The sequence below is a fragment of the Trichogramma pretiosum genome, unplaced genomic scaffold, assembly GCF_000599845.2.
Source record: "Trichogramma pretiosum strain Unisexual culture from Peru unplaced genomic scaffold, Tpre_2.0 scaffold28, whole genome shotgun sequence".
Lineage (NCBI taxonomy): Eukaryota > Metazoa > Arthropoda > Insecta > Hymenoptera > Trichogrammatidae > Trichogramma > Trichogramma pretiosum.
In genome coordinates, this window is record NW_019641710.1 from 1,723,640 (window position 1) to 1,792,192 (window position 68,553).

Below are 68,553 nucleotides of genomic sequence, written 5' to 3' on the forward strand. Positions count from 1 at the left end.
AGAAAAACGAGAAGCCAGTGAAAAATTATTTTATTAAACTTTCGGGTAATATAAGGACTCGAGGATCCGTGGATATGGCATTTAACGGTTACGTGAATACAAGCACATCCTTGCGGTACGCAGGTATGTTCCGCGATCATGTGCAGCGGGTCTATCGGTAGGCTCGATCGGTTGCTCCAAAGATGCACCTGTGCTCGAGCTCGCGAGGATCGGTTCTATACGTTGGCCGAGCCAAGACGACACTGATTAGCATAGAGATCATCTCATATTCGTTACGAAGTAGTCGCGCGGGCAACAAGCGCACGATCCGCAGCTGTGTGCCTATCGTCGTGGGTCGAGATAGAAATCAAAGCTTTGTCGCGCGCGACAAGGCCCGCAGGCATCCGGCCTTTGGCCATGAAAAGTGCAGCTAGACACGACCGACACAACGAAACGCGAATCCGAAGAAAATGTAGCGTAACGACTAGTCGCTTTATACCGAAGCTACTGCGAGTTGCACCGGCGAGAAAAGTCGATACTCGATTCCGAGTGCGACGATCCAGGTGCATGTGCAGCAGAGTACCTACGATATGTAGCATGCGGACTAGCTCGCGCGCAGCAGCGGGGAAAGTCCCGATTATTTCGCGTTAGAGCCGGCCGCTGGATACACGCGCTGCTACACGAAGTGAACGTTGCCGAGCGACATGCACGTAGCTGCGCTCTCGGCCAAAATTCAACAAAATTGACTTGTTTTTTTTCCCGTCCTTCCTCTACTCGGCTGCAGCGCGCCGGACAATGCACGTATAATGTCATAACTCGTAATGCACTGGGCATTTTTCCTGCATATCCGTTCTCGCGCGATGCCAATCGGTGCAACTCTCTATGTCGATGCATAATGTGTGTATTATGCATGCATATCGAACGCGAATCGTTCGTCGCCGTAATCGCGCGTGTTTCGGCCGTTTTTTGCTTTACTTTAAACGCGCGCCTGTTTATTTTGTAATGAAGCAACGGCCTAAGAGTAGTACATTATACGGGCATTCGGTCGACACAGCGAATATACACAAACGTGACAGGTACGCGTTCAATTAGCTGCCTGTAAAAGTCGAGCTCGCCAATATACCTCTCGTATAATACGTATTACGAGAAATTATTTCTCTGTCTCTGTGTTATTGTATACGAAGTGAGCGCGGCGAGGATCACAGCCAATTTCATACACGCTTATTTTCGTATGGACGTATAATGTGCTTTGGTCGTTGCAAAACTCGAACGAGCATTACGTACCCGCGGTCTACCGGCCGAATGCTTCTTCGGAGTCATCGCTGAATGGACCAAGAGAGATGTCACTGATACCATATACCCACTTTAAAGCGAATCAATTTGATAAATAAACACGGGCTCGCGTGGGACATGACCGATCCAGCTTTATTTGACCTCGCTTGCTCTCGGCTCCCCGAGAGACGAGCAGCTCATTTTTTTTGCTTCTTTCACTTTTTCGCTCATTTATTTATTTTATTTTTTTGTTTCTTCTATAGGCGAGCTTCGCTGCCGTAGGCAACGCGCAACTAGCCTCGTATTATGGGCGATCGCGGTACATGCGAAACCTCGAAATATGAATTTACATAATGGAATACATAATGTAGCCGTTTAATCAACGTAATATCGTCGAGTAAATTAAAGAAAAAACCTGAGGTCGGAAGAGACTGCGGATGTGTGAGTGTGTATGTACAACTTTTATATACAACGTACTATAACGCACACCGCACACATTTTCCCGCAGCGTTGTTCAACGCGTTCGGGACTCGCGAGTGTGTGTCTGGTCTCGTTTAATTATAAGAAAATAGTTACGTATTATTCTAATGCGCCCAGAAATTTTCACTCGGCGCTCTTTTACTCGAGCCTCTCAAAGTACTGCAGACACATACAATTCGTGCGCGATCGTTAAATAATTTCTTTTTACGACGATCTTGCGCCCGAAAATTCATCGGCTTGAATATTTTCAAGTATAACTCATCAGGTATATCTATTTATGCCATAAAATATATTATAATCTGTTTGGTAAAGCGAGTCGGATCGCAGGATCGAGGTTAATACGCATTATATATTATAAGCGTTTTAAAATGTTATTACAATAAGAAACTTTCGCCTAGGCGGTGCACAGGATACCTCGAGCCCGAGCGCATTATAATATCTATAGTCATAATATGCGTACATACATACATTACACGTTAGCGATACGTCGGCGAACAAATTCACATGGCGCGTATACACGAGTAAGAGCGAGCTTCCCTTCGACGTTGCGAATTTTCGCCGCTCCTATATATATAATGTATAATGTGCAACCTCACGTGCATATGCCGTATACAGCAAGAATAATAACGCGCGATATTTATGCGCAGGTACATACATTTATGTACGCACTCGAAATCAAGCCCTTAACATCTCAATTCTCGGCGGAGATTTTCAAGTATCTTCCGTGCGAGTAACAATGCACATGGATTCTCGGCTGCGCGCGGCTAGCTGCACACCCACGTACAGACCTGCGCCGAATATAACAGTTATTTCTCTCTGTCTGTCTTTCTTGGAGATATCTCGCTACAGCCGCAATGCTATATCCGCATCTCGTAGTTCTCGTACGAAATCACCGTTCACTCCTATACATTTATGAATGCATCCAACTCTCATCTCCACGATATTCCATGCTCATCGCGAATGCACGTGTGGGATCGAATATCGTGGCCGTTTCTCGCATCCATACGAATTTATATTCTGTCAAAAGTAATTTTCCCCTCTTGACTTATTTAATGGACCACGCCGTGCGCTTAATTGACGGGCTCGTTAATTTCCTCGATATTATTATGAATTTATGTCGACAATGTTTAGAAGGCGACAAGTGCGCGCATATGTGACGTACAAGTGGATTTATTGTGTAAGTACGTGTAGCCGCTCGCGTGCCTCCCATGCAGCTTACTCACGTACATATACATGCTTCCGAATAATTGACTTTTACTCGGTGAAGAGAACTCGTACACAAAGCCAAGAAAACATGGCTCGCTCGAAGACTGCAAAATTGTCGAGGATACTCGAATCAAGGATGAGAAAGCATATTACATGTAGCATTATACATTATTTCGCGACACTGACTAATGTAGCGGTGGGCAGGTTTATTCGTCGCGTGGTGCGCGCGTGCAAATAATATTATAATTCGTGCGGGTCAACGCGCGATCCATTCCTGCGAAATCTGTCCGTCGGGATCCTTATCGATTTCGAAGGCGTCAATTGATGTACACACGATATCGATTTATGGCCGATCGCCGTGTTGCGCAATTGCGACGTGTCCGATGCATTACACCGTCGTCTGCCTCTTAAACTCGAGCCGAATATTGGCTCACATCGGCGCGCGGTATACATTATATTATAATAATACGGCTTGTAAAGCAGGTGAGCATCTCGGAGCTTCTTGAATTCGAAGCGATATTCGCCGAGATTTACATATAAACACAAAGTTGTGTATATTGGCACACGTGCCTCGCGTATCAAGCAGCGATGATCCAGAATCGAACTGCGAAATCAACGCCCCGATCGACTAGCACAACACGATATTCTCGTTTTTTTACTCATCGATGCACGCTCTCGTATTATATTATATCTATACAGCGGTAATCCCAGTGAGCCGAGCATCGAGCATCTTCTCAAAAAAAAAAAAAAAATACGGGCGACCTTCGCTCGAGCTCGATCGAGTCGATATCGGAAAAAAGCTCCTTTCGCGTACGAACGCGTAAGGCCCAATCGTCGTTGGACGGATCGAAGCTCGTATCGGTGAATTAGCGACCCCACCACGCTACACGAGAGCCGACGATCCATCCAGCGACTTTGGAGCGGAGAGCGCAAACACACCCGTACACGACACGCAGATCCATACTTGGCGAGCTCGGTGCTGGCAAAAAGGATACACATATACCTACTCCTCCTTCCGAAAGTCTCTCTCCGCGAACTGGCCGCCGCCGCGCGAGTAGCAGGAGCAGGAGCCGCCGCCGCCACCGTCGCTGCTGCTGCTGCTGCTTTACTATATTCACATAGAGGCCCGCGTGTGTGCAGTTTCTGTCGAGAGCGAGAGTAAAAGCCCGATGCCTTAGCAGCACGGCTCACAGACAGCATCATGCGCTCGGTGAGTACGATACACAGCATTTATAATTGCCTATATACGCTTATCTCCTCTCGTGCGATTTTTTTCTTTGCTTCACCCGCGTTTACGATTCGAGCAGCACCCGATCTTTGCGATCTGCACCAACCCTGTACTGGCGATCCGTCGAGCCGATCGCAGCTTTGTATGACTTGGGTGTATCGTCGAGCCACGCGTTACAAAGCTCTAGTCTATTAAAAGCTTTTCTTTGGTTATGGGATGCCTCGACGTACTCTTTCCTCTTTCTCAAGCTAAACTTGGGACTATTCCGCGTCCTCGAACAGCACTAAATTTTTTTCTCGACTAACAATAATGCGATAAGTAAACGCACACTCATAGGTCAAGTGTGGTTGAGCTGTGCAGCCGCGAATACCTATAGAAATTTCCTCAAAAGTGCAAATGTGTCAAAGGCATCATCGTCGCCGATCAATCAATCGTCTTGGTCGTCGTCGTCTTCATCATTCAGTGAAAATCGTGAAAGATCTGTATGGGATGCTCATACAAAATACATAAGTGCGAGTACACATAAACATGGCATAGCTGCGAGGGGGAAGCTCCCGCGAGAGAGGCCCCCGTGAGTAATCGCAGCAGACACAAGTGTGTGTTGTTGTTGTTCGCCGAATACGGAATACAGATGCGCGAGCTGAAAATGTATACGCGTATCTGTATACATGCATACGTATAATGCAGGACAAGAGACAGTTATCCTCGCGCGGTGTCTCGAGTCGTTAAAAAGTGACAGTGAGTGATTTTGAAGCATCAGCGGCAGCAACAACGACTGCCAGCAGCAGCAGCAGCAGCAGAGACAAAAGAGATGCGCCTTGAGTTAGAAAGCCCGCGTGCAATTCAACGTGTGCCTATGTGAGTGTGATTGTGTGTGTGTGTGTGCGCGCACAACAGATGACGAAAGGGAGAGAAAATTTTGCCGACACCGACGCCGCCGCGGCAGAGATGCACCATAAGCATCAGCCGCGTACACACGTATTATATACTTTAGCTCGCATATAAGACATAAGTTGGACTGTAGGTATAAGGAGCTGCAGCCTCGTGTGTGTGTGTGTGAAAGTTCGCGCTTCGAGAGACAGACGTATGGAGCCCGAACACTCGCTACGTGCTATTATATATATACCTATACGTAGACGCACACTCGACTCCGTACTTGGCTGCAAAAAGATTTCCTCGACGGATAATACGTTTGCGCGTAAAGACTGTATCTGTGACTCGACGGCCTCCGCGCACATCCTCGGCTACGCGCTTTATACAGCTCTCCTGTATCACATCGAACGTCGAATTAAGGACTAATTTTCCGCCCGGAGGCTGGGATTAATTGAAAAAAAGATTAAAAAATCGGATCGTGAATCGTTACCATTGCCACCCAAGAAGAAAATCGCGCCAAGCGACACGCCAAAACATCAAACTCGTAATTTTCTCTCTCTGGCGCTCGCTGGGCATTTATTTTATTGTCGTATCTCGAGTATTCATCTCGCGCCCGACGATAATAATTCATTTAGCTCACGACCGGCCGGGCTCGCGATGCGTTTTGTTATTATACAATTGTCGATGCACAAAGACGTGCCATACCTCGAGACATTAGATCCGTAATTACAACTGGACGCCTTATCTGTGCTGTATTTAATGTGGCCGCGCACGACTAGTATTTTTCAAACGGTCCCGCGCGCCCAGAGCCAAAAGCAAGAAAACTATCCAGCCTGCGTAAACAATAATCATTTTTGCCTCGAGAACTAATGTCCATTACCGGTGTTTTACATTGTACTTGGCTCGCCGGCTTGGCTGAAATGCTGCTAAAACAGCGAGAGAGAGAGAGAGAAAGCTGCGCCACAGCGGGATGCAGAATTTTTCACACTTTTACGAGAGTTCCGCGGAGCGAGAACAAGACACGCAGTAATAGGTGAGAATCTCAAAGCTCTCGGTGCGATATGGGTGTGCTGCGAGTTTAGTTTTTTTTCCTTTCTTTTATTATAAATTCGTTGGCGCGCAGCCCTCTTCGGATTCGTCTCGATACATAACGCGAAAATAACGCAAACGGAGCTTATAATTTTACATACATACGTAACGACTTTCTCTGTTTCTGTATGTGTGTGTATAAATCTATTAGCTGCTGCAGCTCTCTGGCAGCTCGCGGCCGTCTCGAGTCTACGAACAAGGGATTAAAAATTAAAGAAGCGGGAAAAATTAACGTCTCTCTTTTTCTCTATGCGCTAACGTATGGGCTCTTTAGCAAAAGTCAAGATTTACTTTTTCCCCCCTCGCGAGCCATTAATTACTTTTAATTGTGCTTTTGCGCGCGACCAACGATGCAGCGCGTGTCCGAGCTCGATGCTGCGCTTGCATAGCGCATCAAAAATACTTTGAGAGAAATTGTTGCCCCTCGACAGATAAACGCATCGGCCTGTAATGAACGAAATCGATCGATCTGCCAAATACCGACGGATTTAATGCCGGCAAATAATAGTTCAACGTTGCGCGATTTATATTTTATACGCGAGGCTGAGATCGGTAATAGATCGAATTCGGATCGGTAGTTTACCGCCAAATGGAAAAATAAATCGTGAGAATGAGCGTCTAATGCACGAGCGGCCATTAGCAGTTCATTAGGATATTACATGAAAGTCCGGTAGCCGCGTAATTTAGACGTTCAACGCTTCGGCTCAATAGCGCAGCTCGATAGATACATGGAAAGGCAGAGAGTATTCGAGCTTCGTTATTATTAATCGCTCGATGTATTAAAGTTTCCGAGTTATTACCGTCAATTATTAGCCCATGGCGCCGATTAACGAGCTATACGGTGAATTTATGAGTCTAAGCGGCGATTTCCCACGTACAAATGCACGCGATTAAATGTCAAAACGACGAGAGATGCCACCACATAATGTGTACAATATAAATAGAAAATCGAGAGCCGAGCGCGCACTCTTCGTTACGACGAGCGCGGAGCATCGGATTGCGAAAAGCCCCGTTGCCCGCGACTGACGTAACGTAGACGCTCGCGCAAAAAAGATGAAAACAAGAGGATGAAAAAAAAAAATAGACGCGATGCTGCTGCGACTGCAGAGTCGCGGCTCTCGATGCCGCGTGATCGAGTGGCGCAATGTAGCCGAGATTTCTGCAGCCTCCCGAACAATTAGCGTCCTCTTTTTTTCTGCTTGCATTTTTTTTTGCCAACGACTCGTCGTCGACTTTTACGACTTCATTGTGACGATCGTGTATCCATTGAGCGGCGATCGCGATCAATGCCAGGTTACGGTTTACCCGTGCGACTCTTCGATGCAGCGTACACGATAAAAGAAAAAAAATAAACGTGAATTTTTGTTTGGCCGCGTGTGTGCAACATTCGCTCAGCTACATGGAAAGGTAGCTCGTATTTGAACTACGAGCGATCGCGAGTCACTTTCTCTCGACGCGAGCGTACACCTATACGTATCGGCCGCAACTTTGATTTGCATTTCGATTCTCTCTCTCTCTCTCTGTCTTTCTCTGCGCGTGTGTGCATTTACGCGAGATTTGCCACGGTAGCTTACGTATGCATGTAATGTATGTAGACGCGTGCACAGTGCGCTAAAAGCCGCTCATTGAAAAGTTGCGGAGCGCGATGGCATCGTCGCGAGCTGCTCGCGCCGGGCTTAATTTGTTAACACCTGCGGGATCGTCGTCGTCGTCGTCGTCGTCGTCGGGCCCGCACGGATGTATCTGCGAGAGTCAACTCGTATAGCTCGAAGCTGCTGCGACTGCTGCGCGATAAAAGTCCGACGTCGAATGCACGAAGGTGTGCGCGCCTTTCCAAAGACTCGAGATCTTCCGACCAGATCCCCGCAAAGGTCGTTGAATCGTTATTAATTGGATGCGCGATGGCGCTTCTTACGAGCGAGTACCGATCTGGAGCGAGACCGAGGGCAGGTACATTACAGGTACACGAATATTTTGCAGCCACGCGCGTAAGCCTCCTTTTCACTGTCTTCCAGCTTTTCACTCGGCAATAATGTACGACGAAGGAAAAAGAGAGAGAGAAAAAAAATGAACTGTCGTCTTCGATTCGTGCAAAGGAGAGGTGAAATCGGAAGCGCGACGCGTACGGCACTGCCAAGCTTTTTTTCCTTCTTCGCAAACTCCTCTCAAAAGTCAAGTGTGCGAGAGAACGAATATGATGAGCAGTATCTTCTCTTTCTTTAGCCCCGGGGCCCATCTCTGTACCGTATAATACAAGTGAACGACTACACACGCATGCGTGCGACTGTATGTGCGCGTATATACTGTGTATCGGTGTGTTGTGCACATATGCCGCGGGACAACTTTCATTCGCGAGTCTTTGGACCTATATCGTACCTATGTGTTTGTAAGTGTGTATGTGTGCGCGCACAGCAGGTGATGATGATTATGACGACGACGACGACGACGACGATGATCAGCCGTACAATACGAGGTGAGTGTCCCCGACCTTGCCGATCCTAAGCACAGCACGTGCCGTTTACAATAGTCAAATTGGACTCGACGCGACAGGTTGCGAGATTTCAGCCTTGCCTCGTGCTCCGAAGATTCGCAGCCCAACGGGGATCGGTAAAATTTTCGTAATAAGCTCTCTCTGTCTTTTCGTTTATTTTATTCGTCCAGTTGCGAGCGAGCTATCGGGTATCGAGCTGAGCGAGTCACAAATAAACGTGTGAAATGTTCGAACCAATGGCTGGAATCGTGTCCTGATACTGTGCGCCACGACCGATCGAATCGTTCGCGTATATAAGGTTTCGTTCTCCAGTGGTAGCAGATTAAATCGATCCTTTTAATGCCACTGCAGATAGCCCAATCTCGATGTATCTCGCGAAATGTCCGTTCGATTAGCGAGTCTTGAGACGAAAAATTCTCTTTACATCCTTCTCTTTATATAACGCACGCTCGATTAAAAAATAACAATAAAAATAAAATCAAAAACTATTAAACGGTAAAATTCTCAAGCTGTTTCATATTCAAGTCCAACGAGTACTCCTCTTCGCTTAACCTTTTCCTGTTTATATGTTTCCTTAAAATTCCACTTTGTTTTCGAGGAGTTTCTGCGTGGTATATAATTGGCTATAAAATTCGGAAGCCGCTTTTATTGGGCAAAAATCAGACTTACGAAACTCTGTGCGAGCGTGCTGCAGTGTATGGACGAATCGACTCGATCCTCGTTGCGCAAAAGAGGCGGAAAAAAATAATTAATTTCTCCGTAATTAAAATGACTTATTGAATCTCGAACCAATAAATATATTTCTATGTTCGGAGAGCAATTAATTAAAATCTTTAGCAGTTACATTGGTTAAATTACCTAATTAAGCTCGCTTTATACATTGGCGTGTACGATCTGGCGCGTTTCGGCCAACTTTTCCCGCGAACCGAGTTACATTTTTCTCCTATACTGCATAAAGTCATTGGAACGCCTAGGCAAGTTCCGAACGAGGATTTGCGCATTGCGCTACGCGCTCGAGTTAAAATGTTCAACAATAATACGTTGCGTTCAAAGTTCAGGGGAAGCGTCCCATTTTTCGGCATTTCGATGCGCCAGAACCACGCGAGTTGAGCAATCTTTATCGACGTTACGAATGTCATCACTCGAGTCTCGTCGAGACTTTAAAGCTGCCATTATTCCTTGCGTATATCGAGGCGTATAAGCCAGACGACGACAAGAGTGGCCTACATCGATTCCCGCAAACGAAGGAAAAAAGAAACGGAGTGGAGCATCGAATTTCGCGTCGTAAAGTATTGCTCAAACGCCGCCACGAAATGGACCAAGGGTTATTGTATATTATATCCGTGCCGAATTAGTCGATGATACACATAGGTATATAGACACGAGCGTGTACGCAGTCTTTGCTCAAGTGCGGAATTCATGCATAGAGAAATGTACGCGCGAGCTTCCGAATCATTCCCACGAAAGAAAGAGCACGAATATCGCAGCGATCGCAATCTCGGCCGTATGTGCGAGGCACGAGTGCGCACATATATCCGCTTCGGCCGATTTGGCTTGGTTGTGCGTGCACTCGCGTATACACACACGCGCGCGCGCATTATGCACAGAAGCTCGAGCTGCAGTGCGTGTTCGCGTTTTTTTTGCTCGCGCGCACCTCGTGCTACATCGAGCGCCGGCGTGACCGATTATACCTCACCACGAAGATGATGGAAAATTCGAATCGTGCGAGAGCACCTACTTATTTTTCCATACTTTTTTTTTCGGGCCCGATCGGAGTTTCACTTTGTAACGGACGACGAGCTGGCGCATTTTTTTCCTCACCTTTTCGATCCGTGCCGCGGCATTCAATTTCCAATCGACCTGCGCGAAGGAATAGCAGTTCAATGATCTTGCAAAAAGCACATCGAACGAGGCTAAATCTCATTCGGCGGGGGGCCCTTAGCGCTCACGTAATCGGGGGGGATTGGATAAGAGAAACAAAAAACGTAAGCCGTTGTAAACCCCGTTCCCAGGGGCATAAAAAAACGGCAGCTTGTATATATGTTGTATATTGGGCGACGAGACCTGCGATATATGTGCTATAATACTCACACGTGCGGCGACGCTGTAAACGTTAACGTTAACGCTGTATACGCTCGTGGCGTATCTGATGGAATCCACTGCACTTGGGAATCAATAAAACGCCCCCCGCGCACGATCGGCTTTATATTTATATACGCCAATGTCGCGTCACATCTCCAGGCGGCCGCCACACTCATACATATACCTGTGTAATGTAATCGAGCCGAACATCTCGTCGCGACTGCATTATAAATCCGATGGTAATCTTTCGACCTGACTCGGAGTATTTTCTCCCGCGAGTGCCGCCTGGATATAATGTAACGGGACGCGTTACCGCAGCCACACGTACACACAGTACGTACATCGACGACCTCCTGGGGACGTCGCTAGGCTCGATGCAAAAAAGCCCCTACACATGCACACATATATGTGAACATTATATAGCATCGAGGCGTCAGAGTCGCGACGAGCATACATACACGTCCGCGCGCGTGACGTAAGGATCCCTCAGAGGTGTAAAGGCTCATTAGCAAACAATGAGAGCGAGCAGCCAACGTGTTTATGTATTACGGGATACGTTTCGGTTGCGCCATTAGGACAAAATATAATACCGTATACGTATAGACGCAGCTTAACGAGCATATTCCTAATTATAAATGGAAACGAACGAAAATAAACAGTCTTCGTGGTGATATAAATCAAAAGGAGTCACCCCGACCATGCGTACATACGGCGATGCGCGTAATGTTTTTGGAAAATGGCCCCGCTGCGTGATCGATGGAACGCGCTTGGAAAATTGCAAGCGCGAAAGTTGTCCTATCGAATTTCCCATTAAAATATCGCGGCTGCGAAAAAAAAGAAAGGAAAAAGCGTCCGCGCCTTTCTTCTTTTCGCTACGGTCGAGCCTCCGTGCGTATATCATGCGTGTATCGAGCGATCGATCAAAATCACGCGCGCGCGAGAGACGCAGTTATAAATGTGTCTGCGTACATAATGAAGGTGCAGCTGCGTTAACGCCCGTGACTCGAGGTGTGCTTGCGCGGTGAAATTGAAAATATAATCAAACGAGCGCTGACAGCCACTTGATCGCGGCCACAATTTTGCAACGATACAATGTGCGCGAATTGAATGATATGCGACGTAAAACGAACGCCAAAGTCCTCGCGCGTACAAAGGCAAACGATCAATAACGAGGCAATAAATTTATCGGCGATTCTCTCGCACGACGATTACGCATAAAATATTCTGTAGGTATGTGACAGAAGAGCTGCCTGAGAAAGATCTATCCTGAGCTTCGCATTCGCTAATTATGATTTTGGCTTCGATCTCGATTGTTTCCAACATCGGAGCTGTGTCGAGGCAAATGAAAAACCACCGGGCGTATTATACGTATCGATGTAACAACATGGCTCTCGCGATAAGCTCGAATTTAATCCACTTTAAACAATCGCGACACATAATAATAGCAACGGCGGCAAGTTCACGAACGCAAGTGAAAGTTACAAAACATCGATCGGCCATCGACGAACTCAGCCCAGCCCTCGCGTTCGTTTTCCACCTACACGTCTCGTCGCACGTCGTCCGTGTGTGTGAATTCGATTGCTCGGACTGATTTGTTTTTCTTTTTTGGTTTTTTTTTTTCAATCTTTTTTCGCCGAGGAAGAGTCGTGATACGGCACGAGAAAACTCATACGCGGTGGAAGAAGAAACGCGCTGATTTACGCGCGCGGCCCTCGTCTGTTTTTTTTTCGTTTGGCGATTTTAGTCGGTGCAGCAGCGCAGCGCTCGACTCGCGGTAATAAGCAAGAAAGTCGAGATTGAGCTATAAAGTACTCGGATGATTTTCCAATAGGTAGATAAATAAATGAACTTTAATTACTTGGCCGCGAGCTGCACGGGCCGCGCATGGAAAATCTGTACTGCAGACTGGAATCGGCCGGGCACATCTGCGGAGCGCGCCGACCTGCTGCTAGCCTGCAATATAATTCTATCGCGGCCGCAGGTATAATTATAAGTGCATATACACAGACAGCTCGAGAAATTGTGTTTTTCCTTGAGCGTGCGGCCGGTGCCCAACATAAGATATATATTCTCAGCGATCGAGCCGAGGGAAAAACAATGAGGCGCGAAAAGTAGCGATCTCGAGCGCATAAATCGATCGGTCGAGCGACTGGGATCCCGCAGCCGATGACACGTACATTTATACGTGCGAGGTACGGCATTGTTTTCGCTGTCGAGGCATATGCGAAGGCGCACATGAGCGAGATTCCACCCGCTCGTGCGCCTCGATAAACGTCAACAGCCGCTAGGACTGACTCGACGATGAAGAAAAGCCTCGGCTGTGCTGCAGCGCATATAATACAGGTACGCGCGCCCGAGTCGGACTTTCGCGATCGGCCAATTACCTGCGTGTAGCTGCAAGCCGGAGAAGTGAGAGTTTCTAGCTTTGCCATTCATTGTTCGTGGCGAATCTGCAACTGTACGGGCCCGCGAACGTGTGTGTGTGTGTGTGTACGTTCGCTGATCGATTTTCGGGCCAAATGTATTTCTCGCGTGCTCGGGGCATTAGCGAGTACAAGTCGGCGATTTGGGCGCGCGCGACGTGAAAAATGGCCCCCCGATGCTCCTCCAGACTCCGGAGAGACTTTGCGTATTCCGTGCGCGTCGATTCGTCGTTGCGCTGGGGGAGAGCGAACGATTAGTCGACGATCGAGTCGACGCAGTAAATCCGACGATTAGGCGGCCGCAAACTCGATAATAATCTATACGAGGCCGTTCGTCGAGAGAGAAAGACGCGATATATACGTACGTACATGTAGGCGCGCGGCGCACGAGCATAGGTCAAAATGCACGAAAGTACCGACCTACCGAACGCGCTGCATATGCTGCCTCTACCTTACGAATCGATCTTTGCACTTAAAGACTCGCGATAGAAAGTATAGCAAGAATTTAAATTGAAAATATTTCACGGCTCTAGGTGGATCGAGAAAAGTGGCAGCTGCAGATTGCACTATTACGACTTTTACGCGCGAAATTTGTCACCGCTCGACAACGCGACACAACCCAATGTGTCTGTCTATGTGTGTGTGTTTGTGTACACGCCTGCAACTGCCGCGCGGGTATTAATGCAAATAGCTGGTTTTCCGCTGTATATTCCGCCTGCAACCCGGAACCCGTGCGGTATATACACGTGTAATCGCTATACTGCCGCTACTGCACTGTACACTCGGCGACCAACGCCGCCTGCAGCTCGCTGATTTTCATCTGCATCTCTCTCTCTCTCTCTCTCTCTTTCTCGAGAGCTATACTCGAGGCGAGAAATGTACACAGCGTCGAATACACCGCTACTCGCAGCTATACGTATTTACTCTCGTCTCTATATCTGCAAACACACACACACACACACACATGCGCGCGCCTGCGAGATTACGTGAAAATCTTTGCCCTCTCTATCTTTCTTGGCGAGTGATCCGCTGCGCAGTTCCGCGCGATACGTGGTAGGTGTTAGCCCTGCTGTGGTACTGCTGCTGCTGCCAATGCCGATTTTCATTAGAATTCGACGTTCTGAGTGAAAGTTTATGTGCTCCATCGCTCAACGAGCCGTGCGTTGCTGTATATATACATGTATATAGGTCGGCACAGCTCGCTCGATCGATCGATCGATCGATATGTGTGCCGATTTTTCAGGAGCAAAGCCGAGCAAAAGAGCCCAAGCCCCGCTCGCGATAGCTACGCCGTCGGCTGAGCACGTGCATGGGAAATTCGCTATTCGCCGAAAGTCAGAGTCGGATCGCGCAGCGACAGCGACAAGCACGGCTGACTACAGAGCTAAACGTATATCCAATGCTGCAATATTACGTATAGGATAGACGTGAGCTGATTTACTGCCCGTAGGATCGAGTTATCCAATATTCGGCGCCATTATATCGAAATGTACGTCGATCGAGCGACGATCGTGGCAGTCAACGCGGAAGACAGCCCTCCTAGACGTACGCGTTTTAATGCGATCGATCGATCGATCCATCGACACTGATCCTCCGATGCCGATCATCCAATTGGAAAGATCTGCCAATCATGCTGTCAACCGATTTATGTATATTTTTCATGCGATTCGGAACGATTAAATTGACGAGAGATTCACGCGAGCTCACGGAAACGTTCGCGGCTGATGATCTTAGCTGCTGGGTCGAATCGTCGAGCTCGCACACACACCGCGATTTGATATATTCAATGATTCGGTCGCCGATCGGCGCACCCCTCATTTCAATATAAAGACGTATTATGCGCGTATTTTTGCTCGTACACAGAGATACACTTACGCGCGGCCCGGAGCACATGAATGCACGAGAAAATCCGCAGTCATTGGGCAGGGTGAAAGTACGAGATACCCAGATGCTAACTATTGTTTTGCGTCTGCTGCTCGGGCACACACACACACACACACACACATGGTGCGATATGTAGGTATCTATGCACGAGCAAGCCGATCGCCACATGCCTATACATACATAATGCATGCAAAATAATTGATTTGCTCTGCAGCTCTTTGAGAGCTGGCATATTATTATCCCGTGGCTTCTACACAGCCTTCATACAGCACGTGTGTAGACGTCAAATGTATGTCCGCAATTAATAAACACGTTATGTATTATTTCACATCGACAATACGTATAGATATAAAGTGAGCCGGAGCGTAGGCGGGTCTTCGACACTCATGCTCGCTACGTTGGCTGCGGGTAATTATACACATGTGTCCACATGAACGAGGCTCATATCTATCACACGCAAACCGTCTTTAATTACCCACAGATTATTGTTTTTCTCTCGCAATTGTTTCTCACCTTCCGAGCATAATCAATCGTAGTCTGATTTGCTTCGCATTTTCTACAATGTTACGATCGATGATTTACCTTTTGCCCACCACTGTCGAGCTCTATTCAGCTTGTACTGTACTCGGCCAATACGTACACATTGGATTTCCGCTTAAGTTCTCAAGCTGCAGCTGCCCCCGTAGTACTATTTAGTTCAGAGGTGTGCGAGTACTCAAAAAAACGCGAGTCAATCGAGTATTTCTCAACCGCTGCGCTGCGCAACGGAAAAGTCTTATTTTGTTTGTCCTATGAAAGACTTCGATATTGACTTAACGGAGATATTCTTCAGAATTGTCGAAGACATCCAGAAAACAGTTGACATCAATGCTCGAGACAAGTTAGGTCGAACAGCCCTACACTATGCTGTGGCTAACGAGTTTAAACTACAGATTCTCCGATTGCTGACTTCCGGTGCCGACCCGAATATGGCCGACGAGGAGGGATTGACACCTTTACATTTTATTTGCCAGAGAAAAGACAATTGTGACTTTGCGGAGTTGTTCTTCAAAATGAACAAAAAACTCGATCAGCAGGTGCAGGTCGACGCCCGGGACAAGTTAGGCCGGACGCCGCTGCAATTAGCCGTGGCGAATCTCAATTCGGAGCTGGTCGGTATACTCTTGGATAATGGCGGTGATCTGTCCAGCTTCGTTTTTCCCAACGAGAGTCATTTCACTGTGAAATTAGTACGACATCAACATGACACGTTGCTCCATCATAAATTGAGAATGGCGTCCGCTGTTATGATCGTCGTCGATTGTCTAGAGGAGAGAGGATACCAACTAGACCGAAGTGACGCCCTGACGCTCATGAAAGTTTTCGCCGACTATGAATTGTTCGACAAGTCGGCGGATCTCCAAGCATGTTTGTATAATAACAAAAGATTCGTGAGAAAAGCGAAAAAGTTGAAGGTAAATTCGAGTCTGTCGTTCTACGACCTCATCCAGTTACCACCCGAAGAGGTGGTGAAGCAATCCTCTTATTTGGAAATCAACCTGATAGCACCCTGGATGCATTGGTGGAAATTCCCGAAAACACTTGTTGAGGCTTGTGTTTTGCATCTGTGTGAGAAAATGTCGAGAGGATTTTTCCGCTCCTGGGCACTGGATCCTTTCTGGTAGTTGTTCCACCAAAGGCTGCCAATTGAGGTCTGTGAACCCATCGTCGAGAAGTTTATGAACCAAGATTTATATCACATTTGCTTGGCGGCCAGAGATCAAAGCTCGTGATGTCAATAAGCATATTTGCAGTCTTTGGTGTTATTTAATGTTGTATACTACCCATTATGAATCATTCAAATAAATAAATTTAACAATTAGTTTTTTAAGATAACAAAGACACTGCAAAGTTCAAATACTCGAAAAAAGATGAATCCCCGAAAATATTCGGGTACTCGAATTTTCTCGATTCGATTCGTGTTCCACATGATCCTGATTAGTCGAGTTCGAGTTGAGTAGAACTCTAAAAACCGGATACTCGCAGACTAGTAGTGCTATCTGGGTTCTGTAATCGTATTACTTTCGAATTAACTTGAAGAAACATATTACGTATTGCACAAATACCGTAGATTAGATGCGAGTACGGTGCGATCCTTGCGTCTTTGAAATAATAATAAAAAAATCGAACAAGTTGACTCTGGATCTCGTCTTCTCTCGCGAATTTGTAAAAGAAGTTTTACACGGCGCAAATAAAATTAAATCAAATCCGAGCGTGATTTTTGATAGAGAGGAAAAAGCGAGCGTGCGATGAAATTAATTAAATTCTCGGCACTTTTGCTCGGCGCAGACTCTCAACATACAACAAGGCAGCTGCGTTGGAAAGTGCGTGCACTACATCACTTATTCCCGCGGAGAGAGCATAACATTGGTCGGCTAATATTCGCCGAGACATTAATAATATTCATTACAGAAAGCGAGAAGAAAGAGGGAAGGGAGAAAAAGAATGGTCGTTTAGAGGCTTTTGCTTGGCCGCAAGCCGTCAATTATCGCAGATCAAACGGTCAGTGGCTCGCGCACGCAGGCCTAGAGCGCAATAAAAGTGGACATTACGCGCGCGCACGATGATATCTGCGCACTTGTGACAAATTCGCGATGTTTATTAGCCGATATCGCGGGACTTTCACACGCATCCTATACACAGGACGATACTAATGTGTAATAGGAAAATCGGCGAGCATGACATCTGCCTCGCGCACCAGTCGACTCTGTTTTCTACATAATTACAAAGTGCGCACGGATGGACGCACTTTGCAGAGTAACGCACGGAGAGCAGAGATCGTTACTGGTGCGCGAATCGGTGCAGTATGCATATACTTTGTTTCGTCGCGCTTCTGTGTATCGAGAATGTAAATATAGCCGCGCGCGCGACAATCGTCCGCCACTTTTTTTCTCCCTCTCTAGTCTCTCTGCGCCGCTTCTCGGAATAAAAGTGCGAACGTGCTCCGCTTTTCTCATCGAAAGGCACAATTATTTGGGTGCAAGTGCCTCTCTCTATTATCCGGGCGCTCGGCGACGGCGGCGGCGGCGTCACGGCTCAACGCTCCAAGTGTTTATTCTTATATACATGGTTTTTTCAAAGCGCCGATTGTGTTGTGCAGCTCTCGTCGTGACAGCATCTTTGTATAGGTATAGGTTGCATTGGGGGCCAATATTGCGCAACGGAAAGCGTGACATTCGCGTACTCCACTCTGCAGACGATCGGTACAATATACCCTGGAGGAGGCGTGGGACGTGCACTACGTGCGGCCTTTCAGATTGTGTTATACAGTAATAACGAATGCCGGATTCGAGCGACTGCCGCATACACACACACACACTTAGACACAATAAAGCACGTGCTTATGCCTGCACCAGCTTATACATACGTATCTGTATTATAGAGGCATTTATCTCTCGGCTCGCGCAAAACTGCCAAGGAGCGTGTGAATCTAACAATGATTTATGGAGTGGCTTAAAAGTTTGCCGCTAGTTTTGAAAAAAATGTATTCGAGTACGAGTTTGAATCGCGACAGTTTATGTACATCATGCGACGCGTAACATCGGCATTTGTTCTCGAATTTGCACGCGGCGATATTCATCGCGGAGCGTAATTGTCGTCGAATCGACTCTGCGGCCTAATCGTCGTCGCGTCGAACACATAACATATAAATGCTGCGCACGCGGTAATCGTTTGCTGCTGTCGTCGTCGTCGTCCCATAAGGTGATCCAATCGGTAATTGATATAGATGCGTACGAGCGATCTTTCCAGCAGCGAGACTCGAGCTCCCGAGACGCTGATCCGATCCACGTGCTCTCGACTACTTTCGTTTTTCCTTTCGCTTCCGCTTCTGTAGACATATATGTATAGCATATCTAGGTAGCTTTGGCTTTACACGTTTCAATGATCCGAGCACATTCGAGGCTGGCAGGCGCATTATGCGCGCCGGCTTAATTTTTCATCTCTCGCAACTTTAACAATAATCCTCGACATGCATATAAGTGTATCCCGTGGACTCGCGCAACGGCCGGCCTGTAATATTCGAGCGTAAAAATGCATCAACAATCGCTCATTGAATTCTCTTGGCGCGCGGTAATAAGCACCTTTAATTGAATCTCTTTCGGTTTTTCTTTCGCTGCTGCTGCTGCTGCAGTTCGTTTCGAGCATGTGCGAACTCGAGTGTCAGAAACTCTGCTCGCACGCGATGCCTTCCTACCTATATTACACACACTTCCAGCTCTCATACGGTATACGCGGCCTTATAATTACAAGAGGAGCGAAACGTCAAAAAGCCGCCGTTTGAGTTTACGCGCATTCGAGATCGTTATGGTGTACCCCACACGTACCAGTTGTGTATTAAATATAGGATTCCAAAAAGAGGAGCTCAAAAACCTCGGAGCTCCGTTTATAAAAGCGACGACGATCGCTGCAGGAGGAGGGGGCAAGCCGTTTCGAAAAATATGGAAAATCGATTAAAATTTCACGCGAGATTTCAATGCTCCATGCGGTGGTGCTTGGGAAAATTGTTTCGAACGTGTATCTTGTGATATTAAGAGAGTGAGAAAAGAGAGAGAGAGAGAGAGAGAGAGAGAAAGGGGAAGGAGAGAGAAGGAGAAAGAAAAGGATTCCGGAACGGGAAAGCCACACACACGTACTTACACACACACGCTTATGGCTTTCTCAGCGAGTATATAGAATCGATTCTCGAGAAGGTCGATTATACGAGCATAGCCGAGCGCTGAGAAATGCCGATACATTATGCGGGTGGGATTATACGAGCTGTGAAAATTGTACCCGATAGTCGCGTGCGCGCAGTTACACCGACCACATAACGATCCATATCTGTCTGCATACGAGAGCTGTGGATAGCTCGCGTCGCTATACGTACCGATTCGAGCGAAATTTCGAGTACAGTCGAAGGTAAACAAAAATTTCGCCGATCCGCGTTAATGCGCATCCGCTTATAATCGTTGTAGCGCTCCACTTACGCCAAACTTTGCATGTAAAGCATATAAAAATGTGTTAATGTAACGCAGCCTCTTCATTATTAGTTCGCTCGAGACGATGCGTGTCGATTTCCCGACTCTCTTTTTTTCATCGGCCTTGCTCACGAATCGATCCCAAAATACGCCATCAGCTCGGTCCACTCGCGATCGTCCCGTTAGCGAATCGACACTCGAGACTCGTGCTGGACTCGATCGAGATGCGACACTACGTACCGTGTGCTCAAGCACATAATTGGCGAGTACTTAAGCAGCGATAAATACATGTGTGGGTGTAAAGCGGATTAACGTGCACGAGCATATTTATATAATGTACTACAAACGACGTTCGATATGCACACCGACGGTCATGAGACACGGCGCTTGGCAGAATCGGTATATACTAATACCGATCGTGGCCCATTAAGCAGCGCATAATACAAGCGCATTCTCAGTCAGCAGTCGATAAACTGAAATCGCGGACAGGTTTTACGAGCGTTTATGAGACTGCGTGTACACGTATTAAATTAATATTCGATCGAAACTGTTTGCATACATGTTCGAGGCACTCGTGGAGGCGCGAGCTGCATAAGACCTTAGTATATAGTATATAGTGTACGCAGATTTTTCCGTCCCATCTGTCCGAGCGAGAGTCGATACCAACTGCGTGAAACGATCATCCAGCTCGAGAGCCCTGAACGTACATACAAACTCATGCGGCGCTACGTATACGAGGCATACATAGTACGTTGCATACGCGGATCGTGATCCAGGCGCAATTGCTTACGATCGGGCATTATAATATATACGTCATCGTTACCGAGTATAACATGGTAATAACGACGTCGACAGTCGACACTCGATCCGCGCCGTACGAGGCAAGCCATCTCCCTGCTGTATATACCGAGTGGCTATGGCAACGCGAGAAGAGAACAAAAAGTATATATATACGAGATCTCCTTAACGAAGTTGAGACTTACATGCATCTCTTGTAATATACGTGGGCTACATCCTATCAAACGTAGCACGTACTGCAGCGAGCCCAGCGATATCAGCTCGCGGCTTATATAAGCTTCTAAATGCTCTTGCGCTCACACACACACACACGTCGTTGTTATATTGCACTTTCTTGCATACATAAATGCATATACAACTAGTACTTTCAGCGATTTTTCATACGTGCATGTGTGTATGTGTATGTGTGTGTGTGTGTGTGTAGAGGCTCGCAGCGGAGCATCTCTATATGTATAATAAGCTTACGAAGCATACAGTTCCGAAGCACGTCAAACGTTTCACGTATGAGGCACGTCTACTCGTTGAATTGCGATCTCCCTTATTCTTTGCGATGAGCCAGAAAAAGTATCCGCCCGTGTCCGTGTGAGTTGCGTGCGCAAAAGTGCGTACATCCGCTCGAATGCATATAGGATGTTAGCCGGTTTGAGCTTTCATCGCATCGTACATTAAAGCGAGCCACGAGCCATTTCGCAATGATCGCACTGTTCGCGCCGTAACGCGATCTCGTACGGTGCGCGTCACGCCCATGCCTATATGTATTAACGTAATAATAATATTTGCGATCGTATACACACTTGCGTCCGAGCCAAGCTTCCTATGCAGTGGATATCGCGCTCCAGGGCTGCTGCTTCTGCGTGACGGAAGCGCCGCACGGAAAGTTTCTATATGTTTGGCGCGGGACAAGCCGATGGCGCGCGATATCGCGTCTCTCGCCAATGTGCTTACTCGCGGTATCGTCCTCGTTTATCATCTCGTGTACACGTATACGTGTATGCGTGATTGATTCACCTGCTGCTGCTGCTCGGCCACAACTCGCTTGGCACCAAGAGACGGCCAAGATTTGTCGCGATCGACCGCATCATCGCTTCTCGCGGACACGCAGCAAATTCTTATATATAAACATTGAGCTTTTATCTCTACACACAAGATGTACAAAAGTCGAGAGGAAAATTTGTTCTTTGTCGATGCGGCGATGATTTATCGCTCCCCGAGATCCGTACAATTTCTCTGTATGCGCGAGTGCCGAGAGACGCGCGAACGATCGGCTCGATCGGTGCAGCGGATAAAGCGAGCCGTGTACTCGCTTATTCCACTCGTTACATGCGCGCATGTGCACGTATACAAATGATCGATCCAGCGAGCGAAAAAGAAAATGTCACCGCGTTCGAGAGAGGTGTTGCTGCTCTTATGTTGATTGATACGTCGATTCTGCTGCCGCGAATAAATTCGTCCTCGGCGTCGTCTTTCCGAGCTTACATCTTTGTTTCGATCGGTTCGTAAACACGATTGACTCGAGTCTTATCTCGAGCTCGAGATCTCGTATTGCGGAGCCGATCGCGATCCGCTATTAAATGCACTCGGCGGTGCGCCGTAAGGAAAGCAAAATACAGTTGCAGATACATACGATTAGGATGTAGGAGTTCGTGACCTCGCGTCAGCTCCTATCGGCGCAGACGTCTGCAGAAACTAGTTCGCCAATCGGTGATACGGCTCGGCGTAGCTCGAGCGAGTAGTAGCCGTTTTCGAGGGAAACCAATTGGATACGTCGAGCGCCGCAACGTCGTGATCTCTGCAACGGTGCACGGGACTACTATGTACGCGAAGCCGATCGCCGCGTGCGGCGTCGCGTTCATTTTCATCCGCAAAACGAGACTCTCGGAGCTTTATCGGCAGCTCTCGAGCTACTTGTCAAACTTCTAAAAAGCGAAAGTTTGCCGCTCAGCTGCAGCTTCGAGGATGAGACGTCTCGCGTCGTACTCGTGCAACGACGCTGCCACGTCGAGTACACACACGCCCTGCACGGACACACGTATATACACACGTAAACGACAAAGTGCACGTAAACTTTTTTTATACATATTTTAACAACTCGGGCCTCTCTCGTGGCCTGCGTTTCAGAATGTCAAAACGATGTACCTTTTTCAAGGAGAAAGAAGACGAGGCGAGAGCGAGCTGAGACTCTGTGTGTATATGTAGAAAGAAAGTTGTATAAGCCATGAATCATCGTAAAACGTTTTTTGTTTAACGATCTTCTGCCGGGCTCGGGGAGCGTTATTATACGATCGCGAGCGAGCCTCTCGCTCAGCTGACGGTTATAAAATTTTGCGCCAAAACAAAGTCGTCAAATTTAAATATCGACTTTTGCGAGGAAAAAAGCCTCATTACGACGGCGCGTCGTAAAAGCCCCGCGTGTACGTTATAATCTTCTGGCCGGGCTCACATGTCAATTGATACGGCGTACACAGCAGGTATACTCCCTTGTCGATGTGCTCGCGACGTATAATTGCGCTCGAGACTCTCGCCGAGGACGATGTTATTATATATTTACGCGCTTTTCTCCTCGTGCAAAAGCACAAACGTTTTTCTCTTTCTTTTCTTCTTTCTTCTTTTTTGCCGTTGTTGTTGTTGTTGTTGTAACAAGCCATCGACGACGAGGACAAATTGAAAAGGTACTGGCGCGAAACAATGCGGCGTAAAAGCTGCAACGATAGCTATCAATCACTGGCTTCGTACGCGCACTTGTACCCTCTCATTCTCAATACGTATACACGCTTAGAAGTTTGATTCGTCGAGGATCTGTGAGGCAATTGCCAGCATCTCGAGCCTAGCTGTCGTGCGCGGGTGAGTGTACATATAATATTCTGTACGGGCAAAACAATCGTAGACGCACGCAGACTCTACGCGATTATACGTAGCCAGAGGCTATCGTGCACAGCTCTTACATATATGAGCGATTCATACGCGAGCGAATTAAAAAAGGAAAGACAAAAAGGAAAAAAAAGGGAGCCCGCGAGAGTAAAAGGCAGAGCTCGGGACTCGCGCGCCAGATGGCATCCTCGGATACGTGAAAGATGCCGCGGCAGCAGCAGTGCAGTTACATGCTTATTGCATACATAATAGTAGTCGGCTCCGTGTGAAAAGACACGTGTCGCGAGATGCATTTCAAAAAGCGACTGCCACGCGCGTCCCCAGTCCCGAGCATATAATATAGCGATTGAATTTCGTGCCATTGTGTGCAGAGCGCCGAGTTGCAAAGTGCGATTGTGCTTGTAATACGTGTGCCACGTCGAGCTCGAAGAAGCGCAAACTTATTATTCAGCTATTATCGTCGCTGATGAATGGCCGTGGATGCCTAGCGCACCGCTGACATGTTCTATGTACACCCTAATGCAAGTGACAAGCTCCAAAAGTCTGTTCTGCGTATAGTTAACGGGCTAATTTTTTCATTCGCGTTGTTGGAGAAAAATTCATCGCTGGGGACACGATCGAGTGCATTTTTGAGTCCGTCGAGTGGAGTCGAATGGGTCGTTGCTCGGATCAAGCGCGCTGACCTCAAAAACCGGAAAAAAAGACAGGTGAAACTGCGCTCGATGCAAATGATCGATAAGAAGCTCTCTGCAATCGTTGACTCTTTTTCTGCTCGCGCGTATAGACGTGCATATGGTTCTTTGGTAGCTTACTGCGCACACATAGGCACACTGACACAGACACACGTGTATTTCTACTCGCAGCTGCATTACAGGCCCGGGCAAAAGGTACTGCACTCGAGGTATAAGTCAGCATCAACGAGTGCATAGAGCGCCGAGAGAAAGTTTTTCTCCGCATGCAGGCCGTACATGCACGTATCTGCCCCGCGGGCGTGTCTCGATTTCGCGCCTGTATGTATATGTGCGCGAGCTCGGCGCGGCACGACTTACCTATAGTAGTCGCAGAAAGCTCGCAGCTATGTGCGCAAGCCAAATACATATACACGAGTAAGAGCTCGGCTGCTGCTGCTGCTGCTTCGTAGAGCCGATCGATTTGCCTTTCCATTTCCAAGATCGAGACGCTCGTCCGCAAGTGCGGATCGGCGAGTACCTGTGACCGAGCCAAACGCGGAGAAAGAGAGTGAGAGACATTGGCATATTATAGGAACGCATCCCGGGGACGCGGACTTGGCTTTCCGTAGATTTCAAGGTCGCTTTGGGAAACGCGTCCTTCTCTTCTGCGGCCGATCGTCGTGTATTCCAGATTCGCGCAGCCGATCGATGCCGATGCGACGAGCAAATCCCGGGGAGGGGATCGCGCATTTGCGATCCTCTAGCCCAGTCGTAAATCAAATTTACGACGCACGGGACTAATTATTATTTTGAACTTTTCCAACGATCATCGAGACAAGTTTCGTAGTAAACGGAGCCAACGTTTCGAGCTTTACGACGCATGCGAAATCTCACTCGAGCTTCGAGAGAAATCCGCGCGGAGGCAAAAAAGTTCGAATGGTCCGTAAAGATGCTAATGGCAGTTTATATATACGTCGACGTCACTTTGTTTACAATCTCATTCAGGTACTCGGCGTATAAATAGCCACAAATTCGAAATATTCCCTTATCGGCCGTACGTTACTCGTCGAGATATCATCTCGGCTGCTCGCCATACAAATGTCACTCGCGACTGTTTCTGTATTTTTCTTTCTTTCTTTTCTCTCTCTCTCTCTTTCTCTTTTTGCGCTGCGCGGCGATAGCGTCGAGTGGCGCGCATGGCACCGAATTTAAGACGGCACGTGCATTTTAAATAAGAGAATCGCGAGCGATAAGCGAAGCTCCGAGTTCCGCGCGGCCCTATCGTAAATTTTGCAAACTTAGCCGATATGGTCACCGCGGCGGCGTCTCTTGGTCGCGCCAGCGAAAGTTGGCCGACTTTCCCTCTCTATATAAACGAGTAGCCGTGCACACACGTGCGATTTCCAATTCATAATGTACAATGAATAATATAGCGTATATTTATAAAATACAAGCTGCTCTCGAGTCGTATGTGCGTGTGAATATGTGGCGAGCAGCTAGAAGAGCTTCGATGTGTTGGGGGCCAGCTGCGGGAGCCAATGACCCGTCGCGATCATACGTACGCGGCACAGCTCGTGCTTTCTCGCGCGCAGAAAAACTGTGTGAAGGTCGCTGATCCGTGAAGTGCATATACATACGCGCGCGATCTCGACCACGAGCGCCACGACAGCAGCAGAAGCAGCAGCAGCAGCAGCTACCGCGAGATCGCCACGACGGAAGCGATTTATCTCCGTCACGCTTTTGATTGAGAATTCGATCGATCGCTCATGAAAATGCGCCGAGCTGACACTTTTCGGATCGGCGGAATTTCGTGACTAATTTTTTTTTGTCCCATCCGTGCTGCGGTAACCTGTTCGCGGCGCGGTATGCACGCGCTGGGCAACTTTCTTGACGGATGTGCCTCGCGGTGAATTATCATTGTACATGTCGCGCGCATATCTGCGAGAATCTATATAAAGGAAAAAAAAGGCAACGACTCGCTGAAAGAGCGATTCTTCTTTATTAAATGGTCATCAGGGTCATTAGCCAAACCAGCAATGCAATCAATCCCGTCTTTCTCTATCTCTCGACTCGTTTTGAGCTCTCTCACTCTCTCGACCGCACGGCACAATAATGCGGCATTATTCTCGACGCAGCGCGCGAGTCATCTTCCGATATTTTTGACATAATTCAGAAAATGTAAAAGGCAGCGCCAGCAGCAACAGCCCCTTTAAGCGCATCACGCGCTTTCTAACTTTCATCTCTCGCGCGGACCGTGTCGTCGCTTCTTTTTCTCTCTCTCTCTACGTATAGTATAGATGTGCAAAAGCGCGTATTTATTTTATGCATTCCTCGCGCTCCAGCGCATTATAAAATAAGCCGATTATTGCAGAAATTCCCGACACTTTTTCCAACACCCGCTTGTCAATCTTCTTTTCCACGGCTGCATTATGTAAAAAGAACAAAAAAACTTGGCTCCAAGCCAACAGCGTCGTCGTCGTAAGTCGAGAGTCCCGAGCGATCGCGAGGCGTTACGTGAACCTATGCACTGAGCAATGCAATTATTAAACGAGTGTCGACGCGAGGTTAACGAGGAAGAGGAGCCGCTTCACCATTACCACTTGCAATGTCTCTATAATAATATATACGCGCGTGTAAGCGAATAACGCTTTTGTTTTCCAACCAACCGATCGTAACCCTGTAGCGCACACATAGATTTAAACGGCCAGACGATCCATAAATACCGCCGCTTGGCTTATCGTACACGAATTTATTCGCGAGTCACGTATTTGCTTGAAACTGCCGAAAATGTGCGTGCGCCTGGAGATCGATTAGCGTCGATCGGCGCGCGACTCGTCCATCATGCGGTCATTACATCTGTGTAAGCGAGGTAACTCGATTTCGCGCATAATACGCGCTGTACGCACTCGAGCCAATATAATAGTTAAATGATCGAGTGATCGATCGATCGATTAGTACCTAATGAAGCGAACGAAAGTCGATGCATTGTAAGCTCGATGCGATCCAAATGGCCGCGCGCTAAATCATCGCGATCGCTTTCGAGTCTCGAGCATTCGTATGTGCCGCGCTCGAGATCGCCGCTCGCGAGCCATTATTATCGCTGCATAATATGCGCGTAAGTGTGAGTTTTTATCGGCGCGGCTAGGCGGCCGAGAGAAAAGAGCACTCGAAATCGCCGTATACGAAGCTTGGCGGATTTATCGGCATCCTTAGGCGTCCACTTTATCAAACGTGGCGGCCAGAGGCCGGGTGAGGCTTTCCCTCGCGTGAGAAAAGCTCGCGACGACGCGCCGATGAGCGCCGAGTCCATTTGTATTTCTATGCCGTACTCGAGTGCACAGCTCGCACACGCGTACCTTGCCGCTTATAATGATATTAACAATCACGTGCGCGTCTTTGATGATTCGAGACTCTCCAGTTTGTAATTGCGTTATGTCTAGGTACTATATGGAATTAAATATATATGTGTAATATATAATTGAGAATGATTTTTCACCTCGTCTTTTCGACAATGTTCTTCCGAAGATTGGATTTATAGGAAGGAGCCAGGGAGATTTATCATCGCTGATTGGCGTATAATGGTGCTGAACTTCGTGGCTTAACGCGTTGGATTTAATATAGTGTGCAGCGGTGCTTACACGTAGGCCTCCTACTTGATCCTTGTGTCGAGTACGTGTAAATGGCCCACTGACTATTTTGTAATTAACTCGAGCTTGTAAATATTACATTTACATAAGACAATTGCAGGATTACAAGCTGCTTCTGCAATTGAGCAAAGAAAAGTGTTGGGGATGGTGCAGCGACGATGACGAGATCAAATGAACCGAACGTCAAGCTGCTCGTACGTTGCCTATTTAATGCGACGAGATTAACGACAGCTAGCTCGAGCGCGACAAAAGGAGGCTGTATCGCAATTGTCACTTGGACTTTCGCGCCACCTCCTCGTCGTCGTCATCCTCTTCATTTTTTTCTTTCGTTCTCTGGGTTCGCGTGCGCGCATAAACGCAAATTAGAGACGCGCGGCTCTTTCACCTCCGATCCATACGATCCTGGAGTATATGGCATATGCTCAGCCGCCTTGGCCGCTATAAAATCACGAGTCGAGCGTGCGGTAGTAAATTTAGAATTTGCCGCGATATATGGCGCTGGCAGAATATGGCTCTTCGATAATGAAATTCCAATGCGTATATGTATACGTACGAGCAATGCAGGAGAATAATTACAAGTGACGATCCGAGGAATAATAATATCCAAACACGTATTTTGTGTGTCGGAGTAGAGGGAAAAATTTGCCATCGTATTAGCCGCAGCTGCGGTATTGGATGCGCGCGTCACAGGCGGCGATCGAACAAAAGCCTAATGTTTGTCGCGCTAATAAACACGCGGCTTTAACACGACATTGTGCTCGAAGCGGCACACGTATATAAGTACGCCTATATAATAAAGGTATACACACATTATAGGAGCTCGCGCAACACAATCGTGTCATTCTTATAATCTTATACGCGCGCCACGTGTGTGTGTGTGTATGTATATACAGTAAATGTGTGGATCTGCTGTGCGCTACTATATATTCACTCACGCGCTGCGGTGAAAATTTCGAGTCAACATAATGTAATAATAACAATAACAACAGCATTGGTCGGACCGATATCGTCGTGTAAAGTCGATTAACACCATTGCTATTAATCTTCGACTCTCGACGATCGTAGCTCCGACTCGTTCGGCTAATGTCCATAATACTGCAATTCTACTTGCGACTTTTCACGTGCGCGCACCGATACTAAATGTCCCAAGTGCGCCATATAGCTGCGCGCGATTATACAGCAAAGATATTCCATTGTTAATGAGGTGGGGTCTGAGCAGCATCGACAAAACACGAGAGACCCGGGGCTGCTGCTGCTGCTGCTTTCTCTCTTATTAGCTTTGGATAGAATAGATGTACTTATATAGATGCGCTTCTACATGAATACACATACACACATGTGCCGCACTGGAAGGAAATGGAAAGTAAGCTTCGGAGGCGCTGCTGCAACTCTGCGTCCGTATGTGTGTGTGTGCACATGTTTTCTGACTTTTCGCACTGTTCGGAGAAAGAGAAGACGCATAATCGCGCGTTTCAAATGGAGCATGCGGAGCTTTTTATCTTTGCCGCGCGTATACGATATTATACGTAAGTTGCATTATTATTCATGATTGTTCTCCAAGTATAATTTGGCCCGTGACAGAAGGAACGCCAGGACGCCGCATAGAAAAATAAACGAGCGGACTGCGATAAAAAACATGATTTATAGAAAAGACAATTCTCATACGTCCGTGTGTATAAAAGTGCAAAGGTTCGATATCTATAGGCAGTCGGGTATATTTGTCAAGCGATAATTATATCGTCGTGGAAAAAGGACGTTGAAACGTTTGGCTCTTGGCAGTGAACGTGATTCGCTACGCTGTTCAAACATTATAAGTAAATTTTGCTCCTTCCTACGCGAGCCGTGTATGTGTAAGCCTACTGCGGTACACATCCAGTGTATGCATAGATGGACGCGCGGCCGAGATTAAAATCGTGATCGTTTCATCCGCGCGCAGATCTCGTTGTGGTTTCCGTGTAACTGAACTGATTTTCCTGAACGCGCGCGAGTATACGTATATATTATATTCACGTCGAGGTACAGAAACGGTGAAAGGAAAAATTAGCCTAACTCGGTATAGAGCGCAGATAAGTAGCAGATCGCGTTCGCTGCACCGGACGCTAACTCGAGTCTTGGTCATCGCGGATTCGCTCGTTATTATGCCATCTCTGGACAAACCGAAAGTTTCAATCGCGTCGACGCGCGGCCAATCAATTTTCTCATCTCTCTTCTTCTCGCCTTCTAATATCGGCTAGTCGCTCCACGCACCTATCTATGCGCAGCCCGAGTCACGCAACAGCACAGATCGCAGAGGTATACGCGGTGTAAAACAACAACAACAGCTGTGCAGTCGCAATCGTCGCGCATTAGAGAGAGAGATGCGCTCGCGAGAAAGCCCAATCCAGCAACGTGTAATTCGCTACATCAACCCTCGAGCCGACGTACCTTTATTTCTCACGCCTTATACGAGTGTGTGTACTTTGGAGCCGATAAGAGCTAAATTTCCAAAGGCCATTATGATTATGATTAGCGCGGCGTCGTTGCTTTTTGTTGAATTTGCAAGGAAGGAAGGACAATGATTATGCGTTGCGCAACCATATTCCTGCAACTACGTGTATTCTCGTAATTGTGTGTGTGCTCGCGGGAGAGCCGACGATTTTCGAAGCCCATCATCTTTTCTCGCTTTGCGCGAGCGAAGCTCTGCGCACCCTCGCACGAGTATCGAGCCTCGCGAGTCGTAACGCCGCATATATAATATTTATTTTACGCCGCTACGTAGTTAGCGCAATGAAGCGAAGCCAAGCGGCGATCGGCCGTTTCTCGCGAATCCGCAAAGTAGTGTGTACAGTCGCTCGAGTCCGAAAGACTTTCGCTCGCCGAGGGTAAAAACTAAACGCGGCGCGCCGCACCGAGATTTCGCTCGAACGCGTGCGGATGAAAAGCTCCGATAAGCAGAGAGCTTTTTATTATTATTTATATTTCTATTTTAACGCGGCGCGCCTGACCTTGTTACAAAAAGCTTAATGCCTGGACGTCCGTGTAATATATTATAATACGTATAGAGAGAGAGAGAGATGCAGGAGGTGCAGTTTCACTTTCAAAAGTATTCTGCGTGCTCCACTTTGATTATATTATTTATATTTTACACGCACGCGGGGCTTGGAAAGTGTAGCTGTACGTAGCGGACGCGCGCACACATACGCAGTACACACACATGCTCACTCGTTGCATGGGCGCAGAGGCAAAAAGTTATTTTTGCCAAAAGTATTTTTACGAAAATCCGTAATTACGTTTGTGCATAGCACTTGTAGTTAAAGCACACGCACGGGTTTAAAAATGAAAGTTTCGAATGCGCGCATGATCTCGCGCGCGAACAAGAGTTCGACCTCGAGACGTGCTCGACTCACACACGTGCTCTTAATAATAAGTCAAAATTATTATGACAAGAGGCCGATTCTTTCGGGGGGGGAAGAAGCGCTCGAGACGCAGTGTAACGATTCGAGACGCACTATGGCCTCGTAAAAAAGAAAACACAATGTGGGCCTTGTTATACTTTATACTCTGACCAAGTACAACAAAAGCCTCGCGCCACGAGCTATTGGGCACAAAAAAAACAGCAACGCAAGAGTAATGGTCCAAGTATTGTAATTTGTATATGGCTCGACGGTCAAAAAAGATCGTGTCGGAGCTAAAAAAAGAGCAACGATGCAGGTATCATAATATGTAATAGGCATATTGCCGATTGCCCAAGTATAGCTGCTCGCGCGACTCGTGACAGATATACGATTCGAGCCTATTTTACAGGTATAGGTGCTCGCGCGCGCCATGTAGAGGATCCTTTTCCGCTTCCATATTAACGCGCGAGGAATGATGCACCTCTCTTACTCTCTCTCTCTCTCTCTTTCTCGTATTGGGCCTCGCTCGCCTTTACGTAATTTCTCGCGCTCGACGCGCCGTACATGGTATAGCCGTGTGCAGTGCTCTCGGTGCGTCTGTGTGTATACACAGTGTATAACAAGGCGCTGCTCCGCCGCTAATTACATATTATATGCGCGCTCGCGACTTATAATGGAAAATCCGTGTATATAATCTAATCACACGCGTAACTGCGCGGCACCAGACCCTCCGCGCGCGTACACGTTCCTACATATATTATACGTATACGCAGACGCGTTTTTTCGCATTTATCTGCGCGCGGATTCTCGGGCTTAATTGCACCGAGAGTATATCGCTCGCACGTGTAAGCGACTCGGGCCCATTGTTGCTCTCTCTCTCGCTCCCTCTATCTCGCTCTCCGACTCGTGTTTTACATGAGCATTTCCACGATATGATATCTTAATAATATAATCGCATGTATCGCACCCGGAACCCCAGCTGCTTATCCTTCCTTGACTCGCTTCTACTTCCGACATTGCTTAGCTTCCTTTGCTTTTCAACTCGCTCGTTTAACATGCAAAAGTCCTGTCATCTATTGCGATCGATCGTCTCGACTCAACCCGATTCGTTCTCTCTTCGCAGGTAACAATAGCATTAGTGTTGATAGCATTGCTGGCGCTGGCCAGCGGCGCCGACGTCCCGGACAAGTTTCAAGATGACGACGACCTCGTGGCCGCGGCCTCGTCGTCCTCGTCGGCCACGACGTCCCTTCCACCGCCGCCGCCGCCCGTCAAGCTCGATAAGAATCTCCGCCGGGCACTGCTCAAGGCCCTGGTGGACCTGGAGGCCGAGTCGGCCGAGCAGAACAGCGCCGGCTCGACGGCCAACGGCAACGGCAACGGCAACCTAGGCGGCGGCTTCGATTTTGACGCCGCCACCGACAAGTACGACTTCCTCGAGATCTCCAAGCAGAAGGTCGCGAGCTACTCGTTCGATGCCGGATTCCCCAGCGACGAGGACCTGCCCAGCGAGGACAAGCTCCAGAACTCGAGCTTCGTCGAGAGCGACAAGCTCGACCTGGCCAAGGACGAGCACCTCGACTCCGTTAAGGACTTTGGCAAGAAGACGCAACCGCCCAAGGATTACACCAAAGGCGTTCAGGTAAGCCATCATCCGCGAGTCAAAGTAGTAGTTTGATTCGCGATGATGCAATACGAGCCCGCGCGGAACCCATTAATTTTTCCATGATACACAAATTACGCCGCTGTGGCTGCTGTGCAGGAGCTGCATATAATCAGACGCGGGGCGGACCAAATCGCGCGCGCCATCCCGACGCTAATACGAGAAAACGCAACACCTCGGTAACGAGCTCAATTTCCGCGCGTGATTGATTAGCCATCGCGTCATTATTTATCCTCGCCGTAATTTCCTTGGCTATGTATGCGGCTCGCCTCGACACGATGGATTTTCGACTCATGCGGAATACGTACCGTGCCGCGCCGCCGATCAATTAAACATTCTCGCGCGGCAATTATTATCTTTCGCCGCTCCTCGCTTTATCACAAACAGATCGTAAAGTAGCTTTCTAACGAATATTTTCGTAGATAATATATTATTCAAAGAAAGAATCCGGACAAGTAGGAGGAGGAGGTCGAGGCGGTCGAGAACCATTTGCTCAAAAATTACTGCATAGCTGAATATTATTCCATGTGTGTATCGGTTTGATATATGCGTAAACGCATGGACGCGCTCAAAGGCAAGTCTGAAAGCCTTCGTATTTCGCGTTTATTTATTGAACACGCGGAAACATCCACGTGTGCGTATGTGTATGTATACACTCGAATGCCGCACATGTGCAGTACATATATTCATATACGCGCGTGGACATCTGTAAAGGTGACTTTCACATTATATTATTAACTTTTGGAATTGCAAGCCGACTCCCGAGCACTTTTCCGCGCTATATACGCACGAATACATACGTGTCTTTTTTCTTTACTTTTTTCCAAATCAACTCGACCAGTTTATTTACGAGACAATTTTAAATCAAATGCGATTTTCCCCGTCCGAATATCCCGCACGCGACATTGGGCATCGGGTCCATTAAACGCGTTTTAGTGTACAGCGTCAGCTTTTTCTCGCATAAAGTCATTTTCCTTTGATGCATTCATACCACATAGATGTATGAAAATCTTCGGATCATCTCATATTTCATCGTTTAAAAATAATTACTTTTCTCAAGCCATAACATAATTTGGCCGTGACTGATACAGCTTTGTTAAACTTTAAATAGCTAGGTCTGGAGAAGTAATTCTTGCGGGAAAACGTGAAAAGCCAGCAGAGATTTTTTCGATTCTTTAAAATACTTCACAATCATTCGTACAGTTTAGTCGATATGAGCATTTTGAAGGATTTCACTTCGTAAACGAACTAAATAACATCTTGATCGCTTTACCATTCAAGTAATATAATCAAATTTGAAAAAGGATGAATTGCGCGGGTATAATTGTTTCTTTGTTTCGCATAACTCCGCTATCTCTTTGGACGATGCCAAGCAAGTGCAAAGTTACGCGGAGAAACACTTCAAGATCGTTTGTTTCGCTCTGGTTATTAGCGGAAGAAACTGTTTTTCCCATATTAAACGAGGCTTGCGACGGCGCTTCCACGGATTCTCGAAATCGATCAATCTGGCTGCCATTTTAAGCGCATGAAAATTTGTTTCAGGTGCATCACGTAATACCATCGATCATTGACAAAGCCACGGCCATCTACGAGACGAAATCGGAGCTGCTGGATGCCGTCGAGTCGCGCTCGGGTCTGAGCTCCGCCTCGTCGTCGCCGGCACCCACAACGACGAAATCCGAGCCGACGACAACGGCCCCGACGACCAAGACAACGAATTCCAGCGCGTCCGATGGTAAATCGAGCTTGATCCAGAAGAGCGTGAGTCTGAGCCCGATCACCAAGACCGAGACGCTGCAGCTGAGCGCGAGCGGCAATCTGGCCTCGGCGGCCGCCAACTCGCTGGTCGCGCCACGGCCCACGGCGACTCCGCTCAACGTGAGCAGCAGCAGCGTCACCCCGGCTGTGAGGCTGCAGTCGGCCCTCGTCAACGGCACGCTCAAAAGCTCCGCCAACAGCGGCTCCAAGATCGTCCAGATCGTCAAGTCCTTGTCGAGCGGCAAAAAGACCAGCAGCAGCAGCAGCAACGACGAGGAAGTGAAGATCTTCCAGGCGCCCTTGGTGGCGGCCTTCACCGTGCAGCAGGACGAGCGGGGCATACCCAAGAGCGTGGTGCCGCTCTACAAGGCCGCTCCGGCGGGCGCGAAAGGCGGCCAGGCCCAGCAGCAGCCGCTCAGCCTTCAGGAGCAGCTGGAGTTCAAGCAGCGGCTGCTCGAGAAGCAGCTGGCCGAGCTGCAGGTGCGGCAGCAGCAACAGACGCAGTTCCTGCTGAGGCAGCGCCAGGCCTACGAGGAGCAGTTCCGACAGAAGCAGCAGCAGCAGCTGTTCCTTCAGGAGCAGGCGAGGCTGAAGCTGCTACTGGAGCAGGAGCAGCAGCAGCGACTCTTGCAGCAACAGCAACAGCAGCAACAGCAGCAACAACAGCAGCAGCAGCAACAGCAGCGGCTTCAGCAGCAGCAACAACAACAGCAGCAACAGCAGCAGCAGTTCACGGTGCAGCAGTTGCCTCTGCCGAGATTGCCGCAGAACTTCCAAGGAAGCAACAACGTCCAGCCGCCCCAGCAACAGGTGCAGCAGCCGAGCTTCGTCCAACAACAAGTCGTCCAACAGCAGCTGCAGCAACCTCAATCCAACTTTGTTCAGCAACAACAGCAGCAGAAACAAGCTAACTTTCTTCAACAGCAGAAGCAACAAGCCAATTTCATTCAGCAACAAAAGCAACAAGCCAACTTTGTTCAACAACAAAAGCAACAGGTCAATTTTGCCCAGCAGCAAAAGCAACAGGTCAACTTTGTTCAGCAGCAGAAGCCACAAGCCAATTTTATTCCGCAGCAAAACGTGCAATCGAACTTTGTTCAGCCGGCCATACCGCAAGGAAATTTCATTCCCCAACAAGTTCAGCAGCAGCAGCAGCAGCAGCAGCAACAAGGGCCATTGAATGCGCCCTTCATTCGTCAGCAAGTGCCACCTTTCGTCCAAACGCCAGTGGTGCCGTTTCGCACGACGGTCCAGCTCCAGCCGAGTTTGAGCCTCGAAGTGCCGAGTCTCGCACCAGCCCAACAATTCCAGCCACGCGACAGTTTCTTCCTTCCCAACAAAAACAACAACGTCAATAACAATAACAACGTCAACAACAATCAAGCTCAGCTGAACAGATTCAACCGACAAGAAGCCTTCAATTCCGTGGGTAATTTTGGCTTCAACAGCTTTCCAACGAACGACGAGAAACTACGCAGCCAACAACAACAGCAGCAACAATTCGTCCCGAGGAGCAACAATTTCGGCAGCTTCAACGGCTTCAGACAGCCAGCGAGGCCACAGTTCAGTCAGCAGCAGCAGCAGCAACAGGTGACACCGGCGCGGCAGATCCAGGAGTTGCTCTATCAGTCGGGCATAGCCGGCGATCTGCAAGGCGCAGGGACGCGCAATCAGGAGGACATCAACATCGTGTCGAAGGTACTGGCCCTGAACGTGGGCTCGCAGCCGCTCAGAACGAGTCTCCTGAAAAAGTGAGCGATCCGCGCGAACGACGACTGGATCAAGCTGCGAATCGCAATTGTGAAAATGTATGCGAGTGTGCACGTGAAAACTATTGTTAATTACTCGGGACGTATTGTTAAAATGGTGTATGCGCGATTAATCTAATTCTGTTTATTTTTTCTTTCGAGCGAACTGTGCTAAACGTTACGTTGAGAGTTTGGGGTACATATGTATATCTATATCTCGCGTATAGATAGATATCGTACGCACGAATGTCATCTTTCTTTAGTATAACCGAGCCATAATATATACTTTTAAATATATAATTACTTGTATACTCCCCCTCGATATTATGTAATACACAGTAACGAGAAAAGTCTATATTATTTAACGTTCGAGCGAAAGAAAGTATTTTTTACTACGATACATAATATGATGTACATAGAGAGAAAGAGAGATGCGAGATGGAGAACTCCTGCTTCTACCTGTTTCACTTTCATTGCAATGATAAATTTCAATTTTGCGCCAAGTAGAGCCTCGCTCTGCCTTAGAGAGAGAAAGAGAAGAAAAATTGCCTTTTTACGGCCTGACAGATCTATAATTGAGAATTATTATTTACCCTCCCCGCCTAACTTTCTTCGAAATGCGTGTAGAATTTTAAGTTGATCGTTTAAGCGTTAAGCAAACTGTTGTTGCAACGTATAATAATAAAATAACGTTTATAGTCAAAGTGCTCAGTTGGATGAGAAAATGCGGCAATTTAAATATCACCGTGTGGCATTTACCGAATGGCTAATTTTTTAATTGTACATGGAAAACAAAATTTTTCAGCGCTTGCAATAATAATCAATGTTACATAATGTTTCCACGTAATTTTTAATCATTAAAAATATTTCATCATTTATCTAATATGTACATGTATTTTTTTTTTATAAATGTAAAGAAAGCTAACGCTAAAATTGTTTGTTTGAAATAAATAAACGTAATATACGAACGAAACGAGTAATTGGCTGAATTATTGTATAAAACGAGCATCCTTAATACAATTATATACAGCTTCGATAATGATAAAATTAATATAAAGTATTTTTCCTGCTCGACGGAATTTCACACAAGGAGTGCAATTTCACATGATCGGAATGGAAAAAAAGTGGCAGAACATATACACACACTCGCGTGTATAAGAAAGTGAGTGTACATGAACGTGTGTATATGAACCTGCTCATCTTTCAAGCGCCAACGCCGCACACGAAAAATCGTGCATTTCTCGCGAGTCGAGTCGAGTCTCGCGCCTTGTCGTCGTCGTTCGATGCTGTACAATGAGCGCCACACACAGCTCGCGCGCGTATAATACCGCACCGTAGCGAGACTTTCGCCAGACAATGCAAAATTTGAGATTTGAACGCATCGCGCATATTACGGCGAACGATCCTATCTATCGAGCCGCGCGCATATACACACATTTGTCGGTTCTGTACCGTACGTTATGCTACGTACGGGATATGATGGACTGCGAAGATGGTGATTTCGGAGCTGTGCGCGGCACGAAGAATTTCACTGCGGCGCGTCATTACCACCTTTTTTCGGCGGCGGATACCTTCTCGTATGCGCATTATGAGCCGTAATCACCCCTTGGCATATGCGAGCACACACACATACATAACTTTTATAACTACCGACGCAAAATGATCCTTAATTAAGATAATGTTTTTACGACCGAGGAGCGAGCGGAGATGCATTTTTATGCATCATATCCATGTATGTGTACGCTGTTCGCGCGCGTCGAAAAATGAGATATCATTGCGGGATCGAACGACGCCGATTTTAGTACGTGCAAAGTATAAAATGAATTTTTTATAGCAACTGTTTTTTCTTCTTATCTTGGTCACGGAGCAATGGAGAGTCGCCAAGGCGATATTATATTTGCGAGGATATAATATAAAGCGCGACCCACGCTCGGAGCTTCGTACGTAATCGCTCGACCGATGAATTCGCTCGCGAATGAAAAGTGGCACATTAAACAAATTTTATGCCACTTTTATGCTATTCAGTGTCCCTTTTTCGTACACGACACATCTCTCTATTTCTCCGTGTGTGGCGCACTGCACGTTGAATACGTTAATTTATCTCGAGAAAAGCAAATAGTGCCAAAGCATTATACGCGAGACTGGCACAGAGCTCTACTCAACGTTTTCATTGTGCACACAATGTATACGGGACACAGAGCTTAAACCTTCACTCACGCTCTCCGAGTATATTAAAAGCCTCTCACGACGTCTCGAGATGATCGATGAGCGCGAATGCTCCACGCGAGCACACATATATACCGGTTAAAGCTACCGATTTATCTGCACGTGTTTTTCTCTTTTCGCGCGCACTTCTATGCAGCGCTCGCTATTCTAATTCGCGTACATGCCTCGCGATCCGACAACTTCGGCTACTCTCCGAGTGATCGTCACTTTCGTTTTCCGTCCTCCGCACAAAAGACGCGAATGCCATTGTTAAAGATGGATTCTGTAACTCTTGTACATTTGAACGGTAACCTTCGCTCGCAAATTTCCTTAAATTAATTACAATTACGAAAGTGAAATTATTATTGAGTCATTTTATTCATAAAGTTTCCAAGAAAACCTCCAGAGGATCTTGGCTCCAGTGTAAAATCGTAACTTTGAATGACATTCGTCTTTATGCATCTGACGAAGATTTACAAATAAAATGATTCGTCTACATGAATTATCAATTATTTTTTGTGAAAATTACTAATTATTACGTATTGACATACCTAGCTTAATTAACATACTACTACATATAAATGTAAATTTAAGGTATTTATTGTGAATTAAAAATCAATTTTATCAAGCAGCAGTTTACGAGTTTTTTTATATCAATGACTTCATCTTTCTTGGTGAAGCCGAAAATTGTAAGCCAGAGTGTAAGGAATTTTACTTTGACTACATCCCAAAATAACAACTTTGAATAAAAAATATAGATTTATTTTAATTAAAACAATAATGTAAAAAGTATTATTTTATAACTAAATGTTGGAAAGAGTAAAAGATTTGATATGTTAATAAAATATTTATTGATGGATGTTTATTCCATCTGTATACAAAAAATTCATTAAATAATTATGATACAGGCATGGATTTTGAATCTATTCTCTCTTAAAATACACTTACATCACGTAAAACATAAATCGCCTCGTTATCGCCTCCAAAAATTAACGTTGCTCTATCAATATCAATACTATTCACTGGTTTATGTAACGGTGTGCACAGAGAATTAACATGAATATTTGCTTTATTGTTAATAGAATTTAACCAATGGGTATCTGTTGTATCTAGAATTTAAATGATCAAGATTAATGATACCATAAATGAATATAATTTATAAAATATAGAATATCTTAGGGTAAACTTTACCAAGCTTCAGTTTTGACTGCTGCGTATTATTCCAGTGCCAAACTTCTCCACTGACTGAGCAAGTAAATAAATTTTCTGGTTGATCTTTATGGAAAAGAATTTCACTAACGCTTTTAGAATGAGCACTTAGCTGACTTGTGGGATAAGTATTATATCTTAAATCCCACACAGTGAGACTTCCATCTCCTCCGCCTGCAACCACGATGTGCTTCTGTGTAGGATGATGTGCAATACTTGTTGCTTCTGTCTGTAAATTAAATTTAATTATTATTTTTAATCTGTGTACTTGAATGTTACTCAAAGATATATTTATTACCTTTGATTGTTCAGAAAGCATAATAGTTGTTGCTGGTACATCTTGATCGCTTCTCAGATCCCATACTTTCATGTGACCTCGAATATTTCCAGTTAGAATTTCACTATGTCTCAAAAAGTCAACACAATTTAAAGAACAACTGTCTGCTTCATCTAATAAATTCATGTATATTGGTTAATATATATTTCTCTAATTAAATAGAAAAAGTAAATATTTAATTTACCAATAACTCTAACAGGATTTTGTTGTTGAGCTGTCAAAAGATTTATTCTACCATCTTCTCCAACACTGACAATATCTTGCTCAAAATTTGATAAAGCTGTACATGGAGCTGATTCATTTTTGCTATAATGATAGATATATTTACAAATTGAAATTCAGTTCTAATCTATTTTTGTGGTGATCAATTATCGAGTAACTTTATTTACTTACTTAAATTTGTGAATGGTTTTCCATTCTGTCAATTCTTTCATATTAGGATAAGGATCATCTTCAAGTTTCATTACCTTCACAGAACCATCAGAAGAAGAAAAAACAAATTGATCTTTACAGATGAATTTAATTTCTGTCACATCCCCAACAACTGGACTAGATGATACACATGCAGGATACAATTCCTCTTCTTCATTCTTTTGAAATGTCCAATAACTAACTTTGTTGACCTGTTGAAGAACAACTAAATGATGTAACCTTATTTTTAAAAATTATTTTATACTTTACAAAGTAAAAACGATAATTATCGGGTAAAAAAAAACTAATTTGAGGTTATGTGACTGACATATTTTTATACAAAAACAAGTTTTAAATTTGTTAAAGATACCAATTTATTTAAAACACTTGTTTAAAGAAAAGAATAAGCAATGTAAGGTAAGTTCAAATGACGGTAATATTTACAATAACAATAGATGGACTTACCGGGTCATCCCAAGTGCCGCTGACAAAATATCTAGCGTCTGCAAAATCTTCGTGCTTCCAGCGCAATTTAGATATTTTTTCCGATACGAAAGTACCCTGTACACTGTCTGCCATTCTGTGAGTTGGATATAAAACTTTCTGGATGAGTGATCCTCCGTGAGAAACAAAATTCAAACCCAATGTTGGACTAGCGAGCGCGGGAACGATATTTTCATCGACCAAACAAACACAACACAATTTGCGGCAAGCCAAGCCGGTAATTGCAGCAGTGTGACCAGCACCGAGATCGAGCGCGCCGCCACCTGGAGACAAAAAGTCGCCACTAATCGCCATTCAAAGAAGTTTAAATCGCACAAAAATCGCACACAATATGACGATGAAGAAAGTTATAACAATTTGCAGAAAATAACTTTTTTCATCGTCGTATTGTGTGTGATTTTTGTGCGATTTAAACTTATCAGAGGGAATGTTACTAGAGGAAAAGTGAACAATGATTTATAAGGAATTGAAAAAAAAAGATAAATTAGACCAAGAACTTTATTATTAAAATAAAATTTATAATTATTAATGAGAACAAACATTTTCCAAGGTTGATATCTCGTCGATAATATTGTCCTCGAAAGAAACGAGATCGTCGGTATCATTTTCTCTACCCATTGATACAGTATTGTTATACATGACTTTATAATTAAAATCTTTAATCATTTTATCGGACGGCTTAAACTTATTGCAGCACTCACCGTTTGAATAAAAATTTAATCTTATACGTAGCAAAGAATCTAGAGAAATTAACTCTAATCTATTTTTGGTTTTAGTTTTAATTAAATTCATGATCGAAAATGCCCTTTCCACAACAGCGTTGCTTGAGGGTAAACTCAATAGAGTAAGCATGTGATGAGATAACTCTCTTAATGGAAATGCACCACTGGCGTTTGTTAAATTGTATGTTGCCACCCAAAATTTATTACTATCCGTCAACTCTTCTTCACTCAGTTTAGAACGTAAATCTATTGTCATAAGCTTAGCATATTGAGATTCAACCTTTCCTAATAAACTACGTGGGATCAATTCTTTAACGAATGGCAACTGCATAAAAGCAGGGCGTTCTTTGCTTAAACAAGTTTTTGGTGATATAGCGCTTAGCTTATAATAAAATTCTAGATTCGTTGGCAATCTTGTACATAGCTCTTGGCATAAACTTTTAATGTAATTAAAAACCCGGTATTGGACTTCCTTTCGCATTTCATTGTTGATATTTTTTGTTTGCAATGCTAATTGATATTCAACGCCACAATCAATCTCAGTTGGATGCAGAAAAGCTAAGTCATTATCCATTGCATTTATAATTACATTAATTTTATTTTCAGCTATAAAACTAGGTTTCATTATTTTACTGGCTAAAAATAAAATAAAATTTTTCAAGTCTTCATAAGCTAATCCTAGGTCTACGTTATTTTTTTGAAAACTTATATTTAAATCATTTATTTCTCCTAAAATTGGTGTAACTATTAAGAGGTAAAAATAAGTTCTATAATCTTGTAAAATTACGAGGATCTGTCTAGCAATATGAGATTTGTCCTTTGAATTACAAACTGATATAAAATGAGCTTCAAGCTCATCGTAATTGTGCAATATTACCCTAACTACATTATACCTGGATAGCCAGCGCGTCGCAGCGAGCTTTACAAAGTTATAAAAGTCTTTTTTGTTATCATTGGCATTAGTTTCATTGGCACATNATGAATTACAATACACTACTTTGAAACTTATTACGGTTGAAAATAGTTCACTTTGAAAATAATCAGATTCAAAAACTTTGTCAGATTCTTTAATGACACACGTACGCTGAACGATGTTGCAAAGAAACAAATGAGCCTCTGTCGTCCTTAACTATAGCTGTCTTTCTTTATCATATGTAAGGCGCTAGAGGTTTGTTTGTGTCCCATGACGCGTACTATAGGCCGAACTCAACTCGCTTCCTATGCGCCAACGCGATTGCAGACTTCTCATCGATTTGCGCATGTGTGAGGCGTGAGCTGCGTGATTTGCGCGCGCTCTTCGAGTTGCGAGTTTGCGAACGGCTGACAATTGCTACGGCGACACAGTCGGTTTTGTGCGCGTAAAACATTTTTATTTTTATTTAGATATAATGAGTGTGCATGAGTCAAAAATCGCAAATTTGATCTTTAATGGCTGAAAAATCGCCAGTCGCCATAATAAAAAAAAAATCGCCATGGACGTAAAGAAATCGCCAATTTGGCGATAAATCGCCATACCTGGTCACACTGAATTGCAGTAAACTGGCCGAGTGGCAGGCCGCACTGGCGAAAACGTGCTCGACGAGTTTGCGCGTCACGAGTCCCTTTAAATTCAAAAATCGCGAAACCGAGAACGCAGCGCATATCTCGATATCGTGGATATTTTTAGCCGTAGGGTTTTTCCTTCCAGTGGCTCGCGTGCAGAGCGTCGAGCGATCATGGCCTTTGTATAGTCAAGGGCAACGCACTGGAAACTCCGCACGATCAACGGACTCGAAAACGCGAAGCTATGCAATATCTGCTTTCGACGTGCGTGATTTTTTTGGCAGTGGGTTCGGCGTGTGCGGCAAATATCGAATCCCAACGTCACCGCAGCGTCATCGACGACAATGATAAGGACAATGGTAACAACGGAGGAGACTTTGGTAAGCGAAGTTTACTGATGGAATTTTAATTTTCAAATTGGATGGGCAGTTTAGAAATTTGAAAAATTTAAAGAGCAGAGCATGGGCTCGGTCAAAATAAAATTTACCAACGAGAGCGTAGTCTCCGAGGTGCAGCACACGACGTGCAGCGTCAAAACCGAGGATCTCGTCGCGAAAGCTCAATCGTCGGCGACGAGGATTTTGACTGGCGTCTGCACTGCAGGTATGTAAATCTTCGTGTAATTATTGTGCGCGACGCAATTGAGGCTTGCAGGCGATTCTGGCAGCGAAGAAATAATTTATTTTTCATCAAAGCTCCCGAGTATTTTTTTCTTCTAAGCACGCAGCAGCTTGCCTACTACGTAGATCATACGAGGAAAGAAATAAAGCGGCGCGCCTACGCAAACAGCCCCTCTTATTAATTCATTGAGCTTTTTAGCACGACCCCTTGCTTAGTGCCGCATCGTATCGAAGCCCGAGAGTAGCTGCACACATTATCGTGGACGGCAAATCATAAATTATCCGCTAAAGGCGCTTCAACCTGCACCGCACACGCTCTCGTGCCTTAATGCATTCTGACTCGTTGCGATTTCACGTGTTTGGGCTAAAATTATTAAGTACGAATTAATTTAGATGGATGGACCCTTCCGAGTTGTTTTTGAGGTATATTTTAAGAAAATAAAATGCAGTTGCCATATTTTTGAAGAATTTTTAATTAATTTTTTCTTGCTACGAGATGACTTTCAAGTTATACTTCGTAATTGCATCATAATACTAGCTTCATACTATGCGTGTTTGCGCGATATACTTGTCTTTTTATGAACTATTTTCATGAGTTTACACTTGCTGGGAAAATTGACACGATTAAAATAAAACTTGACTAATTCAAACATTGTAACTTCTTTCAATCGATAAGGTCGCGTTTTAGTTACAACAATATTCGGATTGGAAAATAACTTCTATTTTTTTAATGAAATTACGAATACGATCGATAAAGTTATTTAGTCCATCAACTTCTTCCGTCATACATATTCACAAACATACTCCAAAGGAAAACATTCAATTACGCGAATGGCTCGTTCGTTTTTTTATAGCCACAAAATCTCGGGCTACATAAATTGCCTGCGCTTAAAACTCTCATGGCAAAAACCGATTTGGCACGAAGTATTAATCTATTTATTTTAAATTCACATTCAATTTTCAATTTCCTTTACAGAGGAAATGTCTAAGGGCTTCAATAATTTGGAAAAAGTTTTTTTGGAAAAACTCGATCAGATCCTGCGAAATATCAGTTTATTAATGAAAATAAATGAAGAAATTTCACAGAATGCACCAGAAAGAAATATGAAACCAAGTGTCGTAAAAACCGCCGAACAATGATCAAATGAAGAGTTCAAAATAATATATAACTAAAATAATTAGTTTACCTAAGACGTGTTAGAACATTTTTTCTATAAATGCTATTACGGATAAGATGGTATTTTTAAAATTTTTGTTTGTAAAACACAGAAAAATTTAATAATCAATATAAGGAACTGAATTCACAAATGTAATAATGTAGAGGTTTGCTGCAGTTTAAGTTTATAAATACATCTAATTTAGTTTAATCCATAATGAATTTTCCCTTTTCCAATACTTGTTTATATACTTTTGCCTCCTCATAGAGGAAGCTATGTGAGAGGCTTGAAGGGTGTAGTGTCAGGCAAGGGAATCTTACACGAAATTCTAGAAATCTCTAAGTTTTTTTGGAGTTTCGTATACAAAAATGAAAACGGAATTAAAATTCAAAAATGAAATACTAATTTTCCCTTTAATAACCAAACCTTTTTATTTGTATCATTTTTCTGAGGAATCTCTTTGCCAATATATTGGCAGCGGTTTTCTCTATAATTTTTAATCTTGATTTGGTGCTTATTAAAAAAGTTTCGTTTCCTTTATTATTTCATATTTATTCGCATTGACACACTTGACTATCGTGTTACGTTACACTCTTGATTACTGACGATTCATTAGTTTTAATATCACTATGTAATGAATTACAACGGTTTGTTATACCTTTCAACAAAAGCATGTCCCAAGTTGAGTAATAAATAATTTACTTGATGCAGAACATAAATTTTTCTTATTCGTGTATTAGCATTAGTGTGTCAGGAAAAAAAACAATGACTTAAGTATTTTTATCAATAATGAACTTTACGATAAGCGTAATTATATTTTGTTGTACAAGATCTCCAGTTTCAGCCATGTGCACCTAATTTTTTTAATCATTGAAATTGGAAATGAAAATTGGAAAAATTAAGCTCTAACGAGTTTTGAAAAAAATAACGATGTGAATAGATCAAAAAAATATAAATCTAACTTTTAAATGGATTATATAATTTTTATTACAAAGACATAAAGTCTTGTGAGAATGCATCAAAGAGAATATTTAGATTGGAAGTTACAAAAAAGTACTGAATGACTTTATAAATAACCTCAGAGATCATACAAATTTTAAAGATCTTTAATTGTTGAAAAAGTGTAATGAATTAACTTTGTCAAACTAAAATTATAGTAAGTCAAGGCAGTTATGCGATTACTATATTTATATTTAAAAATATAACATTTAAGAAGGATTAGATTACTCGTATAGAATGAAGGAAAGATTGCGATTCTTCAAGTATAAGAAACGTTAAAATTATTATATTTATTAAATAATTTGCTGACATTAGCATTCTTTTTGTTAGTTTGATACATTTTAATCAATGTTTTCAAAATATTCAAGAAGTCTTAAGTATCATTGGTTTACATTTACTGTGCACATAAAGTTACAGATAGGATTCGATTATAAAAATTTCAATTATTTATTTTTCCAAGAACTTGACTGAAATTTTAATTTAATATTGTAAGTAATATAGGTCAAATTGTACATGTACATGAGTTATGATAAAGGAATAAAAACATTGAAAAAATTCGAAAAATATGATAATAAATATTGAAATTTTCTATTGAATTCACAATATATTCTCATATGGTTTTGATAAAAGTTTAAAATAATTTATTCTATAATTTAATAACTACCATTAAAATGATGTATTCGTACTGCTTATCAGTAATTTACACGAGGTAAGGATGTGGTAGTGGATTGATCAAGACAGGCTGCTGCTGCTCGTACTCCTGTCGCATCCTCAACTCAGCTTCAGATGCGGCTGCAGAGGCTTCGGCTGCCTTCCGGGCAGCAGTTGCGACGCGCAGGGCGTTTTGCAGAACCATCAATGGTGCCTTTTCTCCGTACATAGAGACAAAGTTAGTCCAGCTTGGATCTTGACGTTTTTTGCCACAGCCTTGAAATTCAAAGCGTTAATTCGAGTTTAAATCAATAACACTATACGCAAGAAGATATTATCCATACTCTTTGTTTATATTTTCATGATTTTTTAATAATTAATTATTATGGTATTTAGTTATCTTTTAACTAGAACATGCGTAAAAATCTTACAATCTACTGGCCGCACTGTACAATAAAAAATATTGTACGTAACTGGGGCGATTATCAAACTCCCGCCCTATGGTTATCAATTTTCTAATCCTTGTTCGTGACTTTTTTAAAATATTTTTTAAAGCAACTGTTTCGTGAATTTAGTTAAAAAAAGCATAAGCGATGAAGTTTCTCCTCTATATCAGTTAAACTCAACCATAAATGCAAGAATTAGTTAAACTATTCAAGTTTTCTTTAAAATTAACATTTGTAAGTTGTTCGTTTCAAATCTGGAAAAATTATGAAATTAAGTGCACCATTTTTTATGAGTAACACTTACACTATAAGTCTTACATTACAATCCCTTAATGTTTTACCATTGGGGCCATCGTAGTGAGAGAGCTCGTTTAGTCGGAAACCTACCGTGGCAGGGGGTAGCTGTTATTTTTTATTTAATGATAAAATCTCATGTAAAGCGAATAAGGCAAAATAATACTGTATTGAAATTCTGATAAAAGTAAAAGAAAAAGTTAAATATTATATTCTTGAAATATAGTGAATCTCGACTCATTTTATAGGTTTATTATTGTTTAATTTTTTCTGATTGATAAAAGCCCCTTCATTTCATTAGGCTTCTAACCAAATGATACACTGTTGCACAGTGTAATATTTCACAAAATATCTATATTTACTGTACTATCTACACTAACATATCTACAATATACGAAGTAGTCATTTAACTCCGTTAACAAATTTTAAAGTTTTATTTTTTTTTATCTGTCCACATTTTTCGAAAAAAACTTATTTTTACGCGTGAATATTGTAGAAAATAAAAGCATAATCGATTGCTTATTGATTTTTCACTATATATCTGAATTGTATTTGTCGTGTTCACTTACCGGTGAATGCGTTGCAAAATGGTCTTTTGGCAATTAATCGTCTATCGTTGATTGGAAGCGTTTCCGTCAATAAAACGACGAAAAGTAGCGATAAAACCAATTGCAGTACCTGTAAAAATCAAAAAATTATTTTAAAAAAATTCCAGCTACATTTGATGAGCTGGTATTGAGTTTTCAATAAAAAGTTTTTCAAATAAAAATTGATCCCGGAAAAGTAAACGAGACAAAGGTTTAGATAATAAACCGATGGCCTGTACTCGGAAGATCATAGCTAATTAGCTCTGCGGGTTTAAGCGCTCGACGGAGGCTTGCGAGTGCACATCACGTGCTTGACATATACACACACGTGTCTACACTATTGTGCTATGAACATCACGAGAAGTCACATAATGTAAATGCCTAATTAATACGTACCAGTCGATCGCATAAATGTTAACTACAATGATCAATGCATGTGATTCTCAGCTCTGATCATCCCGTGAAATAATTTGAACGATTTCTGCCTCTGTGTCAACGTAAAAGTTGTATAATGATGACTTTTCATACAAGTGTTAATGAGATTATGATTTTAATAGACCCTTACCAACATTTAATCTACGCGTACGTACTTTCGATTCTTTGAAAATTCGTTTTTTTGTGAGTTTTAAAAATTGTCCTCGTTTGGGTGTTACGGTAATCATCGCACTATTTTTGCGGGACCTCAATTATATTTCATGATTTTCAATTGTTTCAATTTACTGCCTGTGCAACTGTTTCTCGTTTAAAGAATTGAAAAAAGTCTTTTTTATTTTACAGTAGGGCTTTCGATTTCATTTGGAAAATCACTATAGATTATGATGGCATATTAGAATAATTCACTTGCATTTGTGTATACTACTGTTTCAACACTTTTTTGTGTAAATGAGTTGATTTTTTAAGTTCAACGTGGAGCTTCAATCATAATAAATATTTTGTCATTTTTTTCAAAGTACACAGTATACGTGATTTCCGATACTTATAAAAAGAAACTTGTGTCAACAAGAGCAAAATGACTTGGTACATGCTTAATGGTAAAGTAAGAAAGTAGGTAGTACAAGCTATGAAGCGAACGTAAAAATCGATTAATATTTTGCTTTAATGTATTTCATATATAAATTGCGAACTTCTGCGCGTATGTGGATTTTCATCTGAGTTTTTTTTTAGTGTATTTGACCGATAATTTTGATCATATATTCGTCGATCAAAATATCGTTGATTTCTTGTCTGAACGAGATTTCGAATGTATACGCCCATGTTCAAATAAACGATTTTACGGAAATATTGGAATTCCGCGTATTTAAAAGGAAAGTATTACAGCTTCTTTGATTTATTAAAAATATACCATAACTAAATATTTTAAAATAGATTTTAACTGAATAGAAAATATACAAAGCGCACTGTCACAAATCGTCTAATGATAATATAGTTATTTCTGAATTGCAGTAAAATTGTACGTTCCGTTAATTAAATTTATTCATTGGTATTTCAATTTAAATTAATTCGATGACTGAATGAAAGTTTAGAAGCATGCAATTGTAAATGCAATCTATTACTAAGTGTATGAAGTTATCGAGCTCGTTTCTTATACAACTTCATAAAAACTTATTAAAAGAGTAATTTCTTTTTTTGATCGATTGAAAGAGTTGAAGGAACTTATTAAAAAATGTCTGGTTTAACACAATTCTATGAGGTAAGTTTTGATGTGTGCATCATTTAAGTCCTATCGATGTAAACATTTTAAAGAGACGGCGAAGCCAGCCCTAAAATCAAATTTTCAATCGCGTTTTATACAACTTCTACTGCATATCAATCTCAAAAAAGGTTCAAAGTAAACTTCAATTTGATCTTTTATAGGGTAGCATAAAACTCTTTAAAGAAATATTCAGTACAAGTTTTCGAAAACAGGATTTGAAACTTGATTGCTGAGTTAGCTTTGACGTAATCTTGATAATTTAAATTGAACAATAAAATCTAAGATATTCTTCAAATGTAATCATTGATTAATTCGTATAATTTTTAATCTTGATTTGGTGTTTATTGAATAAGTTTCGTTTCCTTTATTATTTCATATTTATTCATAAATCTCGCGCATTGACACACTTGACTATCGTGTTACGTTATACTCTTGATTACTGACGATTCATTAGTTTTAATATCACTATGTAATGAATTACAACGGTTTGTAATACCTTTCAACAAAAGCATATCCCAAGTTGAGTAATAAATAATTTACTTGATGCAGAACATAAATTTTTCTTATTCGTGCGTTTGCATTAGTGTGTCAGGAAACAAATAATGTCTCAAGGGATCAATAATACATAAAGTAATCACGCATATATACAAGCATGTTTATGGATTGTGAAGGACTACGGATATGTTAAGAAAATATGCGAATTTATCTCTACGCTGATCAAAGAGAAAGAGCTTTCGAGAAGCGAGCATATTTTTAAAAAATATTAAAAATGAAAAAAGAAGTTAACAGGGATAAATTTCATATGAGTTTCTGAGAGGAAGGACAGCTGTATATATTAGAAAATAGTATTAATTTGATATGTTAACGTACAGATTGATAACATTTGTCAGGCAGCTTGTTTGAAATAATACAAGAAATCGAATTATAAGTTAATAGTTAATGCGGTATAAATATTAATGCATTATAATTCATAAATGAGTAAGATTAAAGGATATTGCTTTGTTAAAAATGAACATTTCAACATTAAATAAAAAAAAATTTCACTTGTTTAACATAATTTTTACATTGAGATTGAATTAATTTATAATCAAAATTAAACTAGAAAAGGGCGATAGAAAAGTTTTTTTACCTTCATGATGCTTATTCGGCCAAAGTGAATTTAACGGGTGACTTGATATTAATCCAGTTGCAATTGAAATATCTGCTATATTTAATTTAACTACTATTTAACTACTATATTAAAAGATGAAAACGCACAACAGTGGGTGTACTTTTGTTCGGTTCCGTCCCCGGCGTTTCGAATCGTTCACGAGTCGAATCGAAATTGATGAAGATTAAGCTCCGGTCGGACTTGAAATATAGTCACCTCATCGGCTTTGACGCTGCCTCCCAATACACGATGCGTCGAAAGGGATGCGCGTCGCTTCTAGCCGTGACACTGGGGTAGCTGCGACTTTTTTTGTCAGCTGCATCATCATCGAGTGCACGAAGTATTTCTTACACAAATGTATCTTAGAATGAGCAGATTATTTATGTTATAAACATTTTTTACCAAAAACAGATTCGAGATATCGATACATTTTTTAATCGTATGACATACTAATAAAATGTGCGGTTTCGATCAATTTGAAGTGATCATTTATCTATTATATTTTGAAAAGATTGGTGAAAAATCAATAATCTTTCGCCGAAGTGTTGAAAAAGATTGTATTTTTTGAAAAAATGGCCATTACATTTTAGATAAAACAAAATTTTATTTTCAGGAAATCTTGTTAGCGTATGCCGATATTGAATCAATCGCGTATGTATATTCATACCCAACACACCCTCCGGTTCATTGATTGCTCTTGACGGTATTCCCACTTTCAACCTAAAAGATATTAATGAAAGCAACAAGTGACAATTTTAGAACTAACCGCTCAGGTATTCATTAACCCATTCAGATATCGCATTTTGTTTTATCAATTCATTTTGGTTTAAGTGAAATTTTTTTTAAGCTTATCACTTTTTTATTTTTCTTTCCAATTGATATCATTGCATTGTATTTATCTATTTTACAGCATTATGAATTTTCCTTGTTTACAGAGAACTTCTTTGCTACAGACTCGAAAATGGGATTTTAATTAATATTGAGGAGTTTTGATAGGTTTTTTTCGCCAATTCTATGATACTTCCGGATTTAAAAGCAGAAAAAAGCTCTCTGGCACTTTTTTCCTAGAATCTCTCAAGTCTTACTATGTTTTTTTATTATTAATAACAACCTTTAATTTTGGCACTTTTATCATATACTATGTCTTCATTTGAATTTTCTGGCGTTTAGAACGTTAATGAATAAATATTTTTTTTCGATTTTTTGATACCACTTAGTCCTTAAGCTTCAATATTAATGATTTTTTGCAACCATTTGTGACTTGTGTCTTCACTTATAAGTATACGTATAAGTATACTTCAGCTTTGAAATCCTTGAATAATTTGAGATTCTTTACTTTGTCGATCATGTTCTTTCCAAAAAAATCTAAACTTATTTTTTATTAAGGCCTTATTTTATTAGAATTGTTTACACTATTGCATAAAAGTATTTTGCATGTTATGCTCATATAATACTTGGAATAAAATCTATTTTAATTATTGAAAAATTATTTACAAGTGTGAAAGAATCAATAAATCAATCGGAGAGGTGTCATTAAAGAAGCTATATCGTAAGTTGTTGTAACACCAGGGGTCTTATGGGTAACAACATCATGTATGTAATTTCCTGCTGAGGGTATCAATATATTCCTTTCTACAGTGGATACTTTATACATTTTTCGTAGAGCAAAATTTCACGAAACACATTTGTTTTTCATCTATAGAAATTTCCCGAAATAACTCAACTCTTGGTGATTCACACATAAAGATCGCATAAAGTTTTCTGTAGGTATTATAAGGAGTAAAATTGAAACTAGGAGTGGTATATAAAACGTATAAAACTGGAAAAAATTTACCGAAATATTTTTTACTTTAAAATATTTTAGGAATATAATAATGAAAAGTACGGTGTTTTCGGTGTAACTGAAACGACTCATTTTCAGCGAGATGTAATTTATGATTTACTTGTAAACAATCAATCCCATGGTACTCTGCACACTCTTTTGCTGTTTAAATCATTCGAAAAGTTAGGTTCGTATGTTTATTGTATCATATATTAATCCGATCTAGTTATACTTATAGTTTTTAGATGTAATAATTTAATTTCAGCAAACAAAAATATAATTAGGTGGAATCCCACAATTGCTCAATTTAATTTTTCTTATTTTGTTTACCCTCCAAATGAATAATATTAGACTCAACTTTTTATATGATTCTGTTTTTTTTCAGGTTCAACTTACAACATCAACTTTTTATCGCATTATGCATTGCCACCACTCGTGTATGAGGGTCAGCTACACAAGATATTGTTCAGCCGTGATAGTAAGAGTGCTATAGAGATACGACTCATCAGCACGTACTCCATGCCTTCAATGAGAAATTGATCGATATATCTTTATATACCTATATTGTGGCATGTAATAGAACAAAACTAGTACCTGTGAATTTTCGGAAGAACGACAGAATTTGTACGATTCTCATATTGACAGTGCCAACTTATTCGAGGCACGTCAATCCTCGACGAAGCAAATATTCAAAGTAGATATCAAATCTAAACCAATTGCAACCTCTCCGAGCAAGAACCTGAATTTCAATTGCACATTGACCTGCGATTGATCAGCGCTAAGTACTCATGTACATACATCTGCATTCGGATAACATAATCATAACGATATGATTATATGATTGTTTTACTCTTATGTGAAAAAAGTACATAACTTTCGAGTACTTATGATTGACAGCTAAAATATTTATAACAAATTTGAACTTATGAAATCGTTCATTAATATTATCACTGTTATTTTCTCCGTAACAAAAAAATCATATCCGAGTTAAATTGCATACTTATAATACTATTTCATTAAAAAATTATACTGGTAAAAGGATGATATATTTTTAAAAATTGTATTCGACTTTATGAGGAATAAATTATGGAATAAATGTGTAGAATATTGTAGTCAAAAATTTTTTTATTATAAAAACCTTAAGAGTATTATAAAAAGATCGAAAAATGCATCCACTTATATACATAGGCACTTGGTGAAAATTATTTTATACTATAAAAATAATCATGAAAAAATAGCAGTCACTATAAGAACAAAAACTAAATGTTAGATTTCATATTTTTCGACATGGGCATCATTAAAATCTTCAATCCAATTTGTGCGTTTTACAAACAAGGGTAATTGAAAAATTAAGGCTGTTCTTTAACACTACCATCCAACATACCAAAAAATACCTTCTTAGCCATGTTAATAAAGAGACCAGTTTCGATTAATCCAGGGATCAATAAAAGTTGCTGATTCACTGCTGGCCAATCGATATTTTTATCGGGAAATTGCCAATCCAATATAAAGTTTCCATTATCAGTTACTACTGGACCCTATTGAAAAAGAATAATATAGATTCATTATGGTTATGGTACAAGAAGTTATAAAATTTGATTTTTCACATCTTATAGTCGAGTAATCAACATTTTTCCGTTTCGAGTACGCAATTGGACGATCTTTTAAACGAATTTTAAGAATTTTTGAACATCGTCAATACTCCTTTAATACTTTTGATACCGCAGGATATAACACGAATATGTGTTGTTGCCTCTTTTGACATTATGAAAGTTTCGGGAAAATTCGAATACTCGACTCAAAGTAATCGAATTTTTACAGTTCTGAATTGTAAAAATGTAGAAATTGAGTCTTACAGCCTTTTTCATCGCCATTCTTAGTGTCACTGAGCCACCAAAATGATTTTCAATTTTTTTCATCACCGGAACATATGCCATAGGTACTACTTCGATCGGTACTCCTTTTTTGTATTGTTCACCAAGTTTCTTGGAATTTTTGCTAAAATAGATTAATTTGCAATAAGAAACTTTTAAAAATATTTGTATTCGAATTGGTTTACGTGTAATCAGCTACGATGACTAAATTTTTGGCACAAGAAGCTACAATTTTTTCTTGCAACAAACATCCTCCTCCGCCCTTGATGAGATTCAGATCGTTGTCCACTTCATCAGCTCCGTCAATGGCACAGTCGAGCTACGATTTATTTTCTCTTTAATTACATATCATCTTGTGATCATAAAGTCATAATTTTTAATTAAAAACATACCTCAGGATAGATATCCAAATCACCTAATTTTAAATTATGTTCGACGATTAGTTGACGCGCTTGAAATGATGTGGGCACGCAGACTACATCAAGATTCTCATCCTGAACCCGTTTCGCTGAAAAAATCAGTTGTCAATTACAAATTGATTTTCGCCATTCTTCTACATCTTTCGATTTATTTGATGTTTTCTCGATTCGATTAACAGTGTTACAAGATTGGACAAATAATTTGAATATATTCAAATTTACAGAAGTATAGAAATTTATATATAAACAATTCAAAAAATAAAAATGTATTACCTAGCCTATGGACGGCATACACAATAGTGGACCCACTACCAATTCCAATCACAGTGTTATCCTAAAAGAACAAAACATTAGCATTCAAAGAAAAAACTACCTGTTTAGAAATATAAAGCAAAAGAGTACCTTGACGTACTCGTTGACTGCTCGGTAAGCTGCAATTTTTTTCGAAGCTTCGACGGAACTCTGCATCGTGCGACGTAGAAAAAGTTAAGTTACAGCTTGTCGACTGACTAACTAATGCGTACAGGGGTATATACACCGTACGCTGAGTTTAAAATGTTTCTGCTCGGAACTTTGGGAGAGGTAATATTGCGAATCATGAAAAATTTCATAACATTCCCCTCTACTATACGGCTTCGGCAAAAAATGCGAGCCGGTATTTTTTCGTTCGAATGTGGACTTCTGCTATTCTACGGTCGGTGCATGCATTGCCGGCGAACGCTCGTATCATTGTCAGCAATCGTCATGACATATATCTTTGGCTACAGCGACTGAATTATCATAATGCACACAGCACATGTCGAAGTTCGAGCTATGGGGGACATCTGCCGGAACAGTAAAGAGTACGAAATTGTGGAATAGCTCGCGCTCCCTTTTTCATTATTTATAAAATCATTGACAAAGAACGACAGCTTTGAAAAAAATACTCAATCAATACGTCGAGAGATGAGCAAACAAAATTTTCGGAGCAATCGTGGATGTGGATTTCATCATCTATACCTATATCGCTGCATCGGACGAGTTTCGAAGCACGTCGCTCCGCGCGCGGTTCGCGTGGCTCTCCACTCCACTGCTTCAACGTCAGGTTCGCGACTGATCGCAGATCGAGAGCTGCTCAAAGTATTGCTTATCCTATGACTGGATTCATTGCGCAGCCTGTTTGCAGACGAGCGACTAACTTAGCCACATTACATCGTGACAACATGACGTCCTTTGCTATGCCGGTTGCGGCGAAAATTTGCCGAATCACAGCTGAAAATTTTTACTCTTTTGGAAGACAATTGGTGTATAGGTAATATTTCACCGTTTTGGAAAATTATAACATATATCATTGTCTTATGTTCCAGTAGAGCTTAGCTTATTACCCGATTTTCATCATTTTAGGTTAAGTGTTATCTAATATTGCTTTATCGCAAAATAAATTTTGATATTTTCTTTGAATTTCCTACAAGTTTATTTGTCTCTTACAAGAAATAATTTTTTTTGTTCTTTTAACAGTTTTTGAATTTTAATATTATTATATCTTCTCAGACCTGAATTTCAAGGAAATGAAATATATATTCACTCATTAATTTCATAGTTTACTTTTCTTTTATTGACAACAAATTATCAAATTATCAATGATTTAATTCAATGTGCATTCAATGAGTATTTTTGCTTAACAACGTATTATATTTAATTTACTTTCTGAATCTTTATCAGTTGCATGTCATTATGTAAAAACTTCTATATTGCAGACAAACCACAAGATGTTCTCCTAGCTTCTTTTCCCAAGAAAAGAACTTCAGCACCTCTGCAGAAGAAAAAAGTGAGAATACTCCAGAACAAACTGTTGTCTCAGAAAACGAAAAAAAGTTAAAAGCAGAAATTGAACAGTTGAGCAAGGATGTTGCTGCACTTAAAGAAAAAAATGATGAACTCAATGATAAATATAAAAGAGCTTTGGCTGATGGTGAAAATTTGAGAGTGAGACTAACGAAACAAATTGGTGATGCTAAACTATTTGGTATCCAAGGATTTTGTAAAGATCTACTGGATGTGGCCGACATTTTGGGTAAAGCAACTGAAAGTGTTCCCAAAAATGAAATCACAGAAAAAAATCCACATCTCAAGAGTCTGTATGAAGGTTTAATCATGACAGAAGCACAATTACACAAGGTATTCAAAAAACATGGATTGGAATCTCTTAATCCTTTGGACGAAAAGTTTGATCCTAATCAACATGAAGCTCTGTTTCAACAGGTATTTAAACCTTTGTTTTCTAATTATTGAATTTATTGTGAACTTTTTATTCATTGTATATTTTTTTATTTTTTAAATAGGAGGTTGAAGGTAAAAAACCTGGAACTGTGGTAGTTGTATCTAAAATTGGTTACAAACTACACGAAAGAATAGTAAGACCTGCACTTGTTGGTGTTGCTAAAGGATAAAGCAGAGTGATTGTTATTTACCTCAAACTTAGGTTATATTTTATAAAATTAGGCTTGTTGTTATTGTGTAAATGAATGAAAGTTTATTTATCACTGATAAAAGACAGGCAGAAAATGAATTGTGGGAAATATGTATTTATGTTAAAATACATATGATAGTATGAAGTGATGTATGTTTTTGGCAGAAATGCTATTGAGTGATGTAAAATTACAAAAAATTTATTTGTTACTGAATTTTTAAAACCAAATCAATTTGAAGTGTAAAAAATTACTAATGACAAAATAAATAGAAAATTGATTTAAAAAAAAAGTCAAAATTCACTTGTAGTTTTTTTTATTACACAAAAAAATGAATCTGATAAATTAGAGTTAACATTTTTGAAATAAACTATGTTAACAACGTTCAAATATTCTATATAAATCTGGTAATGTGGTAACTTCATAAATGGTTCCATTTTCGGCGAAAAATTTTGGTGGAAGCAAACTGTCTTTTATAGCAGCATACAGAATATGTTCAACTTTATGTTTCCAGTTTGATTCGCTTGTATCTATCTGGCTGTAGTACTGAGCTGTTTCGCGACATATATCTCGAAAACATGCTTTTTCTTTGCTCCAATTTACCTCAGTTGCAAGTCTGAGTAAATACATTGGAAGACCCCCTTGATTGGGAAAATGGTTTTCTAAAAAAGATGTGAATAATTTAAAATCCTAAAAACATTTATAATGCATTTGTATATTATCACATTATTACTTACCCAATAATATTGGGAGACCTCTGATTTGTCCTTTTTTATCAATATTTATGGAAAAATATTGTCGTAACATGTCAGCTTTTTCTAAAAGTAATTCTTGAACGCGTTCAGCTAATACTGTCTTTTCTCCAATTTCTTCGCTCCATCCAGCATCTTCATGTTCAAGGCCAAGCATCGCAACATCTTTTATTAATAAAGGTTCCTGATTAACAGAATATTATTTTCATTAATTTTTCCCATTTTTATACACAATCAAAAAGAAAAATGCTATACTTAACTGAAAATTTTAACACCCCAAAGTTTGCAAAGTCATACAGCATGATTTCATAGAATAATTCTTCCCTGGAGCAAAATTAAATTTTATTATCTTACATTACCTACTATTATTATAAAAACTGTGACTTACACAAGCCTTTTTGTATCACAAAAATACAGACCAACACCACTTTGTATTAGGGCTGAAGTTTCATTAATACATCCTACAAATACTAATTTTGATAGTAATTTTCTCAAAGTTGGATTGTACATCTGTTCAACTTTTTGGCGCAGTTCTAAAATACTTAATAATTTTGTTTCAACTCTGAATTGATTAACAGAATAAGATTTGAATTCTCCCGGAGATTCAAATGATTCATCATTTTCCTGAGATTGTGATTTGTTTTCAACAGTTTTAGATTCCTTATTCGCTTCTTTTGTACTTTTTATATTTTCTTCAGGTGAATCAGAATTGTCAATTTCATTTTGAACATTCTCTTTTATCACTTTAGGGACTTCATTTTCATTGTCAATTATGAGTTTTTTCATGGATTCTTCTTTAATTTCTGTTTCTTTTGCAAATTTATCAGGTTTCTTTGCAGCCTCAGATATCTTGTCTATATTATCTACCTTTAGAGAGTTTTTAACAAAATTACTATTGAGAGCAGCTTTGTTTAGTTTTTCATTATCTTTGTCTATTAATATTGTTTTTTGTTCAGCAATTTTGACTGTAGTATCACTTTCATCTTTATCTAAAATTAGCTCTTTTTCCTTTAATTTTTCAACTGGTTCTTCTTCTTCAAGTTTCCTTTTCTTGGCCCTAGTTTCTTCAAAACTATCATTGTTAGAATTTGAAGTAAAATTAAATTTTTCAAGTTTTTGTGAATTGTGGTCAACTCTAACAAAATTTTTTGGGTACAGTTTTTTAGTATCACCTTGTGATGGTGGTAAAATTTCTTTTTCCACTTTTTCTAAGTCTAACTTTCTTTTTTTGGGCTCAGGATCAATATAAAATGTTCTTGTTTTATTACTTTTAGCATATTCTTCATTAAGAACAGTACTTATTTTACCAATTATAATACCTTCATGTAAAAATTTTACTTCATGTTTTGTTGGATGTATATTAACATCTATATTTTGTGGATCAATTTGCAATGACAGATAACACCATGGGTGACTATTTTTTGCTAAATGTGTAACATAAACACTTTCAAAAGCTTTTTTGATTGCTAAAAAAATTCAAACATATATTTCATTAATATTTTTACTTAGAACTCCTTTGTTTGATAATCAGTTCTTTTAACTTACCAGTAGATTCAACTAAGCGATTGTTGATAAATAATAAAAATGTAAATCTCTTCATGGCATAGTTAGGACTAGTTATTATAATTTCTGCTTTGAAGCGATAAGATCTTTCTTCTACATTAATTTCCATGAGATCTCTAGCTACATCATTGCCAAATATGATTTTGATATTTTCTTTTTTTGTACTTGAATTAGGAGTTCTAACTGTAGCTCTATTTTCACCATGTTTCTTTAAAGTGAATCCAGTTTTTGGATAATGAATAGCATATCTAGAGACAACTTCTTGAATTCTGGAATATTCTTCTTTACTGTCTGACAAAGCTTTTCTTCGGGTAGCAATATTATAAAACAAATTTTCAACTGTTATTGTTGTACCTTGATTTCCAGCACAAGGAACTGGTGGCCCCTTTATCACACCATCAATGTAACCTGCTCTATAGTCAAGAAAATTTGTCATTTTGTTATTTTTATAAAAATACATTTGAAACTTACTTATAAGCACACTTTTCTTTAGCAGTTTTAGTGGTAATAGTTAATTGGGCAACATGACTAATACTGGCCAAAGCTTCACCCCGAAATCCAAAAGTTGTAAGCTTTTGCAAATCGTCAAAACTTTGTAATTTGCTAGTTGTGAATCGCTCACACACAATATCCATGTCTTCTTTATTTATTCCACTTCCATTGTCTTGTATCTAGAAAAATAAGACCACATATTGGAAATTCAGTTGATGTATGAGATAAACTGAAAAATAACAATAGAAACCTGCAAAAGTTTAAGGCCTCCTTCTTTTACTGAAACGGTAATGTTTGTTGACCCTGCATCCAGACTGAAAAATTGCAATATTTTGATTAAAAATGCTTGATTTGATACAGGATAAATTAGCAATAATTACAACTTACCTGTTTTCTATGAGTTCTTTTAGAGCATTAGCTGGTCTTTGAATGATTTCACCAGCAGCTATCCGATTGACGACTACCTCGTCGAGCTTACGTATTTTTCCAGGATTGGACATTTTTCCACTTGGAAAATAAAAAATTAAAACCAGAAAATGAAGTAATAAGACATAAATATTTTATCTGAGTGTTAAAAACCCTCGTCGTAGGTTATACAATTTGGCGCGGTGAGTAATTTAAATTTCAATGAAACTGTAGCAGCCGCAAATCGCAATCGGTGTCTGCTAAGGCCGCTAAGGATTATAGTGTCACTTATAGATCCTTTTGCTGTAAGTATTATATATATAGGTATATAGGCGCATAAACCTACGTGTTTCCTGCAGGATAGCTATAAGGTAGGCTCGTTTCACGCAGTCTTGCAAGCTCATCGTTTTTGTGCAGAAAAATAGTTATAGTTACTTAATACTACTAGAACTACATAGACAATAAGTGGCTAAAGGTGCTTTAAAAACAAGCGATGTAATTCTTATGTGATCATTCCAGGAATTTGTAAAGTTTTACATTAAAATTACGCGGCTAATTCATTTTTTACGAACCCACTTGACGACATCAAAGATCAATATTTAGAATAATTTTACTACCATCTCATATATGGTCTCTGGATAAGTTAAAGTTATCTTTAAAATGAATTAATAATTATGCTGAAAAATGATCGAAGAATAGCTCTAGATGATAAATGATTGTCTTTCGATTCCTCGCCGCAAGCGATCCATCATCATTATGAAATCGACGCATAATTTGGTTCTATGTATAGTTATTCATCATAAAGATTTTGTAACATTTAAAAAATTGCTAGCAACGAAGCCCATAGTTACATTTTGTTCCATTTGGTAGAAAAATGTAAACACCCAATGGCCAAGCGGACGTTGCCAAGGCGACGATTTTGGACAGAAATTCACAAACATTTCAACTTGAACGTCCAGCGTGAATTGTATCATGGCCGAGTTGCATGTGATAGGAACAATTACATCAGCAAGGAACTTCAAACAGAGTCGATTGTTTTGCAAATGGAACTTTTCAACCGGTAAATACAGCAACATCGATATTACACCCTGTCGTTACATCATTTTGATACAAATTTGTGTCAAGTTAGTTTTTGAGTTTATAGGCACTTTTTTCGCGACAGAGTTAACCGTGTAATGAACTTTTTTCTTCTCAATTTTTCGTTTCACGAGGCAACGGATGGAAATTAATCAACGGCAATAACGAAGGACAATCTCAGGAGTGTTGCGATTTATTCAGTCACGAGCCAGTGTGGGATCATCCGGTAGACTTACATTTTGCCACACAAACTCTGCAGGGCTCGCCAAAACTGTTGCTGCAAACATTCTGCCGAGACGAATTCAATCGAATTTTATTTCTGTCGTACGGTACATGCAGTGTTCCATTGAAACCGGGATTCCATTCGATCGAGTGTCACACTTGGAAACCAATTGGTACTTTATTTCCATTCTTTACCATTTTTAACTTTAAAAATTTTAATGTTTTCCTTTTATAATTAGGTGATTGGCAAGACAGATTGAAAGATAAATTTTTAGGAACAACGTTGCAACTTAAATCTCCAGATGTTTTAGTAAATGCTGACGATCGATTCGAACTTTTAACGGAGAGCATGGGCACTGTTCAAATCGATCTTTATATAATTTGCCGAAACTTTGATAAATTCGGTTGTCATTTATGACCAATGAATTAAGAAAATCCAAGAAAAACGAAGAATTAATTCTACTCACTTGTCATTAGCAATGAAGCATTTAATAATCTTTTTTAACATCGTATTACTACTGTCACCTGCCTATGGAATAGACGAAGTAGAGGATTTTATTGAAAATTGTGTAAATAGCTCATCATGCGAAAATTTCACCTCCACGGTAGCTCCAGAAAATCGTGACGATACGGAAGATGATGAAATAAACATTAAAGAATTAGCCACTAATCTGTTCAAACCTAAAGAAAATGTTAAAACTACTACTCAGAAAACGATTCAGAAAAATACCGATAAAGATTCGGATAAAAAAAACGATAAAGATCCTTTTCAAGATGAAAGGGTTCTGAAAGACTCTTCGAATAATAAATATTGCAGTTGTGATATAACAGTAAGAAGCGATAGAGGAAGCAAAATTCTTTTCGATAAACATAATACTTAATGTGTTCATTATTTCATTACAGATCAACGTTTGCGACGTAAATTGTTGCTGCGATCCAGATTGTACAGAAAAAGATTGGAAAGTTTTTTCTCACTGTATTGAAGATGATACCAATAAAGAAAGAGACAAATGGTATTGCAGTGAAAAACCTTTTTTTCGTCACAACGAGACGAGATTCCTGCTTGAAAAAGTAGTCGACAGTTTATTTTGCATAGCCTCCGACAATCTTCCGCCTACATACAGTGCGACTAGTCATTTGGTAAATAAATTCTATTTTGATCGATTAATATTGTAATTCTATGATCGAATTATTGTACTTTAAATTTCATTTCAGCGAATTGAAAACGAAGAATCATTAAAAAATGTCATAAAAAGTAATAAACCATCAAAGTTTAAATGGCTATTGGATAAAAAAAAGCCGATTCAGGAGCTCAATATAACAAATTCTTACAAATATGGCGATATTTTATGGAAAATTAACAAGAGCTCTCTGCAACCGCTTGGTTAGTTATTGTGATTATTTATAACATCAATAAAATTATTTAAAAAGTGTCGAAATTTCATATTTTAGAATTACCACAACCTGGGTTTGGACAGTCGTGCAATTTTAAAAAAACCATTAAATATCTTGAGGACTGGGAAAGTACCTGCCAACAAACCAATTTAAATAACAAAAACTACTTTTTGTTTCCAATATACTACAGTAATATAACATGTGCCACTTTACCATCGAAATTCAATGCAAAGTATTCTTTGCAGGATTGCCCAAAAGATGTTTGCATTACAGCTAATATTTCTGTTTGTTTTAACTCATGGGCAGTATGTAAGAATAAAACAGTACAAGGATTTTGTACCGAAAATATTTGTTACAATGTAGTGAAGTTCGTCAGATTTACCATTTATCATAATGGAGTTGATGGGTTAAAAAGTATTCATATACAATTATTGTTGAAAAATGTTACAACATCTTTTAAGCAGATAATCGAAGTAAAATATAAATGGGAAAATTTAAATAACGATTTAGTCTTTGAAAGAAGTGGAAATCCTGGTTACATATCTGGAAAACCAATTCTAATTGGAACTCAGATATCCAATAAAACAAGTGACACTCAAATTGATTATGTAGGGTTCAATAAGACCTATAAACATTTAACTTTACCAATAGCAGATAAAACTGGAGTGTGCAGTAGTACAGAAAGATACATTGTTAAATTTTTGGAGGATGTAAAATTGAAGTGTTCAATCAATGTGAAAACAAATAATTTTTCAACGGCAGCTTGCATCAAGCTACAAAATCTTACTTTTGATGCTATCATTGGGTTCATGAGTCATAAAAATTTTGATAAACTTAATTTTGACAAACAATTAGTATCAAAATCTGGAAATATCACGGACAACAGTACGGAAAGTTGGACAAAAATGTTTTTTGAAAAAATTCCTCAGAATGTTATAACTGCTCAAATGATAGATAATGAAATTCAATGTTCTGGATTGGTGACTTCTGTTATGTTTGATATTGTGCATTCACTAATTTCAAAACCAGGTACAAATAGAAATCATGTAATATTAGGCGTTGGAGTAAAATTTTCTCAAGAAGTTGACTTGAAGTGGGCAAAATGTAATGGCAAAAATTGTATTGACACACTTCAGTTAGATCTTATAAGCTTCATATCATTTCATGACTTATCAAAACCTGCTAGGTATCATATAGCTGGGGGACCAAATTTAGATATAAGTTTGCCATATGATTTCTTTTATCCATTCTTAAGTCATTCAAAATCAATGTCAACAAAGCTAGAATCAAACATTTTTCTCTTTATAATTTTTCTTTTGTGTCATTTAATGTTTTCATAAGTATCACAGGTGGGAGCATGAGAATTGACTTTTAAAAATACTTTTTTAATCAGATAAGTGTAATAATTAATTGTATGTATAACGTATTAATTTCAAATAAGACAATAGTGACCTCTATAAGCTTTGGTACAACAATTTAATTTATTCAAATAAAAACATAACATTTTATAAAATAATCACTTTCTTCATTGCATATTTGTAAAATAACAAACTGGTGGATGATTCACTATTTGATATTTAGAAAAGCAATTAAAATGTTAGTGAGCTATTTATTTACAAACTTTAAGGCATGACTATGGACTTTTCCTAATGACTAATCAGGGCTTGTTTAATTTGACAAGACGTATTAGTATAAATATGAAATTAATTGTAAATGTACTATTATTGTGTACAGTAAAAAAAACAAGCAAGATTATGCATCTTTTACACAAAACACAGTGAACAACGAGGGAATGCCAAAGATGACATGAAATATCAAAACATAGTCACGAATCAAATTGAGGATCCAGCCTCTGGGCAAAGATTTTGATCTTTTGTACAGTACAAATTACTTGAATAATTTGAATGGCTAAGTTCTTTTTCCTGTAACAAAGATGCCAAAGTTATGGTTACCAATATTATCTTTGATTTTTATTTCTCGTTGACTTTGGCTACTTTGATTTAACCTTTTTTAGCCATCGCTATTCCCAAGCCTAATACACTTGCAATTCCAACAATTACTCCTCCAGCTATTGCCATACCTTTGAGTCCCTCTAAAAAAAATAAAAAAAAATGAGATTGTTAGTTAGTTTTAATTTAGCAAAGAAAGATAAAACAATCAATGGATAAAATATGAAAGTACCTCTTTCCATTTTTTTCTTTATTAAAAGTTCTAATCTTTGTACTTGTTCATTACTTGGCTCAAGTTGTAGAAAAGCTTTGACGTACTTCATAGCTTCTGGGTATTTCTAAAAAAAGATTTGTTTTTTTGATACGAGCTCTAAGTATAATAAAAAAACAATTCAATAATATTTACCTTAATCCTGGCATTACCAATGGCAAGATAATACAAGCAATCTCTTTTTTCTGTTTCTCCAGTTTTGTTAAAAAGATCTTCCAACAGCATTATTCCTTTTCTGATATCAACAGGATATTTACTTCGGACCAAACACCATGCGTACTGAAATTGAATATTTGTGTCTACTGCTTCTCCTTGCAGTTGCTTATTGTACATAATCTCGAATTTCTGCAAAAAAGGTACAAACTTTTAGTTAAATGAAATATTTTTAGTGAATTAAAAAAAAAAAATGAAACAGGTATGTAGAACAGGTGAAATAATTGAAGATTTTGAAGTCATAAAAATTGTGAATGAATCTATGTAACGACGGAATATGTCATGCAGCTGCAACAATTTTCAAACGTGACTCATGTGTTCTACTAAAATAGAGCATTAGTAATCTTTATATAAAAAAATATTAATACTTTAAACGCGATGTAAGCAAGTATTTCATGGATTTAATACCGAAAGGGAATGGTCAGAAATTCAATGCTAATCGATTCTCGACCATTAATTAAAATAATCGTCATGCATGATCAATTGAACAAGTCAACGTGACGATGTCTGTTGTTTATCTAAAATAACCTAATGAAAACAATGACAATAGCTTCCATGAGTCGGTTACAAGATGAAAACATGAGCATTAATCGCCGAGATGAAGTGAAAAACGCGAATTGATCCATGTTATTCCATGAACATGGAACAGAGAGTCCAGCCATGCTGTGCAAAAATTCCTTCCGCTTCTTGCGTAATCTCTTACTTTCAAATCCTCGGTTGAGACAATTTCGTCCAGAACGTCCTCCATCTTGGTCGTGTATGTATATACTGAGGAGTGCAGACAACGGAGTGAAGTGACGTTGCTCCCGCTTTAATAGGTATATGTTTCTCGTAAATCGAGACGTCGAGAGTTTGCTCAACTCTCTGCACTCGCTATATATGTATATACCGTAGACGATATAGGTATATCAGCTGCAAGTCTTCAATGAGCAGCAGCAGCAGCAGCAGTAGACCAGTTGCTACGAGTAGACTCCGATGCGATCATCAGTGCATGTAGCTCTCACGGCACACGTACGGTGCGCTGCGCTCGCTTCTGGCAAAAAGAACGTCATTTTTTCCACCTTACAGCACTCTGCACTGCACGCCTTTCTCCCCTCTCTGTTGACTCGGCTCACCCACGCAAGCACGGCGCACTTACACAGACGAGCACAAGCTCGACGGCGCATCACGATTCACGGCGTATATCCGTCCGAGGGTTGGCCAGTGCGCACAGTTGCATACACAAGCTAGCTGTCCCCCCATCACGACGACCCGACTATATACCTACGAGTATATAAGCGCGTGCGTGTGTTTTTATCATTATCTCCCACTCCTGTGGAGCTTTCGCGGAAATCGCAACGTATCGCGCTTCGGCGCGGGTAATTTTTACTTTCAAACTCGGCAGCTTGCGTTTCGCGGGTAATTTTCGTGCGCGACTCTCGAGCCCGTCTCTCGCTTGATTGTGTCATTCTGCCTGTATCGGAATATCCTCGAGACCACTCGACATTTTCCTTTGGAGTTGCTTATAATCCATACACATAGAGGACGGGTGTACAGATATACCTATAGAGATATACATCGGAACCAGAGCGAAGGGTGGAATCGTAACAAACAGGGGAGGTCGATTTGCGACGACGCATTAGCCCTCGCTGCTGCTGCTGCTGCTGCTTGCTGCAAAAGGGGGACGACGCGCCCCGCAAATGCTATATGCGTGCTACTGCTGCTGGTGAGAATAACTATGTTGTATTCCCTGCGTGCGTCGACGGGCATTGCGCGTTCTAGTACGTGCGCTTGTGGTAGTGGCCCGTGCGTGTGCCAGTGAGTGTACGCTGCTGCTACTACTTGCTGATTTTTCGCACAGAGAGGTAGGAGAGAGTTATATATAAAGGCCGCGGAAGAAGCAGAAGAGCGGGGGAAGAAAACAGGTGGTCGCGGCGCGTGCTCTTTCCCTCGTTTGAAAACTTTTTCACGTGCTTTGCTGCGTAAGCTTGGCCGTCTCTCGAGCTGACTTTTGGCCCTGCCCGAATCCGGCCTCAAACAAAATGATGGAAACCAAGACTCAGGTGAAGGTCGAGCCTCAGGAGACGACGACTACCAACAACGCCACCGACGCCGAGGCTCAAAGTAGGTTAAAATCCAAACCTGCCCATTTAATTATTTATCTTGCTTCTTTTGTCGATGCTGCGCTTGCACTTGTGCACGTTCAACAGAGCTTGTCATCGCTCGAGTCTATTGCATTCGATCGATGCTTTTCTGCTTGGCGAGCGGTATCTATAGCTTGATTATTGATTGACAGATTTCAGATGCGTCCTCGATGTTCGATGTTTTCTTAGACTACTCAAAATCAATTTTTTTTTCTCTTTTCTGTTTTCATAATTCCGTTCTATTTTTCCATTTTCACAGAGAGAGAAAATAACAATAGTCCAGAAGGAAGTCCACCAGCCAAAAAAGAATGTCTGGCAAAAAATAAGTCCCCTTCGAATCCGCCTGCATCAGAGACCACAATATTGCAACCACCGCCTCCACCTCCCCCAGCTCAAATCAATATATTCTTTGAACTATTTTATGATGGACCTTATGATTTGACATTGTCTAATCGCTCTTGGGGTATACAC

General features: G+C 41.2%; 9 protein-coding genes across 9 annotated transcripts in view; 4 read left to right on the forward strand and 5 right to left on the reverse strand.

Annotated features, from left to right (window-relative positions):
• The first annotated feature begins 15,798 nt into the window (after positions 1–15,798).
• On the forward strand, positions 15,799–37,272 carry LOC106658486 (inner centromere protein A-like). Its single transcript, XM_023463166.1, has 5 exons — positions 15,799–16,106; positions 16,197–16,596; positions 32,486–33,004; positions 34,568–34,941; positions 35,038–37,272. Exons 1-5 carry the CDS (start codon positions 15,799–15,801, stop codon positions 36,536–36,538), a joined length of 3,102 nt encoding a protein of 1,033 aa, XP_023318934.1. The 3' UTR covers positions 36,539–37,272.
• Positions 37,273–39,563: 2,291 nt separating this feature from the next.
• LOC106658861 (nucleoporin Nup43) lies at positions 39,564–41,418 on the reverse strand. Its single transcript, XM_014381001.2, has 6 exons — positions 41,159–41,418; positions 40,676–40,905; positions 40,467–40,588; positions 40,244–40,395; positions 39,928–40,174; positions 39,564–39,845 (listed from the first exon to the last, which is right to left on the reverse strand). The coding sequence occupies exons 1-6, from the start codon at positions 41,270–41,272 to the stop codon at positions 39,670–39,672; spliced, it is 1,041 nt and encodes a 346-aa protein (XP_014236487.1). The 5' UTR covers positions 41,273–41,418; the 3' UTR covers positions 39,564–39,669.
• Positions 41,419–46,507: 5,089 nt separating this feature from the next.
• LOC106658887 (cardioactive peptide-like) lies at positions 46,508–51,209 on the reverse strand. Its single transcript, XM_014381037.1, has 3 exons — positions 51,038–51,209; positions 48,198–48,306; positions 46,508–47,164 (listed from the first exon to the last, which is right to left on the reverse strand). The coding sequence occupies exons 1-3, from the start codon at positions 51,041–51,043 to the stop codon at positions 46,938–46,940; spliced, it is 342 nt and encodes a 113-aa protein (XP_014236523.1). The 5' UTR covers positions 51,044–51,209; the 3' UTR covers positions 46,508–46,937.
• Positions 51,210–53,985: 2,776 nt separating this feature from the next.
• On the reverse strand, positions 53,986–55,916 carry LOC106658698 (ribose-5-phosphate isomerase). Its single transcript, XM_014380771.2, has 6 exons — positions 55,576–55,916; positions 55,447–55,507; positions 55,147–55,262; positions 54,940–55,073; positions 54,737–54,878; positions 53,986–54,418 (listed from the first exon to the last, which is right to left on the reverse strand). The coding sequence occupies exons 1-6, from the start codon at positions 55,639–55,641 to the stop codon at positions 54,230–54,232; spliced, it is 708 nt and encodes a 235-aa protein (XP_014236257.1). The 5' UTR covers positions 55,642–55,916; the 3' UTR covers positions 53,986–54,229.
• A 146-nt stretch (positions 55,917–56,062) lies between these two features.
• On the forward strand, positions 56,063–57,913 carry LOC106658697 (grpE protein homolog, mitochondrial). Its single transcript, XM_014380770.2, has 3 exons — positions 56,063–56,464; positions 56,910–57,414; positions 57,495–57,913. Exons 1-3 carry the CDS (start codon positions 56,151–56,153, stop codon positions 57,600–57,602), a joined length of 927 nt encoding a protein of 308 aa, XP_014236256.1. The 5' UTR covers positions 56,063–56,150; the 3' UTR covers positions 57,603–57,913.
• Positions 57,914–57,919: 6 nt separating this feature from the next.
• On the reverse strand, positions 57,920–61,509 carry LOC106658597 (DNA mismatch repair protein Mlh1). The gene is made up of 9 exons (XM_014380611.2): positions 61,179–61,509; positions 60,815–61,101; positions 60,678–60,741; positions 60,407–60,606; positions 59,918–60,348; positions 58,761–59,838; positions 58,633–58,696; positions 58,358–58,556; positions 57,920–58,282 (listed from the first exon to the last, which is right to left on the reverse strand). Exons 2-9 carry the CDS (start codon positions 60,925–60,927, stop codon positions 57,996–57,998), a joined length of 2,436 nt encoding a protein of 811 aa, XP_014236097.1. The 5' UTR covers positions 60,928–61,101; positions 61,179–61,509; the 3' UTR covers positions 57,920–57,995.
• A 147-nt stretch (positions 61,510–61,656) lies between these two features.
• On the forward strand, positions 61,657–64,924 carry LOC106658488 (tectonic-3-like). Its single transcript, XM_023463167.1, has 7 exons — positions 61,657–61,892; positions 62,044–62,304; positions 62,371–62,535; positions 62,573–62,961; positions 63,035–63,271; positions 63,347–63,515; positions 63,584–64,924. Exons 1-7 carry the CDS (start codon positions 61,805–61,807, stop codon positions 64,864–64,866), a joined length of 2,592 nt encoding a protein of 863 aa, XP_023318935.1. The 5' UTR covers positions 61,657–61,804; the 3' UTR covers positions 64,867–64,924.
• A 130-nt stretch (positions 64,925–65,054) lies between these two features.
• LOC106658602 (mitochondrial fission 1 protein) lies at positions 65,055–66,916 on the reverse strand. Its single transcript, XM_014380615.2, has 5 exons — positions 66,663–66,916; positions 65,882–66,091; positions 65,708–65,813; positions 65,532–65,618; positions 65,055–65,448 (listed from the first exon to the last, which is right to left on the reverse strand). The coding sequence occupies exons 1-5, from the start codon at positions 66,705–66,707 to the stop codon at positions 65,435–65,437; spliced, it is 462 nt and encodes a 153-aa protein (XP_014236101.1). The 5' UTR covers positions 66,708–66,916; the 3' UTR covers positions 65,055–65,434.
• A 656-nt stretch (positions 66,917–67,572) lies between these two features.
• Positions 67,573–68,553, forward strand: part of LOC106658600 — a 1,669-nt gene continuing 688 nt past the window's right edge. Inside the window, exons 1-3 of the mRNA XM_023463197.1 lie at positions 67,573–67,664; positions 67,800–68,062; positions 68,342–68,553. The exon at positions 68,342–68,553 is cut by the window's right edge and continues 90 nt beyond it. Coding sequence (XP_023318965.1) covers positions 67,981–68,062; positions 68,342–68,553 — 294 coding nt within the window. The 5' untranslated portion in view covers positions 67,573–67,664; positions 67,800–67,980. The remainder of the gene's footprint in view (positions 67,665–67,799; positions 68,063–68,341) is intronic.

Bases quoted from the DNA above. Each gene is read 5' to 3' on its own strand.
- LOC106658597 (XM_014380611.2), bottom strand. From the start codon at position 60,927: ATGTCCAATCCTGGAAAAATACGTAAGCTCGACGAGGTAGTCGTCAAT. The intron at 60,349-60,406 runs GTAAGTTTCAAA...TCTTGACTATAG, and splicing joins AAAGAAAAGTGTGCTTATAA to AGCAGGTTACATTGATGGTG. The intron at 58,283-58,357 runs GTAAGTAATAAT...CATCTTTTTTAG, and splicing joins AGGTCTCCCAATATTATTGG to AAAACCATTTTCCCAATCAA.
- LOC106658488 (XM_023463167.1), top strand. From the start codon at position 61,805: ATGGCCGAGTTGCATGTGATAGGAACAATTACATCAGCAAGGAACTTC. The intron at 62,536-62,572 runs GTTGTCATTTAT...AGAAAATCCAAG, and splicing joins CCGAAACTTTGATAAATTCG to AAAAACGAAGAATTAATTCT. The intron at 63,516-63,583 runs GTTAGTTATTGT...TTCATATTTTAG, and splicing joins GAGCTCTCTGCAACCGCTTG to AATTACCACAACCTGGGTTT.
- LOC106658861 (XM_014381001.2), bottom strand. From the start codon at position 41,272: ATGGCAGACAGTGTACAGGGTACTTTCGTATCGGAAAAAATATCTAAA. The intron at 40,175-40,243 runs GTAATAAATATA...TTTAATTTACAG, and splicing joins TGCTTTCTGAACAATCAAAG to ACAGAAGCAACAAGTATTGC. The intron at 39,846-39,927 runs GTAAAGTTTACC...TTTAAATTCTAG, and splicing joins GCAGTCAAAACTGAAGCTTG to ATACAACAGATACCCATTGG.
- LOC106658486 (XM_023463166.1), top strand. From the start codon at position 15,799: ATGAAAGACTTCGATATTGACTTAACGGAGATATTCTTCAGAATTGTC. The intron at 16,597-32,485 runs GCTTGTGTTTTG...CTCTCTTCGCAG, and splicing joins TCCCGAAAACACTTGTTGAG to GTAACAATAGCATTAGTGTT. The intron at 34,942-35,037 runs GTCGGCCCTCGT...CAAAAAGACCAG, and splicing joins ACCCCGGCTGTGAGGCTGCA to CAGCAGCAGCAGCAACGACG.
- LOC106658887 (XM_014381037.1), bottom strand. The intron at 47,165-48,197 runs GTAAGTGAACAC...TTGAATTTCAAG, and splicing joins ATTTTGCAACGCATTCACCG to GCTGTGGCAAAAAACGTCAA.
- LOC106658697 (XM_014380770.2), top strand. From the start codon at position 56,151: ATGTGGATTTCATCATCTATACCTATATCGCTGCATCGGACGAGTTTC. The intron at 56,465-56,909 runs GTAATATTTCAC...TCTATATTGCAG, and splicing joins GGAAGACAATTGGTGTATAG to ACAAACCACAAGATGTTCTC. The intron at 57,415-57,494 runs GTATTTAAACCT...TTTTTTAAATAG, and splicing joins ATGAAGCTCTGTTTCAACAG to GAGGTTGAAGGTAAAAAACC.
- LOC106658602 (XM_014380615.2), bottom strand. From the start codon at position 66,707: ATGGAGGACGTTCTGGACGAAATTGTCTCAACCGAGGATTTGAAA. The intron at 66,092-66,662 runs GTAAGAGATTAC...CCTTTTTTGCAG, and splicing joins TCTCAACCGAGGATTTGAAA to AAATTCGAGATTATGTACAA. The intron at 65,619-65,707 runs GTACTTTCATAT...TATTTTTTTTAG, and splicing joins AAAGAAAAAAATGGAAAGAG to AGGGACTCAAAGGTATGGCA.
- LOC106658698 (XM_014380771.2), bottom strand. From the start codon at position 55,641: ATGCAGAGTTCCGTCGAAGCTTCGAAAAAAATTGCAGCTTACCGAGCA. The intron at 54,879-54,939 runs GTAAACCAATTC...AATCTATTTTAG, and splicing joins GTCATCGTAGCTGATTACAC to CAAAAATTCCAAGAAACTTG. The intron at 54,419-54,736 runs GTAAGACTCAAT...CTTTTTCAATAG, and splicing joins GAATGGCGATGAAAAAGGCT to GGTCCAGTAGTAACTGATAA.